Below are 72089 nucleotides of genomic sequence, written 5' to 3'. Positions count from 1 at the left end.
TCCCGAACACGCAGCTTTTGCAATCTGGCAAACAATATCTCGCGAGCAACATAGATCCTTCTCGAAAACGCTTTTTTGTGCATTTCTGCTAAAAAAACTCCTCAGGTTGTCATTAAGCTGTAGGTTTGGAGCACGGAGAAGCTTTTATTTTTTTCAAAATATTTTTATGAGAGGAAGTAAGTTCCACAGACACTAAAACTTCCTGTTCCTGTCCTTTGTAATCACTTTTTGGTTATTTGTGGTGGGTGGCCTGTGCATGTGTGTGGCGGCCATTTTAGGAAGGCAGGCATTGTGCTTTTGCCAGAGGCGTACATTGACTGTCTTCCATTTCTTGTTGTTGTGGGTGTGTGGCGGCCATTTTGTGGAGCCATCCAAGCAGTGTGCTTGCTTTTGCCATTCTTTTCCAAGCTTGTGGCCTAGTCTGCCAGTAGGCCCAGAGGTAGTCAGCCTCAAATCTTTGGTGCGTTATTTAAATTTACAGTTTGTGTTGTCTGTTGATTTTCTTTTACACAATGGATAGCTTTGGATTTTATTGCAAAAGGTGTTTTTTGGGGTGGAATAGCATTTTGTGGGTGTGTGTTAAATAAATAGGGCTTTTTAGGCAGTATGTAAGCCTAGGGATTCAGCTTGCGTACTTTTGGTAACTCTGCACGGCGCGACAACGCGGACTTACACTTTTCGTCATTTTCGCGCTCGCAATATGCGTGTTTGCGCACGCGATAAAGCCTTTTTGTACAATTCGCGATCCCGAACACGCAGCTTTTGCAATATGGCAAACAATATCTCGCGAGCAACATAGATCCTTCTCGAAAACGCTTTTTTGTGCATTTCTGCTAAAAAAACTCCTCAGGTTGTCATTGAGCTGTAGTTTTGGAGCACGGAGAAGCTTTTATTTTTTTAAAAATATTTTTATGAGAGGAATTACGTTCCACAGACACTAAAACTTCCTGTTCCTGTCCTTTGTAATCACTTTTTGGTTATTTGTGGTGGGTGGCCTGTGCATGTGTGTGGCGGCCATTTTAGGAAGGCAGGCATTGTGCTTTTGCCATAGGCGTACATTGACTGTCTTCCATTTCTTGTTGTTGTGGGTGTGTGGCGGCCATTTTGTGGAGCCATCCAAGCAGTGTGCTTGCTTTTGCCATTCTGTTCCAAGCTTGTGGCCTAGTCTGCCAGTAGGCCCAGAGGTAGTCAGCCTCAAATCTTTGGTGCGTTATTTAAATTTACAGTTTGTGTTGTCTGTTGATTTTCTTTTACAACATGGATGGCTTTGGATTTTATTGCAAAAGGTGTTTTTTGGGGTGGAATAGCATTTTTTGGGTGTGTGTTAAATAAATAGGGCTTTTTAGGCAGTATGTAAGCCTAGGGATTCAGCTCGCGTACTTTTGGTAACTCTGCACAGCGCGACAATGCGGACTTACAGTTTTCGTCATTTTCGCGCTCGCAATATGCGTGTTCGCGCACGCGATAAAGCCTTTTTGTACAGGTCGCGATCCCGAACACGCATCTTTTGCAATCTGGCAAACAATATCTCGCGAGCAACATAGATCCTTTTTGAAAACGCTTTTTTGTGCATTTCTGCTAAAAAAACTCCTCAGGTTGTCATTGAGCTGTAGGTTTGGAGCACGGAGAAGCTTTTATTTTTTTCAAAATATTTTTATGAGAGGAAGTAAGTTCCACAGACACTAAAACTTCCTGTTCCTGTCCTTTGTAATCACTTTTTGGTTATTTGTGGTGGGTGGCCTGTGCATGTGTGTGGCGGCCATTTTAGAAAGGCAGGCATTGTGCTTTTGCCATAGGCGTACATTGACTGTCTTCCATTTCTTGTTGTTCTGGGTGTGTGGCGGCCATTTTGTGGAGCCATCCAAGCAGTGTGCTTGCTTTTGCCATTCTTTTCCAAGCTTGTGGCCTAGTCTGCCAGTAGGCCCAGAGGTAGTCAGCCTCAAATCTTTGGTGCGTTATTTAAATTTACAGTTTGTGTTGTCTGTTGATTTTCTTTTACACCATGGATAGCTTTGGATTTTATTGCAAAAGGTGTTTTTTGGGGTGGAATAGCATTTTGTGGGTGTGTGTTAAATAAATAGGGCTTTTTAGGCAGTATGTAAGCCTAGGGATTCAGCTTGCGTACTATTGGTAACTCTGCACAGCGCGACAACGCGGACTTACACTTTTCGTCATTTTCGCGCTCGCAATATGCGTGTTTGCGCACGCGATAAAGCCTTTTTGTACAGTTCGCGATCCCGAACACGCAGCTTTTGCAATATGGCAAACAATATCTCGCGAGCAACATAGATCCTTCTCGAAAACGCTTTTTTGTGCATTTCTGCTAAAAAAACTCCTCAGGTTGTCATTGAGCTGTAGTTTTGGAGCACGGAGAAGCTTTTATTTTTTTCAAAATATTTTTATGAGAGGAAGTACGTTCCACAGACACTAAAACTTCCTGTTCCTGTCCTTTGTAATCACTTTTTGTTTATTTGTGGTGGGTGGCCTGTGCATGTGTGTGGCGGCCATTTTAGGAAGGCAGGCATGGTGCTTTTGCCATATGCGTACATTGACTGTCTTCCATTTCTTGTTGTTGTGGGTGTGTGGTGGCCATTTTGTGGAGCCATCCAAGCAGTGTGCTTGCTTTTGCCATTCTGTTCCAAGCTTGTGGCCTAGTCTGCCAGTAGGCCCAGAGGTAGTCAGCCTCAAATCTTTGGTGTGTTATTTAAATTTACAGTTTGTGTTGTCTGTTGATTTTCTTTTACAACATGGATGGCTTTGGATTTTATTGCAAAAGGTGTTTTTTGGGGTGGAATAGCATTTTCTGGGTGTGTGTTAAATAAATAGGGCTTTTTAGGCAGTATGTAAGCCTAGGGATTCAGCTCGCGTACTTTTGGTAACTCTGCACAGCGCGACAATGCGGACTTACAGTTTTCGCCATTTTCGCGCTCGCAATATGTGTTTTCGCGCCCGCGATAAAGCCTTTTTTTACAGGTCGCGATCCCGAACATGCAGCTTTTGCAATCTGGCAAACAATATCTCGCGAGCAACATAGATCCTTTTTGAAAACGCTTTTTTGTGCATTTCTGCTAAAAAAACTCCTCAGGTTGTCATTGAGCTGTAGGTTTGGAGCACGGAGAAGCTTTTATTTTTTTCAAAATATTTTTATGAGAGGAAGTAAGTTCCACAGAGTCTAAAACTTCCTGTTCCTGTCCTTTGTAATCACTTTTTGGTTATTTGTGGTGGGTGGCCTGAGCATGTGTGTGGCAGCCATTTTAGGAAGGTAGGCATTGTGCTTTTACCATAGGCGTACATTGACTGTCTTCCATTTCTTGTTGTTGTGGGTGTGTGGCGGCCATTTTGTGGAGCCATCCAAGCAGTGTGCTTGCTTTTGCCATTCTGTTCCAAGCTTGTGGCCTAGTCTGCCAGTAGGCCCAGAGGTAGTCAGCCTCAAATCTTTGGTGCGTTATTTAAATTTACAGTTTGTGTTGTCTGTTGATTTTCTTTTACACCATGGATGGCTTTGGATTTTATTGCAAAAGGTGTTTTTTGGGGTGTGGCATTTTGTGGGTGTGTGTTATATAAATAGGGCTTTTTAGGCAGTATGTAAGCCTAGGGATTCCGCTCGCGTACTTTTGGTAACTCTGCACAGCGCGACAACGCGGACTTACAGTTTTCGTCATTTTCGCGCTCGCAATATGCGTGTTCGCGCACGCGATAAAGCCTTTTTGTACAGTTCGCGATCCCAAACACGCAGCTTTTGCAATATGGCAAACAATATCTCGCGAGCAACATAGATCCTTCTCAAAAACGCTTTTTTGTGCATTTCTGCTAAAAAAACTCCTGAGGTTGTCATTGAGCTGTAGGTTTGGAGCACGGAGAAGCTTTTATTTTTTTCAAAATATTTTTATGAGAGGAAGTAAGTTCCACAGACACTAAAACTTCCTGTTCCTGTCCTTTGTAATCACTTTTTCGTTATTTGTGGTGGGTGGCCTGTGCATGTGTGTGGCAGCCATTTTAGGAAGGTAGGCATTGTGCTTTTGCCATAGGCGTACATTGACTGTCTTCCATTTCTTGTTGTTGTGGGTGTGTGGCGGCCATTTTGTGGAGCCATCCAAGCAGTGTGCTTGCTTTTGCCATTCTGTTCCAAGCTTGTGGCCTAGTCTGCCAGTAGGCCCAGAGGTAGTCAGCCTCAAATCTTTGGTGCGTTATTTAAATTTACAGTTTGTGTTGTCTGTTGATTTTCTTTTACACCATGGATGGCTTTGGATTTTATTGCAAAAGGTGTTTTTTGGGGTGGAATAGCATTTTTTGGGTGTGTGTTAAATAAATAGGGCTTTTTAGGCAGTATGTAAGCCTAGGGATTCCGCTCGCGTACTTTTGGTAACTCTGCACAGCGAAACAACGCGGACTTACAGTTTTCGTCATTTTCGCGCTCGCAATATGCGTGTTCGCCCACGCGATAAAGCCTTTTTGTACAGTTTGCGATCCCGAACACGCAGCTTTTGCAATATGGCAAACAATATCTCACGAGCAACAGAGATCCTTCTCGAAAACGCTTTTTTGTGCATTTCTGCTAAAAAAACTCCTGAGGTTGTCATTGAGCTGTAGGTTTGGAGCACGGAGAAGCTTTTATTTTTTTCAAAATATTTTTATGAGAGGAAGTAAGTTCCACAGACACTAAAACTTCCTGTTCCTGTCCTTTGTAATCACTTTTTGGTTATTTGTGGTGGGTGGCCTGTGCATGTGTGTGGCGGCCATTTTGGGAAGGCAGGCATTGTGCTTTTTGCATAGGCCTCCAAGCTTGTGGCCTAGTTTAATAATTGTGATGACCACCCACCAGACACTAATAAGTTATATATTATATTATGGATCTTTTGACTGATGTTCTTCTGGCTTTTTTGCTTTTAGGTGCACAAAAGACAGAGGAGGTGTGTCATCATCATCCACTGTTGTGGTGCCAGACCGATGTCCTGCTGCTGTACACAACGTGACGTGTGAGTGACCTGACCATGCATCTCTGCAACTTGTGCAACTGAGTGCTGTTTTGACATCTGTTGAAGATGCCCCCAAAGAAAGCAGGTTGCAGGTCCTCCGGTACCAAGAAAGTTGCCATGGAGAAGAATGAACAGAAGAAGAAGGAAGTGTTACTTAAGTCTGGTGTGCCTCCCTAAACCTTTTTTGGTACACCAAAAATGGCGCCTGCATCAGCGGTGTCGGGGGGCCAAGCTGGGGGCAGCACCTCCACATCAGTGGGCCCACCCCACCAAACCAGGCCCAAGCAGATGAGTGTGGAAGAGGTAGCCAGCCTTATGGTGGAAAGTAGTGATGCTGAGCCTGAACTAAACTTATCGCTATCTCAAAATAGTACACAATCAATGCAGGAGGGAACATCATCAACACAGCAGATAAGTGGTCAACAGCTGCAGCCACCGCCCGCAATAGTAGCTGTTGTTCCTCCCGAAGTATTGGCAGTTCAGGAAATTGAGCCTCATGCAGAGGAAGAAGAGGAAGCCACTCCTTTAGAAGTTCCATTGGCTTCCAAATCCCCAGCAAGGAAAAGGAGGGTTAGTACATCAAGTTCTTCACCACGCCCCCCTTCTGATGATCTAGATGCCACTTGGAAGCCACAAACTGAGAGGCAAACACATCACAAGAGCAGGCATGGGAAAAGGAAGGTTCCAGAAAGCCTTACACTTATGGATGTTGATGTAGAAGACCAGGATGATGATGATGATGATGAGCCAGTCATCACAAACATCACTCCCGGGCCTGAGGAGATGGAGACCAACATTTTTACACTATCCAAAATGGATGCGAGGGATGTAGCACTCATACCTCCAACAAAGGTAACACCAACACGACCTCCAGCTTCCATATTTACATTAGCAAAGGGCCGGCAGCGTCCTACATCCAGCACAACAAGCACCACCTCAGCAGAAGTAGGTAGTGGTCCTGCACAGAGTCAAATTCAACACACACCCTCCAGTTCATCCGGCATTGGAAGTGGGAGTGGCACCTCCAGCAGGAGACAAAAGTTAAGCTCCCCAGTGTGGGACTTCTTTATGGTTAGCGGAAAGGAGGAGAACATTGCTATATGCTCCGTCATACCTCTGTTAGTCGTGGTAAGCTTGGTACAAACTATGGTACTGGAAGCCAAATGACCCATCGGAAAAAAAACACCGCGCAATCCAGTGGGAGGAGCACCTTAGTCACTTCAAAACTGGAACCATTGGCCATAAACGAGTAGAAAGTGCGCTCCCGGTGGAACAGGAAGAAGAGGGAGACATTCTCTGTGGTAGTGGTACACAAAGTAGCCCTGTCCCCAGAACTGCAGTGGTAACGCCCACATCCTCAGCCACATCTCATTGGCACAAGAGTAAGAGTCAGCCTGAGACACCAAGGAGTACTGCTGGCCCAAAAAGTGCGACGTTGATGTTGACCACAGGAAGGAATACCATGCAGCCTACCCTTCTTGGCATGTTTAGTAGGCCGGAGGGGCAGTACGAACGCAACCACCCAATAGCACGTTTGTACAATGCAAAGCTGGCAAAAATGTTAGCACTGGACCTTCTCCCTTTTTCTTTTGTTGAAGGGGTGGGTTTTCTTGAGTTTGTGACCACCATCTGCCCAAAATGGAAAGTCCTCAGCCGCTACTATCTCGCAAGAATTGCTGTTCCAGCACTACATCACGACGTGCTGGAATTGCTTGGAAAAGCCTTAAAACAGAGTGCTGTTCAGAGTATACACCTGACAACAGACATGTGGACCAGTTACCAAGCCACTGATTAGTGATTACATGTGCATCACTGCACACTGGGTCTCTTTTTCGGGTGTTAAAGATAAGATATCTGACGGTGTTGTTGACACCGCTGAGATTTTTAAAGACACTCGCAAACATGCAACTGTAGCCATGTTTGCTATGGAGAAATCTCATACTGCTGCTAACATTTTGGATGAGTTTAACAGCAAGGTGTTTGAGTGGCTGCGACCAAGAGGTCTTACCATTGGTTTTGTTGCCAAGGACAATGGCAGTAATGTGGTTAGGGCCATGAAAGATGGTGGCTATTTCAGGGTGCCATGTTTGGCACACTGCATTAACATTGTTGTTCAAGACTTTCTGAAAAATGAAAGCAAAGTCAGCAGCTTACTGACCACCTGCAGAAGAATATGCACACATTTCAACCATTCTTTTAAAGCCCGGAAGGAGCTGAGGGTCATTCAACGTGACCATAAAATGCCAGTCAAAGCACTCATCCAAGAGGTGCCAACACGTTGAAACTCAACGTATTACATGCTTGAGCGTCTGTTTGAGCAGTACATACCACTTAATGCTTATGTCATGAAAAGGTCAGGGGATCCTACTGTGAAAGGCATGAGAGTTGAGATGGCCCAATGGACCTTGTCAAAAGCCTGACAGAGATGCTAATTCCTTTTGAGGTCTTCACGCGTGAAGTGAGCAGGGAGGACTGTACTATGGGCCAAGCTATCCCATTGTTGTAAATGCTAGAGCAAGAGCTGAAGGAGGTGTCAGAAATGTACGCAGGTGTGGATGACAAAGTAGACACATATTATTTGGCAGACACCTTATCCGCTCGCTTATCTCACAATACACGGATTTAAAATAACATTGTGTCACATCCACATTACATTACTGCCTCAATTTTGGATCCACATTACAAATTATTGCTGCGCAGAAATGAAGTCATTCCTTTTTCAGAAGTGAATGTTGCCCAGTACAAAACTTTGAAAGCTGAGGATGCCACTGAGTTTGAAAATGAAAGGATCTTCATTAAAGGCCCGCCCCCCCAGGGCAGAAAAAGTACTGCAGGGCACCCAGAGCCAAGTTCTACTTCAGAGGCCAAGAGCAGTGTGTTTGCCTCCCAGCAGTCAACAACACTGCCAGCAATAACATCAACAGCACCAACAGGATCATCAGGCACATTTAAAAAAACAGCAGGTGATTGGTTTCTACGGAAAGGGTATTGTACGTCCATGACTGATGCAAAGGCAAAAGAGGCCCAGGAAATCGGAGCACCCATGAACATTGAGCGGATGGTTCAGGCCTATCTAGATGACACAACAGAGGTCTTCATGGAGCAAAGCCTATTGGTGTATTGACATGGGAAAAGAAGCCAATGGCCAGTGCTCAGCAGGCTGGCGATAACGTATGTGGCTTGCCCTGTTGCAAGTGTCTCTTCAGAGCGTGTTTTCAGTGCTGCTGGTGCCATTGTTACTGTCAAAAGGACCAGTCTCTCGCCCAAAAGCGTTGAGAGGTTAACCATGATCAAAATGAATCAACACCTTATACCACCGGAGTACAAAATACGTGAATCACAGCAGGAAGAGGAGAGCGACTTTGATGACATAAGTAGCGGGTTGTTAGACATACTTCTGTCTGAACCACCAGAGTTTGAGGACGAGCTCCTCTTCCCTGACAACTAGGCTTACAAATTGTTCTCCCTTCCTTTATTTGTGTGTGACTGTGTATCTGTTTTTCTGGTTCAAAATCTAATCACAACAAACCCATCAACAGTCTCCTCTTTTTATTTCCCTATTGAGGTTGCACGTCTGTGCATAACTGTCCACTCCACTCCTCAGGGTCCTGCTCCATCTTCCTTACTCTCCCTAAGTACATTTCAAGCAAGCCAGACATTGGATGGAGATGGAGAATAGTACAATACATGTTGCCTCTAACAGTACCTCCATAAGAAGTGAAATGTGACTCCAGCTATATTCCATTTTGTTTCCAAGCCGAAAGAAACTCATCACTGACTGGCAGAAGGCTAGGCAGGCATCAGATCAGACAGCCAAAGAGAACACCAAGACAGGTAATGAGTGATTATTGTGAATGATGGTGGCATGCATTGCATGGGATGCTGGCTGACTACGAATAATTGTGCATGAAGTAGAACTAGACTAGTTTATCAACAAAGTAAAAGTGACTCAGGTGTGGTGACATTTAATGTTTCCTTGTTGTTTAATAATAACCACATTGTACTCCTACCATTGCAGGTGCCAGTCAATATCCGTTGCAATTTAGTAATATGGAATATATTCTAAACTTAATCAGTCACTACAGACTGAGTTGGTGTTGGAGAAGACGTACCACACGGTCATCATCATGATGCTGCTGAGCATACTATCTTTGCACACAGTCAGTTGGATCGGAGAAAATTGATGGAATAACTGCGTTTCATACGCTGACTTAAAAGGTAAACAGTTTGAACAAGGACCACAGCACAGACCTAGGCTAGATGTCCGTGTAGTGGTGTGGACTGGAGTAGAGTGTAGTGGTATGAGGGACAGTGGCGCATTGATTTATTCACTTCATTTGGAAAATGCTCGGTTGCTGCAGTGCATATGACATTTCTCTGGCTCGCTCAAAATGTAATTAAGGGGTAGGGTGCCTGGTCTGTGCCTCGGTTCTCCTGTTCTGTGGCTGTGCTGGCTCCTGAGTCCGGTCCCGTTGTTGTTGTACCTTAATGCTGTAGAGTAGACACTTATGTATCCTATCCAAGCTGCCTCAGTCTGAAAGTGTTCTCTCCAGAGTGTTGTCTTCTCGTCTTGCACTCCACTGTAGTTGAGTTTATTGTTTTAAATGCAGTAATTTTTCAATACCCCGTTTGTTTTTCCATCTACACTTACAGGCCGGCCTTTAACCTGTGCTATAGTGGGAGAAACGACTCACACTTACCTTACCAATCTGCATCAGGCAGGCCGTGGTACCCAAGATTGATGTGTGGAGTCGGAGTGTCAATGGAAGGGAGGACCAAGAGGAATGACGATAATGATGCAACTCCACATTTGGACAAGGATAATACAGTAACTTTAGTATCATTCATCATTTGTCTTTAAATTTATTTGATTGCTTTTTTCTCTTCAATCATTACGACTGTGTCTTGTGGTTTGTTTGGTAATTGATCCCTACAACTATTTTTTAATTTGCTTTGCTTGCTTGAAAAATAAAAGTAAGCCCGGTACATCATGTAATTGGGTTCGGTCTGAGCTCTGAGGGCGGCAGACAGGCAAGGCAAATTTCAATTTCTTCCCTGACTGCACTGTCTCATTGGGTAATAGTAGTTATAGTAAGTACAACTCATTATCATTACCATCAAGTTCTCTCTTCCTCAGCATGCATGCATTTACTTTTTCTCACTTTATACTTTGATTTCTTTGATAATGGATCATGGTTGTCTTACAAGATTGTGTTTTACTTTTGTTGTGTCCATGCATACTGTCTGTTTTTCTTTCTCAAACCTTTCCCAAAACCCCACTTCCCATCCATTCTTCAATCCCTAACCCTCTTCCCCCGGGCTGTGTGATTTATATTGAGGTGTGATGTTGTCAAACCTTCACTCACCTGAAGTCCAGAGTTGGGTGTTGTCTTGGGAGACGTGAAGATTTTTCTCAGCTGCCCCCAAGCGCTCACCTCCACCAAACCGAATTAGATAACGGTTTGCTGAATGCGAACACCTAAGGGAAGGGGGAAGTTGGACAAAATAACAAAAGAGAGAAAGAGAGAGATTCTTTACTCTTCTACTGTGTTGCGAATATTCAGGCACCTCTGGTCTTATTTCTCTCTAGTGACAAAACACAAAATAAACCATTATAAGCATCTGTTTCTAATAATAATAGTTATCTTTTCTTTCTAGTTAACACCACCTCTCACATTCATACCTCTTGGTTCTGGTCTTACATCCGCCAGAACTTTGCAGTGTTAAAGCACGAAATTGTAGTTTGCAATTTTAACTGCTTTCTGCAATGGAAGCAAACACTATTGAATAATGCTCTAAGGTATCGTGACTTATCAATATATATATGCATTCAATAATCCTTTTGATACAAACTTACACATAATAAACCTATTGTTTAATATAATGTCTTTTTCTTTGAAATAAAAGTTCTCTGTCTTTCTCTTTCAGGCTTAAGAGTTCTTTTCCAAAAAGAAAAAACTGAAGTAGACTTTGCAGATGAGTATTGCTCTTTCTTGTCCGCTTCTTTTTATAAAACAAATAATTAACTTAATTGTTTCTTTGTTCATGTGTTTGCGCGCAAAACACTAACTCACTGTGTTCTCTTTTTCAGGTTGGGTCCCTACTGAACAGGATTCACGATGTGGAACGAAGGAATTGGAGTCCTGTTGCTGCCGATCCGATGGGGAAGACGAATGGAGGAGGACCGGAAATCCCGATTCCGAAATCAGGAAGCAGGAAGAGGCTGGATTGCCGAAGGTCCGCGAGAAGACGCTGGCAAAGATCCGGAGGAAGACGCTGGATTGTCGAAGGTCCGGAGGAAGACGCAGACTCCAGGTAAGCAGGGGAAGACCGACGAGCGCAAGCAAAGCCTTGCTCTTGCTTTGGGTTTAAATAGTCTGGGTTGCAGGGTGGGGTCGCTGGAACACGCTCCGGGGAATACACGTGTTGTTCCGTTTAGCGAGCACCGGGGAATACACGTGTTGTTCAGTTCAGCGAGCACCGGGGAATACACGTGTTGCAACGGAATGCCGTTCAGCGAGCCTCCAGTGTTCTCACCACGTGTTAACTGTTTATGTCACCGTGACTCTTGGGTGTGGTTCTGCAAACAAGTTTTTATGCCACAAAAATGTGCAAGGGCTTCAACACGAGGTGTAAAAATAATATAATCAAACAAGTGCTCAGTTTTACAAACAGCTATTACCAGAAAGGGCAAAGCTATTCAACTATAATAATTAACATCACAAATAGCTCTCATGTTCCTGATTGTTTCTGAAAGCCGGCCAAACACATGAATGCATTAAATAGACATATGCATTTTAGCATGTTTCTGATTCTGAAGGCAGACCCTAACAGATGTGATGACTACATTAAATGTACAACAATTGATCACACGCTTGCTGGGGCAGATGTGGTGAAAGCAACACAAATTGAATTTCAACTGAGGCTGTGCAAGGATCTTCTTCTGCTAGCCCACCCATGCTGTAGTTTACTTTGTGTTCTGTTCTACTACTCCTCCCACAATCTCTCAGTCAAGTGACTTTCTCTTTCTTTCTTCAAATGTTATTGCCAGTGTCTACTACTACCACCACAATAATAGCATCTTGTCCGTTAATTTGGGAAACCAACCATGCAGCCATCAGTGTGCCGAACGTCATCATCAATTGCAGGTAAGATAAGTTTGGTGGGAGGTATGGACCAGGAGGAGAGACTGACTGTACTATTATGACAATTAAAATAACTCAGTGAGGGGTACTGCATCTATCGGTTTGTGTGTTACAAGATCGGCAGATCTTTTAAATCAAACACTGGCTGTGGGCATGTAGCAGCACGGAAACAAAGTAAACAACCATGTAACTTAGATTGAATTCGGAAAACTGTAACCCACCACAAAACATTAACATAGTATAAGTAAATAGTATATATTTTAATTTCCCTAACAAAAATAAACTATCCCGCTCTGACCTAACCCACCCCCCTCCCTAACCCCAACCAATGTCCACAACGAAACAAAACGAAAGTCCAAAGTCCCAATGTTCAAATGAATCCCCAACGCCCACAGACCCACCCACCAACAAAAGGAATTAAAAAAAGGGCAAATGACGAGGTCCTCTATCGTCGGCGGGCCTTAAGGTGTTGATCAACCAGGATCTTTACCCGCTCCTCCAGGTTCTCCTCTAAGCGGGCCACCCGGCGGAGCAGCTGGCGGCAAAATGCCCTGCAGTTACATGCAGGGTGGGGGGCAGCAGTGCTTGATATTGATTGGGTGCCAGCGGCCGGCTGCCAGACCATGGCGCCGTGAAAGTGGAGGCAGGGCCTGACTGGGGCCCAGGGCAATGGAGGAGGCTGCAACCGCCTCCTCCTCCTCCTCCTCCTCCGCCTGAGCCACCAGCCGGAGAAAATGCTCACACTCACAGATGGTCTCCAGTTTCCGGCACCGGGCCCTAGCGGCCAACTCCTTCCTTGATGGTTTTGTGGGTGTGGAAGGAGTATCTATATCAAGAAAAAGAACATGTTCTAGGCAATACTCTTAGCAAAACAGAAACACTAAAATCATTCAACACATAGTGTCACAGTATCACTAGCAAACACAGTTCATAACATTTGAGATTTGGTGTTAAGTATCTATTCCCTACTCCTACTTCCTTGGACTCTAACATTTGTGGGAGTTTCCGACATTATAAATATAATCGTACTATGTACTCCGGACTGGTACACCAGTTGTGTTGTTCTTATCTGTAGTTTAGCCCAATTACATAACCTTGTTGTAGCCGGCATGCCAGCTCAGTCAGCTAAGCTTGCACCCAAGAGAAACAGATATGAGCCACATGATGCAGACTCACGTTAGTTTTATTTACTACTACTGTCTGCAGGCAGGGAAGCTCATATTTTTGTATGAAGTTGGCACTGGCCATACTCTGTTACATTTTTATGTTGATTACGTGTATTTGGCCGTAATACACAGTTTACTCGCCAGTGCCACCCACCCGTCCCCTCCCCATGTCACCGCCCGCAAACACTCCCACCACCAACCGCTACTGCAGAGGGCACTTTGCTTTCATTGATTGTGTAACCAATAACCATAAACAACAGATAGGCCACCCTTTGCAGGCTGGCTGCCACAAGCGAAAATAGTACATTAATAATAGGTAGGGAGTGGTCCCCAGAGGGGCTTCCGCTTGATAATGTATATATATATAAATATATATGACGTGCTTGCAAACTACTGCAAGTGTACTGTATTCAGAAAATACTACCTATATTCCCCTAGGCTTTGCTCATGTCGTGCAGTTTCTTTTAAATTTTCATCAAAGTAAGAATCTCCAGTGACACTTTCCAATCCTATACTGTCTATAGTACATCCAGGAATACATCCATTCAAGTAAACGTTTATCCTTCTTTTTTATATGTGTCATACTTAGTTGGTTTCACCAACAACCACCCATGCTTCCGCTCCTTCCTTGCTTGCCTTGGCTTTGAGATTGAATTTGAACGAAACAACGCTGGTTTTTGCTATCTAGCACTATCCACCCATACTTTGTCGCCCACCCAGGCAGGCATTCTTTCACCTTCCACCCATCCTTCAACAACCCATGCATCTGATCTGATTACTATCACTATCAGCCACCTATGCATGCTTCCAACAACATATCATTCTCTGCCAGTCAGTCATATTATTTATCTCGCCCGTCCTTCCACGCTTAGTTCTTTCCCTCTTTGTTCAACACATCCATCAAGGTCATCTGATCTGAGTTTGTCTTCTCCATAAAACCTTCACAGCTGATTTTGGAGTCAAATCGAACAGGCCATTGGTTACTTTACTCACGCTGGTAATGCTAAGTAAAGGGTGTCTTCTTCAACCGTTGTATAATAATAAGTCGCACAGTACAGTGAAATAGTGAACACACTTCCATCTAGTAATGTCAAGAATTAATGAATATAACTTACCGCCGCCGGCCACTGCTGCTGCATCCCCTCTGTCCTGCCTGCAGTTGCCGCTAGTTCGCCTGCCCCCTCCGGAATGGCCGCATCACTGGCCCCGACGGCACTGGTGGATGGTAGTGTGCCTAGAAAAAAACATCACAAATTTTTAGATGCCTGGAAACCTCCCCCTATTTAAAGTATTGTTCACTTGGAACATTGAAAAAAAAGTTAATACAACATACATCAGCACTAGACAGTATGTACAGTCAGTAGACAGACTCTAGTGGTGATATGGTTCCACTTCCTAGGGTCATCTAGTCCTACTCTACTCTTTTGAAAGTTAGCCTGAGCCATGTGTAACCCTTTTAGATTCATCATGTCGACTACTACTCTTTTGGCGCATATTTAATTATACCTGCAAGCTTAGTGAGATGTGCAGGAGAGTAGATGCCTTTGAGGCCACTTGACTGTTGCGTACAAGTGACGAGGTTGGAAAAAACACACTTATTGAGTTTGTTTAGTTCATATTGCTTAGCCATCACATACATGTTACAATTTTTGCCATGACTGCAAAATGCTTCCATTCACCAGTATACTATGTAACGGCTAACTCGCAGCATTTTTCTCATATAATAGGTGGATGATTTCCTTCTACAAACCAGAGATTTACAGAACATATAATGATGCAAGATTATGTAACCAGTATTTCTACGTTCTACGGTGAGGGGTCTTCCAGAATTCGAAAGATCTTGGCTCTTGTTCTTGTTGTCATGCACTTGTAAATGTTTACTGTTTTAATGTTAGGCTTTTTGCTGGCTTATTGACTATGGCTGTAGTAAACTAAATTTTGATGTACCGAGTTTGATACTTGTTTCAAATAAACCTTTTGAACTTACACAAAGACACTGTGGTATTTGGGGTGGTGGGGTGGACTTACACAAGTGAGTGTGCAAAATGGTATTATTATGTTCTGGGTTGTCTGTTTCAGTCATCATAAACATTTTGTATCTTCGTGGGGGGGTTCGGGAGTGGGACCCTGATGTGAGACACTATAGCTAGTCGGTCAGGGGATCCTGGGTTCTTCGGACTGAGGTGTGATCAGTAAGGTCCAACCTCCCATCAGCAACATCCTATTTTGTTGTGCATAGTTCTGTATGTGGCTCTGCAGAATCACTAGACAATAGTAGTATCATGTACTATCCGATCAAAAATACTAGTCAAATATCTGGTTGGCCATTTTGTTTGTGGTAATTGTCAAAGCCTCAACATTGAGAAGACTTGAAGAGGACAACTCAAAGGACAGGACACAGTGGCTTGAGCTATTGGTCAATCAGAGTTTTATTATTCCAAAGAAAACCTTCTATAAAGAGTGGGCAACTGTGCAAGCTTCGCTACAGACAGAGTAATATAATGGTAATAGTAGTAGTAGTACAGAGAGTCATAGCAGAGGCAGTTAGAAGCAACTTAGTTAGAGGCAGGGATAAACAGAATTTTTAAACAGATAGTCATGGTCAAAGAAGTAAGCTTTTGTAAAAATAGAATTAGAGAGTGGAACCATAATTTATAGTTCGGAAAAAAAAGATGCAGTAAAAGTTAGGGAAATATAAATGTCAATAACCACTGGAGGACTTACTGGGGCCAGCAGCAGGAACCTCGGTAGAGGAGCGGTCCTCCTGTGGTTCCCCCGCCGACTCCGACCCCGTCTTCTTGCCCCTGGGTGGTGCTGATGATCATGTAAAATATAAGAAAGAAAGAGACAAACATTAAGGAGTGCTGTGAAAGAAATAATAATCATTTGGAAAAATAAGTCAAACAACATTTTAGGAAACAACAATTGCAATAAAATTGACCTATCTAATCAGATGGATCGACTACTGGCTTCTTCCTGCATTCACGGATTGTCTACTTAGTTATTTATGAACACTCCAGTGTTCCATAATCATTCTGATTACAAATACTAACGAAGCCTAGTAAGTACCACCTGACCTACACCACATATTCCAGACGGGCCAATTGTTCACTAAGTCTGCATTTCCATTTTTTTTTCAGCCATCAAATGCATAGATGAAATGGAGGACACATGCATACATTAGTGCATACATAGATACAACTAATTGTGGGTTGGTTGCATGATTCTGATCTAGTTCTGCTACTGACTGACCATGCTAAGCCTACCACTCACTAAACAAAGTACAAAACGTTCAACGGAGGACTGGGGTAAGCAGAACTCAGTGACAGAGGAAGCATCACGCAGACCACATAAAACAATTATTAACTAATACTAACAAACTAAACCTAGTATCCAATATCCATCCACCACTATGTCACAGTAGGACAATGGAAGGACTAGTCTCTCTAACAAATCGCATTACCCAACTTCAGTTCTGTAAAATAAAATCTTATATAATCAGCATCAGCACAAGCTAGCGCAAACTAAGTTGCAAACAAGTAAGAGTACCACCGAGCACCTGGGTCCTTAAATCAAAGAACATTTTGCTTTTTGGAACTTAATTTACCCGCAACGCCTGGCACGCAGCAGTAATCTTGTTGTTCATCAAATTTAATATGCACAATAAGTTACTCACCAAGCCCGACGACCTCGACACCTAGCAGGTCCAACAGGTCCTGCTCCCGGTCCAGGATGTCCGACCACCGGTGGGCTAGTTGGTTGTGGGTGCACCAGACCCCAGAGCACCGGAACACGGCCCGGCGCACCTTCGCCCACCAACGGTGCCGCTCCTGGGTAGCCTAGCCGGAGCCGGGCCTGCCGCCTGCTGCCAAGGTCAAGGGGAGGTGGCGCTGGATAAAAAAAACAAGGGCGGCCACCTCCTCCTCCCCAAATAGTTGCCGGGCCTGCACCCCTGCAGGACGCATTCTGCCGCAAGGCAGGCAGGCCTTCTGTGCTCCTGCAGGTCCCTTGCCCTTGCCACTGGGACTTGCTGTGCCCTTGGCCATGGCTCTGGCGTGGTTGGGAAGTGGAAAAGAAAAGTTAGAAGGGGGAAAAAAAGTTAGGGGGAAGTAGATAGAAAGAACTTTATAAAAGTAACAAAAACACAGTATAAGTAGAAATAAAATGGAAAATATAAACTTAGGCAAAGAGAGAGATAGTTAATAATTAAAAAAAGTCAGAAAAAATGTTTTAAAGACAAAGGATGGCAAAGATAAAGGGAGGATACAAAAGTAGGCCCAGAACCATAGCATAGAGTGAAAAACAAGATGGCCGCGCCCATTCACGACCGCATGGGTAAGTTTGCGCGATATTTCTCGCGAACATGTACTGTTCATCGCCAACATGTAAAATGCGCTCCCGAACACGTCAATGCACATCGCGAACACGCTATCCGCGACCCGGAACAGGAAATAAGGCATCGCGAGCGGGCGGGACAATAGAAAAACAAGATGGCCGCGCCCATTGGCAACCGCATGGGTAAGATCGCGAGATATATCCCCCGAGCATGCAAACAGCTCTCCGAACATGCTTACCGCGCTCGCGAACAAGAAAAAGCCATCGCGAACAGGTTGCCACGAGCAACTACGCAAGCTCGCGAAGCTTCGCGAAGGTCGCGTAGTGCAATGACATCTTTGCGAAGCTTCGCGAAGCGCGGCTACGCGAACTACGCCCAGCCTTACTCATGACATCACTGATGACATCTCAAATGACATCACTGATGACATCATCCTTGTGATAGAGTGGCAGACCTCCTCTCCCCCTAATATAACCTTTGATACACACATTCAAAAATAGAAACTAAAATTTTCAAAACAATGGACATACCAATATCAGTTACAACAACCTACTCAGTAATTCTAAGATCCACATACACATCCACTCATTCACCAACAGTCCTATACAGTCACTCATACATGTACTTACTCATCATATGTACTCATACACCTGTACATCCTGTTACACAACGCCACTCATCCATAGAGTTACTCACACACATAGTCACTCATGCTAATAAAGAATCAAACATCCATTTACTTGCATATACAGTTATACACACACCACCAAACTTACTTCTACAGAAACTAACACATACTTAGTCTTTTAAACAATCACTTATAGAAACACATACTTATTCATACATGAACTCTTCCAATCTCTCACTCTCACATATACTCACTTATATACACCAATAGTCACATATACTAGTTTAAAACATATGTAGTTACTCATAAAGACACTATTGAGACAGTCATTCACTCACTAACACACCCATGCACACACTCATCCACCCATACAGTCCTGCACACATGCTGTCTTCAACACATACAAACAGTGAGTCACTCATTCATACACCTATGCACTACGTAATACCCCCCACCGAACCATACAGACACTTAGGGGCATATGTATCAACATCACCATTTGCGATTCTCAAATAGTGATTTTTAAAGAATCACTATTTGAGAATTGCAAAACGGGATGTATTTAAAAAATTGCAAACTTTTTGCGATTTCTTAAAATTCCTTAATTGCGATTAGCAAATTGCGAAATCGCAATTAAGGAATACCTGCCCATTCATTTCTATGGGCCAGGAGACCCATAGGAATGAATGGGAAGTGATTCTCAAATAGCGAATCACAATTTGCTAATCGCAATTTGAGAATAATTTCAAAGGTGCAAGGGTGTCATGATGACACCCTGATGCACCCCTGAAATGAGCATGTGTGTGCATATGGTGCACATACATGCCCTAAGGGCATGTATGAGCGCCACGTGGCACTTTGTAAAATTCAAAAAAGTGCTTTTTGAAAGGAAATCGCAAATTACCAGCAACTGGAAGTTGGTGGTAATTTGCGATTTCTTAAGGATAATTCGCACAACTTGGGTGCTTTTTACATATCATTTAAGAAATCGCAAATTGCGATTTCTTAAATGCTTACGCAAAATTAAGAAATCGCTAAATTAGCAATACCTTAATTTTGCGATGGGATTTTGACTCATACATCCCGATTACCGATTTTTTTATCGCAAACGCTGTTATTTTGCGAATCGCAGCGTTTGCGATTAAAAAATCGTTTGATACATATGCCCCTTAGACACTCATACTGATACTCAAAAAAACAACTAATAACCTATATAGACACTCATGTAGCTACTAACCAATCCATGCAGCCACTTATACACAAAGTGAGAGACTGATACAGATATTTACATATTTAAACATTACTCACTAAGCCATGTATTCACTAAGATACACTTAATCAGTCAGTTATACAATCAATGTTTCAAAAAAAAAATCATCCATTTAGACACTTATATACCCATTTATTCTTCCATCGACCTTGAGATATACATTTATAAAACATATGTCATTTTAAGAAAAAAACACCTTCACTTGATGATGTCATCAGTGATGTCATTTGAGATGTCATCAGTGTTGTCATCAGTGATGTCACTGACCATGTCATGAGTGATGTAATATGTGAGGTCATCAGCAGTGCATTGAGTGCGCGCAAGTTATAGTTAGCTGAACTAACTATAAAGGGGGAATTTCAATGGTTTTGTATGAGTGAAAAGTCCAGCTAACAATAACGCCCCTGAAACATATGGTTTTTTCAGTGAATTTCTAAGGTTTTTTAAATGCTAATTCCTAACTATAACGTGCCTGAAACCTATGGTTTTTTCAGTGAATTTCAAAGGTTTTTTAACTGCTAATTTCTAACTATGCCTACAGAGATAGGACATGTGAAGAAAGAAGAAAAAACGCACAGAAATAAAAAAAAGATATGCAGAAAGAAGCAACAGAAGTCTTCAAATACGAAGAAAAGTGCAGGAAGAAGGATAACGTGCAGAAAGAACAAACAGAAGAGCAGAAAGAAGCCTTGTTGCAAAATCATCCTGTACCCTCAACTTTTTCAGACGGATACTGGTGGTAACTGAGTCTGACTAACCAGTCCTAGAGCCAGTGCTATGTTAAAAGACACTCAGAATACAGTGAAAACACCTACATACACTAGGGAACACTATGCGTTGGGCTCCCCCTGTGATCAGCATGACCTCCTCTGTAAGCCCCTAGTTTATAATAGGACAGGGGATTAAAACTACCTCTTAAAACGCGCCACAGGGCGTGTTTGCACACATCACCTCAGGCCCTGTCCCCTCACTTCCCCACTGTGTAAACATGCCCTGTGGCCATTTTAAGTTGGGGGATTAAGTCTCCTTGAATCCTGAGGATCCCTAGGGTCCAACTAGACCACTAGGTACCTCCAGTAAGCGCCACAGAACTGCGTTGCAGAGAGGTGTAAAAAGTGGCATGGCCTGGACCACCTCTCTGCAACGCAGCTCAGTGGCGCTTACTGGAAGCACCTGGTTGGCTAGTTAGCCCCCAGGGGCCTTCAGAATTGAAGGGGAATTATTTCCCCAACTTAACACGCGCCATAGGACGTGTATGCACACGTCACCTCAGGTCCCGTCCACTCCCTTTCCCACTGTGTAAACACGCCCTCTGGTCGTTTTTTAAGTTGGGAGATTAAGTCCCCTTGAATACTGAGGATCCCTAGGGGCAAATTAGCCCACTAGGGACGTCCAGTAAGCGCCATTGCAGAGAGGTGTAAAAAGGGGCACGGCCTGCACCACTTCTCTGCAACGCAGAGCAGTGGCGCTTACTGGAAGCACCTGGTGAGATAGTTGGCCCCCAGGCTCCCTCAGGATTGAAAGGGAATTATTTCCCCAACTTAAAACGCGCCACAGGGCGTGTTTGCACAAGTCACCTCAGGCCCCGTCCCCTCCCTTCACCACTGTGTAAACGCACCCTGTGGCCGTTCCAAGTTGAGAGATTAAGTCCCCTTGAATCCTAAGGGTCCCTAGGGTCAAACTAGCCCACTAGGTACCTCCAGTAAGCGCCACAGAGCTGCGTTGCATAGAGGTGTAAAAAGGGGCGTGGCCTCAGAACACCTGTCTGCAACGCAGCTCCCTGGCGCATACTGGAGATCCCTGTTGGGCTAGTTGGCCCTCAAGGACCCTCAGTATTGAAGGGGAATTAATTCCCCAACTTACAACTGTCCAGGGGGCGCGTTTGCAGAGTGCTGCACGGAGGGGGCGTGGCCTCCGGCACGATGCCGGTCTTTTATTTATTTTATTTTTTTAAGAAGGAGCGCTGTGTGGCCCCCCTTCTTTTTCTAATTTACTGACCCCATCCCCCAGGTCCTGCACCCTAATTTATTTTGTTGAAAAAAATTAATTTGGCCCTCCCAAGGCCTTAATCGGCCCCGGGGACCCCAACCCCCCGGGTCAAGGCCTTTTTTTTTTTTATTCTTTATATCCCTCCTGTCCTCTGTTATCCGATTCCATGTCCCTACCCCAATTCTTCCTGCCTACCATGATCCAATGTACCATGCTTGCGAACATTTTGAACTTGGTAAGAGGGAGATTTTGAAAAAAGGGGTATTGATTTTCCCCTTTGAGTTACATTGAAAAAGAGGAGATTGTAGATAGGAGACAGATCAAATAAAGCCCATTTGAGCTTAAAAACATTGGACGTTTCCTGGCTGAAATGGGTATGTTGGCATGTATGGTTGTACTACCACTGCCAGGGACATGGACTTGGATAACAGAGGACAGGAGGGACATGGTGAGGTGCACCAAACTGACCCTGAAGGGCAGGCATCAGGGTTTGCAGCAGCACAATACACACCACAGGGCATGCTAGACTGGAGTGCAGCACAACAATCCATAGAAAGCTGTAGGGAGGGGACAGGCCCATGCACATGGACAACAGAGAACAGAGGGGAAAGAGGCAATGGTAGCTAGCTGACCATAATGGACAGACAGGAGAGAAAGCTGCAGCATAACAGACCATAAAGGGCAGGAGGGACGGATCAGGGGCATTACAATGGAACAGACAAGCCAGGAGGGAGGAAATAGGGGTCTGCACATGGAAACAGAGGGCTGGGGGCAAGGAGGCAGGGCAGGAGCAGCAAGATGACCATGGAGGTCAGGCAGGATGGGCACTAGAAGCAAGACACACCAAGGAGAGCAACAGTGAGACTATGATGACATACACACAGACCATGGAGGGAAGGTGGGAGGGGGTCAGGGACAGCTAGCTGACCACACAGGGAAGGTGGGAGGGGCTGTGGCAGCACAGAAGACCATGCATGGCAAGCGGGAGGGTTAGTGGCAGCACAACGGCTATGATGGGCAAGAAGGAGGGTGCAGGGGCATGCACAAAGGACCATGGAGGATAGAAGGGATGGTCAGGACCTGGGCACAGACAAGAGAGTTCAGGGGAAGGGGCCTCACAACAGACCGCGTGGGGCAGGCAAGAGGAGCAGTTGCAGCACAACAGACCAGGGAGGGCTGAAGGGTGTGGCAGTAAAATGGACCATGGAGGCCAGGAGGAAGGGGATAGGGACATGGCCTGTGGGCAGGCAAGGTGGAGGTGGCAGGGACAGGTTACAGTCATCTGACAATGCTAGGCAGGTGGGAGGGGAGTGGCAGCTCAACAGAACACTCAAGGTAGATAGGAGTGGCAGGTCCATGGAACATGGTGGCCAAAAAGGATGGAGCAGGGGCATGCACAAGGGCAGAGGGAAGGAGAATAGGGGCAGCAAGCTAAGCACAGAGGCTAAGCAGGAGGTCAATGATGGGGCATAGAATTGGGCAATGGAGGGCAGGAGGAATGGACTGGTACATCATGCTAAATGGAGGGCAGTGGCAGCACATCAGACCATGCATGGCAGGAGGGAGGAGGCTAGTCCATGGATTCAGACAACAGAGGATAGGGAGGAGGGGGATGGGGCAACAAGCTAACTGTTCAGAGAAGGTGGGTATTAGGAACTTTATTGTTTTTAAAATGTGGGTCTGTGCGAACTACTTCAAATATGAACAAGTATGCAGCATAATCTCACTTTTATTCAGGAAGAAGAGGACGTTGGTGACTGTGACTCCGGGCTTACTTGGCAGAAACACACCCTGATCCTCCACCCTCATCGCAAAATGTAATGCCCGTGAAAAGGGTAGGTGAATGCAGTGTTATATAGAACATAGTCCTGAGAGCACGATTGAAAATGAAAACTAGATATAGTGTATGGTATAAACTATGCACCAAAAAGTGTGATGTAAGATGAAATATAATATGCAATACATTTTGCGCAATGACAGATTCATTGGAGAGCACGAGATAGCACAGGCACTAGCGCGTGCTATGCAATATGCGCCTTGGAGTGTAATATGCACAGGGCAGTGTTGTATAACCTAACTAGTCTCTGAAGTTGTAATATAAAATATGTGCTGGGGAGTGTAACATTGCATATGCACTGTGACAAAGATATTGATCCCATATTATAATATGTATGTTATAACATAGGCATCGAGGAAGGCACGTTAGATGGGGCAATATAACCCGAGCGAAGGCAAGTGTGGCATGACATATTCACGGGGTGGTGTTACAGTGCACATGGGCTAGAGAGTGTCATAGCATACGCACTAGCTGGTGGAATACAACACAGAGGTGTGTGGCACTCGGCGGGCACTGGTGGGTGTAAATCAGCATTGGGCTCAGCCAGGAGCACGCTGTGGCTCTCCAGTGAGGTTCGTCTCCTTTCCAGAGAGTAAAATAAAAAGTATTACTCATCCGGCGGTGGATGTGTGTTTTATTAGCCACGAGGGGGGTTTCTTGCATAGTTTTGGTCAAATTTTTGTCGAATCCCCTTTGAATGGCTTGGTCTGCGTGTGTATTAAATGTGCCCGTCAATAGCTACCCATGATTCTATAAATAACTCTACTGTTTCTATTGTTGAATGTGTGTATCAAAGGTCATATTAGGATGAGAGGAGGTCTGCCACTCTATCACAAGGATGATGTCATCAGTGATGTAATTTGAGATGTCATCAGTGATGTCATGAGTGATGTCGCTGACCATGTCATGAGAGATGTAATATGTGACGTCATCAGCAGTGCATTCCGGGCGCGCAAGTTGTAGTTAACTCAACTAACTATAACGGTGGAATTTCTATGGTTTTGTACGAGTGAAATGTCCAACTAACTATAACGTCCCTGAAAGCTATGTTTTTTTTTAGTGAATTTCTAAGGTTTTTTAAATGCTAATTTCTAACTATAACATGCCTGAAACCTATATATATCCAAAAGACAACGTGCTTCTTCGACAGTGCATTACAGGCCACACCAACAATGCTTGACAAGATTCTTTATTCAAAGAACAACAGGCATAACGCGTTTCGAGTCTAACGACTCTTAATCATATGCCGCTTGCTGTGATCTCAGTGGTTTCGTTTGAATTCAAATATAACGTGGCTCATGAAACATCGAGAAAGTGTCAATGCTTCCATTTTTAAAGGGGCAGTTCATTATCAGTTTTTTTTGTTGTTCATAATTATCACCATTTCTAAAGACAATGCAGCAAAGATAAGTACAAATTCTTGTCTCAGGGTACCTTTTAACCCCCAAGTGGTATTAATATCAATGTATTTTTTGTTGCATGATTTCATTAGTTCGGGACTATAATTCCCAGAATACATTGTAACTGCCCGTTACATTCTTACTGGTTCTCAACCTCGATCTTGGCAAAACTGCACAATGTTTCACTGTATACCGAGTGCAACACTTGCTTTAAAAGGACAGTTCCAATACTCGGTCCCAGTGTTTCAAAGTAAAGTCCCGCTACCACTGAGTTTCTATACAGCTGTAATTTGCTTTTCAAATTCATTACCTCAGGCACGAGGTCCGTAGGAAATATTCCTCGTGCAAATCCTGGCTGCTTCCATGTTCATTCCCAAAGTTGAGGCGGGCCTCACACAGTGGCCCTTCCGTCGAAAACTTTGTTCCTGTCCAATTTAACAGCCGGAGGGCACTCCATAAACACAAGCTACTCGCTTCACATCATCCTGACACATAGGAGTGCCACTTCCTCGTGGATCGGGGCCCGTTTTGAGGTGTGTCAGCCTTTGTCAGGGGGTCCCAGAAGGACCCCCAAGGGCCAAAATTTGTTTTTTTTTTTTACGAAAAATCGCGGGGTGCACGCAGGGTGCGCGTACGGTTGAAACGGAAAAATTCCGCGAACTGCGTAACGTAGGCGCTCGGTGCGTGAAGTGCACCAAGCGCCCACAGCGCGCGCACTGTGAAAAACCTAAAAAAGAAAATTCAATAAATAAATACATAACTTAGCATTTAAAAAACCGTAAAAATTCACTGAAAAAACCATAGGTTTCACACACGTTATAGTTAGGAATTAGCATTTAAAAAACCTTGCAAATTCACTTAAAAAAACATAGGTTTCACACATGTTATAGTTAGCTGGACATTTCACTCGTGAAAAACCATTGAAATTCCCCCGTTAAAGTTAGTGCAGGCAACTATAACTCACGCGACCGCAATCCTCTGCTGATGACGTCAGATATTACATCACTGATGACATATGTGTCTTTCTGAAAAAAAAATATTTGTAATATATGTATAGCTAAAAATTAATGGAAGAAGACATGGGTAAATAAGTGTCTAAATACAGTGATGTAATATCTGACGTCATCAGCAGAGGATTGCGGTCGCGTGAGTTATAGTTGCCTGCACTAACTATAACGGGGGAATTTCAATGGTTTTTCACGAGTGAAATGTCCAGCAAACTATATCATGTGTGAAACCTATGGTTTTTTAAGTGAATATATATATATATATATATATATATATATACATCTCTTACCTACTGGCAGTCGCCAGTAGGTAGTTATAGTTAGGACCTTGTTTCCATTCAAAAAGCGATTTTTCTTTTCCCAATAACTTTTGCGCCGGTTGACGAATCTTTGCGAACTTTTCAAAACATTGGTCCCGCTCCGGTCAGCTCCAATCCTGAAAGATTCGGGGTGATTTTCCAAGCGGGGGCCGAGCCGAAAGGGGGTTCCCTAAACACGTTTTCTCCATGTTATTTCCCAAAGGAAACTTTAGACATGACTACAGCCCGAACTGCTGAATAGAATTGCACCAAATTTGGCAAAAAGGTAGCCCTTGGTTCAGAAAGAGACATTTTGTTAAATGGTGTAAATCCGTTCACTAGTTCCTGAGAAATTTAAAAAATAGAGGTAAAAAAATCAATTTCCCATAGGAAACTTTAGACACGGTTAGAGCTGAAACTGCTGAACGGAATTACACCAAATTTAGCAAAAAGGTAGTGCTTGGTTCATAAAGCGACCTTTTTTTTAAATGGTGTAAATCCATTCAGTATTTTTCGAGATATTAAAGGAAAAAAATCTTTATATATCTGTGCGGGACCTAACTACACAAGCACAAGCTTGGCTCTAATTGGCTGCCAACACTTCAATCCAGGAAGTGTTGACAGCCATCTTGGTGCAATGCTTTTTAGGTCTCACCTAGCGTCACAGTGCATGTGTTGCAACTACACAAACACAATTGCACTGCCCTAAACCCTAAATCTCTACCCCCAGCAAGACCCCCTACACTGCCCGAACACCACTGCACCCCCCTAAACCCTGAAACACGACCCCCAGCACGACACCCTACACTGCCTGAACACCACTGCACTGCCCTATCACCTGAAACACTACCCCCAGAACGACCTCCTACACTGTCCGAACACCAATACACTGCCCTAAACCCTGAAACACCATCCCCAGCATGACCCCCTACACTGCCCGAACTCAACTGCACTGCCCTAAACCCTGAAACACTACTCCAGCAAGACACCCTACACTACCGGAAAACTACTGCACTGCCCTAACCCCTAAAACATCTCCTCCAGCAAGACCCCCTATACTGACCGAACACCACTGCCCTAAACCCTGAAACGCCACCACCAGCAAGACCCCCTACACTACCCAAACACAACTGCACTGCCCTAAACCCTAAAACACCAGCCCCAGCACGACCCCCTACGCTGCCCGAACACCACTGCACTGCCCTAAACCCTGAAACACCTGCCCCAGCACGACCCCCCACACTGCCCGAACACCACTGCAGTGCCCTAAACCCTGAAACACCAGCCCCAGCACGACCCCTACACTGCCCGAACACCACTGCATTAAACCCTGAAACACCACCCCCTGCAAGACCTCCTACACTGCCCGAACACTACAGCCCTAAACCCTGAAACACCACCCCCTGCAAGACCCCCTACACTGCACGAACACCACTGCACTGCCCTAAACCCTGAAACACCAACCCCTGCACGACCCCCTACACTTCCCGAACACCACTGCACTGTCCTAAACCCTAAAACACCACCCCCAGCACGACCCCCTACACTGCCAGGACACCACTGCACTGCCCTAAACCCTAAATCACCACCCCAAGCATGACCCCCTACACTGCCCGAACTCCACTGCACTACCCTAAACCATAAAACAGTAGCCCCAGCACGACCTCCTACACTGCCCGAACACTACTGCACTGCCCTAAACCCTGAAACACCACCCCCAGCAAGACCCCCTACACTGCCCGAACACGACTGCCCTAAACTCTGACACACCACCCCCAGCAAGACCCCCTACAATGCCCAAAAACCACTGCACAACCATAAACCATAAAACACCACCCCATGCACGACCCCCTATACTGGCCGAAAACCACAGCACAGCCATAAGCCATGAATCAGAACTCCATGCACGACCCCCTATACTGCCCAAAAACCACTGCACAGCCATAAACCATGAATCACCACCCCCTGCATGACCCCCTACACTGCCCGCTCACCACTGCACTGCCCTAATCCCTGAAACACTACCCTCTGCATGACCCCCTACACTGCCACGAACACCACTGCACTGCCCTAAACCCTGAAACACCACCCCCAGCACGTGCCCCTATACTGCGCGGATACCACTGCTCTGCCCTAAACCCTGAACCTCCAACATGACCCCCTACACTGCCCGAACACCACTGCACTGCCCTAAACCCTAAAACACCACCCCCAGCACGACCCCCAACACTACATGAACACCACTGCACTACCCTAAACCCTAAAACACCACCACAGCATGACCCCCTACACTGCCTGAACACCACTGCACTGCCCTAAACCCTAAAACACCAGCCCCAGCAAGAACCCTCACACCTCCCGAACACCACTACACTGCCCTAAACCCTGAAACACCACACCCAGCATGACCCCCTACACTGCCCGAACACCACTGCACTGCCCTAAACCCTGCAACACCACCCTCAGCATGACACCCTACACTGCCCGAACACCAATGCACTGCCCTAAACCCTGAAACACCACCCCCTTGCACGACCACCTACACTGCCCAAACACCACTGAACTGCCCTAAACCCTGAAACACCACCCCCAGCAAGACCCCCTACATTGCCCGAAAACCACTGCACAGCCATAAACCATGAAACACCACCCCCTGCACAACCCCCTATACTGCCCGAAAACCACTGCACATCCATAAACCATGAAACATCACCCCCTGCACGACCCCCTACACTGCCCTAACTCCACTGCACTGCCATAAACCCTGAAACACCACCCCCAGCACGACCCCCTACACTGCCCGAACACCACTGCACTGCCCTAAGCCCTAAAGCACCACCCCAGCACAACCCTACACTACCCAAACACCACTGCACTACCCTAAACCCTAAATCTACCCCAGCACGACCCCTTACACAACCCACACACCACACCACTGCACTACCCTAAACCCTACATCTACCCCCAGCACGACCTCCTACACTACCCAAACACCACAGCACTACCCTAAACCCTAAATCTAACCTCAGCATGACCCCTACACTACCCAAACACCACTGCACTGCCCTAAACCTTAAAACACTGCCCCCAGCATGACCCCCTACATTACACAAACACCACTGTACTGCCCTAAACCCTTAAACACTACCACCAGCATGACCCCCTACACTATTCAGACACTACTGCACTACCATAAGTCCTAAAACACTACCCCCAGCACGACCCCCTACAGTACACAAACACCACTACACTACCCTAAACCCTAAAACACTACCCTCAGCACAACACCTTACACTACTCAAACACCACTGCACTATCCTAACCCCTAGAAAAGTAACCACCACCCCATGCCCAATCCCCTTTACCTCTCACTCCTCATAGTTCCTGCTTCATGTCGTCTGTGAGGGGCAGTGCACGTCGTTGTGAGGAAGTGGAGCAGCCTCTGTTTCCTTACAACGACGTGGATCATCTACATTTTTTTAGAACTCTTAGTCATTTACCATTCATACCTTTACAACAAAATTTGCTGTAAAGGCACGCGTGGTAAATGACCATGCGTTCGAAGAAAATGCGTAGTAATGACTTCGCGATGTACAACTCATGTAATGGTATCGCAAAGTAAAAAATTTGTTGTAGCGGCTGTTTACTGATCGAAGCTGGCCCCTGTTCTTCAGAGAGCCGTTTTTTTGATAAGTTAGAATGAAGGAATGTGTTTTTTTGACCAAAAAGTGCATTCCTGGCTGTTGTATTGTGAAAGTGTCCGCGTGGCCTGGTTTCACTTCCGGTGAGAGAGTGAAAGAGTCTGTTTGGATCTAAAGGGGTTCTACTGTTGGACGGGGCCGGCGCAACACGTCATCAGAAAACATAGCTAATGGAAAGCGTTGTCCCCGAAGTGTGGAGCAGTGCCATGAGAGGTCAACGAGTGTGCGTCCCATCATAGTGTGACCGTACCATAGGACCCATGTGCCACCTCCAGTGTACGGAAGGCAGAAGCGGCATCCATCGTAGGTCCTCGTGTAGACCGTTGTAGCACTAATTCTACATTTTGAAACAAGGGCATTTTAACCTTGTTGTTCCTGCCAGATACAAAGGGAAGATCCTGTGTTATTCAGTGCCCTCGTTAACTTTTCTGTGGGTAGTGGTGCTTGTCACTTTGCTTGTCACTTTGCTGCCCCGCCGGTGCACACGACTGGGCTCCAAACCTCGTGTGCCATCTCTAGGGCCTCTGCCCTCGGATCACTGGTTTCTGGAATGGTGACATAAACAGTTGCTCCCAAAGGCCTAGCCTGAACACTTTGGTGAATATCCCCTGCGCTAGCATTCCGCGGAAATTCTTTCTTAGCTCTCCCATGTCGATGACGATTTCATAATAGCACAGCTTCGCTTGCGACACCGTATGACATCATAAGAGCCATAAGAGGACCTCGTCGGCGTGCTGACGTCAGTTCCACCTATTTTTTCCGTGCCACCGAGGTAAACAGGTGGACCGACACATTTTCACATGTAAACATTTTATACTAAATATATACACATATATATATATTCACTGAAAAAACCATGGGTTTCACACACGTTATAGTTAGGAATTAGCATTTAAAAAACCTTAGAAATTCAATGAAAAAACCAAAGGTTTCACACATGTTATAGTTAGCTGGACATTTCACTCGTAAAAAACCAATGAAATTCCCCCGTTATAGTTAGTTCAGCTAACTATAACTCACGCGCCCACAATGCACTACTGATGACGTCACATATTACATCACTCATGACATGGTCAGTGACATCACTCTTGACATCACTGATGACATCTCAAATGACATCACTGATGACATCATCCAGTGAATGTGTGTTTTTCTGAAAATTAAATATGTTTTATATATGTATATCTCAAGGTCGATGGAAGAATAAATGAGTATATAAGTGTCTAAATTGATGATTTGTTTCTGAAAAATTGATTGTATAACTGACTGATTAAGTGTATCTTTTTGAATACATGGCTTAGTGAGTAATGTTTAAATGTGTAAATACCTGTATCAGTCTCTCACTTTGTATATAAGTGGCTGCATGGGTTGGTGAGTAGCTACATGAGTGTCTATATAGGTTAATAGTTGGTTTTTTGAGTATCAGTATGAGTGTCTGAGTGTCTTCATGGTGCGGTGGTGGGTATTACATAGTGCATAGGTGCATGAATGAGTGACTCACTGTTTGTATGTGTTGAAGACAGCATGTGTGCAGGACCGTATGGGTGGATGAGTGTGTGCATGGGTGTGTTAGTGAGTGAATGACTGTCTCAATAGTGTCTTCATAAGTAACTACATATGTTTTAAACTAGTATATGTGACTATTGGTGTTTATAAGTGAGTATATGTGAGAGTGAGAGATTGGAAGAGTTCCCGTATGAATAAGTATGTGTTTCTATAAGTGATTGTTAAAAAGACTAAGTATGTGTAAGTTTCTGTAAAAGTAAGTGTGCTGGTGTGTGTATAACTGTATATGCAAGTAAATGGATGTTTGATTCTTTATTAGCATAAGTGACTATGTGTGAGTAACTCTATGGATGAGTGGGATTGTGTTACAGGATGTTTAGGTGTATGAGTACATATGATGTGTGAGTACATGTATGAGTGACTGTAAAGGATTGTTGGTGGATGAGTGGATGTGTATGTGGATCTTAGAATTACTGTATAGGTTGTTGTAACTGTTATTGGTATTTCCATTGTTTTGAAAATTTTAGTCTCTAATTTTGAATGTTTGTATCAAAGGTTATATTAGGGTGAGAGGAGGTCTACCACTCTGTCACAAGGATAATATCATCAGTGATGTCATTTGAGATGACATCAGTGATGTCATGAGTGATGTCACTGACCATGTCATGAGTGATGTAATATGTGACGTCATCAGTAGTGCATTGCGGGCGCGCGAGTTATAGCTAGCTGAACTAACTATAACGGGGGAATTTCATTGGTTTTTTACGAGTGAAATGTCCAGCTAACTATAACATGTGTGAAACCTTTGGTTTTTTCATTGAATTTCTAAGGTTTTTTAAATGCTAATTCCTAACTATAACGTGTGTGAAACCCATGGTTTTTTCAGTGAATTTCAAAGGTTTTTTAAATGCTAATTCCTAACTATAACGTGTGTGAAACCCATGGTTTTTTCAGTGAATTTGCAAGGTTTTTTAAATGCTAATTTTTTTTTTTTTATTTTTATTTTTTTACATATTTTTATTTTAATTTTCTATCCTTTTTTAAAGACTATGGTTAAATTTTTAAAATTCTACAATATGTTTTTTTTACCATTGTTTGTAAAATAAACAGGTAAAATGTATTAGCAATACATTTTTTCCTTTTTTTTTATTTTTTTTAGTACGCGTACCGTAAGCTTACGGTAAGCGTACGGTTTACGCAATGTCTGTAATTTATCTACGCTGTTTGCATATAGTTACGCAATTTGCGTAGCCGCGCGTACTCCGCGTGGGGCGCGTACGCGCATACGCTACACGCGCACGTTACGCGGAAGTGTCGGGGAGTGACTGTTATGCGCAAGCGCGAGAGCGCGTGTCTTTTTTACGCGCATGCGTACTTTTGCCGTAAGCGTACCGTAAGCGTACGGTAGGTCATGTGATCATGAAACACAACTTTTGATTGGTTGAAACTACTTTCAGTTCTAGAACTCTCCTACACCACACCCATTCCCCTCATTTCTGCTTGTGATCCCTTAGGAGAAGGAGCTGGGTTGTCTTTGTGATACGATGGCAGAACAGCAGAGCTCTTCTGAGAGTGAGGCTAGCAGCACTACCTTGAGGCAGAGAGCGAGGAAACAAAAGACCTCTTACGTATGGGAGTATTTTACTTTATCAGAAGGCCAGCAAAAGGTAAATGCACCCTTAGTGACTTGCAAGCTGTGTAAGCGTGTACTTTCAAGAGGTAATCCTGACAGGAAGTATTCCTTTGAGAATCACACCATGATGAGACACCTTAAGGATGTACACAGAAGGACACATGCTCGACTTACTGAAGGTAACCCTTCAGTAAATCAACCAAGCACATCCACAGCAGCTCAGCCTGGACCATCATCTGCAGAGCCGAGTCCTTCTTCTGCAGGTCAGGTGAGCCCTTCATCTGTGGGGGGAGCATCTCCTTTTTCTGGTCCTCTGGAAATTAACCCTCGGTTTGCGAGGGTTGAAGTACGGTGCGCCAATTGTCACGATCTAATTACTTATAGGGAGACCAGTATATCCCTAGTGAACATTAAAATAGATCAGCACACTTGTCGTACCATCTAATATTCCCAATCTTTCTTTCCTCTGTCCCTGCATGAACACAACGGCTCTTTTAAGAGCCAACCTTACCTTTCATCTGTTTTTTATATATTTTTTTTAAAACTTTTTTTATTTTTTTTTTTACCGTACGCGTACGGTACGCGTAATTTTTTTTTTTTTTTTTTAAAAACACTAAAAATCAATTACCACATTACAAGGTCCTTGAGAGACTACAATTAAAAACTGCAAATGTGATTGTAGAGAAGTGGAAAAAAGGGACCATGACATTATTGACTTACCGTACCCACTCAAAAAAAGATTTATTCATTTAATTTTTTTTTTATTGCTTTTAAAATTGTTCTAATTTTTGAAAATTTTCTATCTCAATCTGAAAAAAAAGAAAAAAGTATTAATATTTAATAAAACATTTAATATTACAGTACACATATTTACATATTTTTCAAAAAATATTTTTGCCTTTTTTTTGCTGTTTTCAGAAAATATTGCATTTCACTATAAATTGTGAAAGCAATTGCATTCATCATTTAACAGCAGGCAAAAAAAAAATTAACAATCTCAAAGATTGTTTTTAAAAAAGCCCACAATCTCTTTTTGCATAAACATAACTTTATAGAAATGCATAATATTCTTAAAAAATATCATCTAATATCAATACTTATTTCTTTAAAATACCGTCTGATATTTTTGTTTCAGAAGTATAATCACAATAATATATGTCAAATAACTCCACAATTCATCTGGTTCCATTTCCTGTAGGCCAAATAGTAATTTTAAAATTCTTTTTTTGTTTAATTTCCAATGGTAATCCAATAAAAAACAAAAGTTTAAATTGTACAGATGTCACCGATTCTCTCTAACATTTTGGTTTCCGAAAGATTAATTAATAATTAAATAAGTCCACAATAGAATTGTTTACTTTTCCGCATGGCCAAATAGTAATTTTAAAAATCTTTTTTGAAAAAATTTCCAATGGCAATCCAATAACATTCCAAAATTTAAATTGTGCAGATGTTACCGATTTTTTCTAAATTTTTGGCTTTCCAAAGTTTCCTTAAAAAATGGAAAAATTCCACATTACAATTGGTTACCTTTCCATTAGGCCAAATGATAATTTGTTAAAACTTTTTATTTGTAAATTCCAAATGGTAATCCAATAAAATGGTAAAATTGTTTTGTCCAGATGTTGCCAAATCGGTTTCAGGAAGATTAGATAGGAATTTGCTAAATCAAAAGGCAAACGTTGCTTAAAAATCAATTGGGAATCATTACACAGTGTCCAGCCTTTTTCACATTTAAGATAAACTGTGTAATGACCAGAAGTTACAGTAGGTCCATCATGGAAAATTATTGCAACTGTTACAAAAGTTTTTCCTGAAATTGATAATTGCTGTCCTGTAAACTTCTTTATTAAAGTATCCAATTTTGAACCATCAGCTCTACATCGTTGCATCATTAAAATTACATACTGTCTGTATTCCTTTAAAATTAATGTTGAAAACATGTCAGATTTACACTCACCGCATTGCATGCTATGATTAGCATCTTTAACTAATTTAGCAAAAGTGACTGTTTTACTCTCTGGCAATGTTAAATAAATAAACCTTTCAGAATCAACATTAGAGCCACATATATTATAACAGTTTTCACAACTATGTTCCCATTTATAAGAGAGACCAAATAAATTTTCAATGTTAACCCCTTCTTCTTCCAGTACCTGAAGAAAATAAATCAAGAATTCCTGTGCGTCTTGCTGTACATTTTGAGAAAACTGTGTTCGTCCTGAACATACATCTAAAACTTTTCTAATTTCAGTAGCACTTTCTATTTGAGTTTTATCATTACTCAGCTTTTCAAAAAGGAGACTCAGCACAGTACAGAATCTTTTTCCCTGATTTACTATTATCTGCTCTTGCAAACTTTCCAGATAAAATGCAACATTCAGCACTACATTAGCGTAGCAGTTGACACCAGAGCTATTTTCAAAATAACATCCTACAACCTGTTCTTCATTTTCCTTATTCTTTTTGCTTGCAATTACATCACTCCTCTTTTTTTTCCTCCTCTCTACATCTTCATTACAGATATTCTCATTTCTCCTTTTACGAGAAACTACACGTTTCTCCAACACAGGATACTGACCTAAATGAGGAGCATAGCTTCTTCTTAATCTATTATACTCCTTTACACAGTTTGTATCAGCACTAACTTTTGAATCATCAAAGTCTATCATGAATAAACCTGATAATGTTTTCACTCGTGACAAAGCAACATATGCCATACCTTCTTTGAACACAGTTGAACCAATGTTCACAAATGCACAATCTACAGTCAATCCTTGAGACTTGTGAATAGTTACAGCATATGCTAGCGAAAACGGAAACTGCTTCCTACGTACATATAAGTCTTTCACAAGCATGAAACGAACTGTACAACGACAAATGTCTTTAACTTCTTCTATCTGATCAAATTTTATTTTTAAACATTCAATTCCATCTTTTTTCTGATAATTAATAAAACCCACAACTCTTCCCATAGCTCCATTAACTGAACCTTTTTCAACATCCAAATTTCTCCTTAAAAATACTCTACAGTTCATGCAAACATATAGATTTTTTTCTAATCCAGCTGTTTTGGAAATCTTCTTCTCTAGTGAATCCAATTTATTTTTCAGTGTGCCTGTTAATGTGACAGTAATTCTTCCATCCTCAATTTTGTCCACTGCTTCCAATTTCCTGATATCTTCCTTTTCCAATTTCAAAAGCTCCTCATTGAATATTGAGCATTCACGTAGAGTTGGCATTAAGCAGATGACACTTTTGTTTTCTGCAATGTTCTTGTATATCTTCTCTGCAACTATTTCTTCCTTTGGAAATAAATTACGTAGCAGCCGAGTCTGTAATGCTTTTTTGCCAGCTTCTGTGAGTAGTCCAATCCTGATATCTTTCAGAATACTTCCATATTCTTCATCGTTTGCTTGCCTCATATTAGTTGTAAGTTCCTTGTACTCAAAGAAGGACCAAATATTTGTATTACCGATGCTTCCCAATGACTTCTTCGTGTCTTCATGTGTCACAGTATTAAACACTGGTTGTCCTTTAACTGGAGTAAGTTGCAAAAGATCTCCAAAAACTATGATGTGTTTTCCTCCAAATAACACGTCATAGTCTGTCTTCAGAATTTGCTGCATTCTTAAATGCACAAAGGCAAGCATTAAGTTTGATACCATGCTCACCTCATCAATAATGAGAACTTGCATCTTCTTCAATACTCTTGAAACTTCCAAGCATGCTTCTCCAGTTAGCTTGTTGTATTGTATTTTGTTCTCATGCTCCACTGGTAACATTAGCAAACGATGTAAAGTGATTCCTTTTATGTTATATGCTGCTAACCCAGTTGGAGCAGTAACCACACAAGACAAAGTAGAATCCGTTTTTTGCTGTAGGTAGCTTCTGATGACTTTTATTAGGAAACTTTTTCCAGTTCCAGCTTGTCCGCTTACATACATCCTGATTGGATGAAATGATGTGCATGAGCACTCTTTTTTTTCATGTAGAAATCCGTGATCAATTTTGTTACTGATCTCTTCATAAATTTGTTGCTGCTCTTCGTTCAGTTGTCTTTCCAAATTTTGTAAGTCTATAAATTCTCCTTGAGCTTGATTCATAGCCGTTTCCACTTCATTCATGGCTATTGATGCTTCATTTTCAACGATTGGTTGTCCTAGGGGATCTTGACTGAGTGTTCCTGAACTTTGGCTGTCCTGAGAACTGTCTCTAGCTATTTCGGCTGCAATTGTAGTTTCCTGTTCAATTTCTTCATTTAACATTTGCAGATAAGTTGTGAATGTATTGCATTGTATGCTGTCTTTGCAAGCATTAAAAGAATCTTCATAGCTTTGAAATTCTCCCAGTAGTTCATCCTCTGTACGCCATGGTTTAAACAGCTGTAAAAGAGCCAAGTAGTAAAATTCCTTTTTGTCAGTAGTGTCGCAACTCAGCTTCCGGTGATTTATCAAACTTCCTTTTGTTTGCTTCACCAAACATCCTTCCTCACCAATGACTTTATATTTTCCATTGTTGATGTCTTCTGCGGCTTTCCGTGAATAAATGTAGTTCTGCAGCACTTCATAGAGACACATGTTCTCCAGATGATGACTTCTCTTGGGATAATATGTGTCCAACATGTTTGATTTCAAAATATCTGTACTTTCTGGGTCATTCTCGGCCAAATATTCAATTTCTCCAACAGATTTCAGTACCCGATTTCTCATTGCTGCAAGGCCTAAACTTGCCCAAATTATTCTTCTTGATTTCGAGTAGAGACTTGCAGAAGATAACCTATCTGAACATTCGTAGGATCCAATTTCTCGATGCGATAACATCTTCAAACTGAAACTGTACAGCTTCTTACTGACAGTTTTCTCGTGAGAAATCTCTTCCCACATTTCCTTCAATTCTGTTTTTTCTGATTTCGTAATGTAAGATGTTACATATCGAGCAACAGCAATGGAATTGTCAGCTACATACTGTATATCCATGTTAGCGTTCCACATGGATAAAATCACTGGGTTGTAGTCATTTATATTTTTTGATTCTTCTTTTCTTTTTAGGTTGTAGGTATTCTTAGGTGATTTTCTTGTGATAGTATGTCTCACAGATGACATAAAACTGTTAACTCTTCCATTTGAAAGAACAGGTCTAGGAAATCCAAATCGACATTTAGTGTAGTATTTATCTTTGCTCTTGTATTTCCGTCGACAGTATTTTCCACACCGATGACTTTGGAAACGTAAAACTTGCTCCTTTAACTTTTTCTCTTCTGTGCTTTTTGGTATAGCACATGTTGGATATTCTTCAATGTAAGATAACACTGCTTCATCAGTATCTGTTCCAAACTTTGGGGCATCCTTGATCCACAACAGCATATGAATATGAGGAGCACCTCTTGCCTGGTACTCTTTTCTCCAAAAGAAATCCACTACTTCTCCTAGAGGTGGCTTTTTTTATTGCAGATGAAGGACATCATAGCCTCAAATCTATGATTGAAATATCTGCAAACATTAACCGGATCCAATGAGCACAGTTCTCCCGCTGTCTTGTATTCGATGTTTTTAATGTTTGAATTTGCCTCTCGTAGAAAATCCAGTAAATCATCCCAAGCGTACTCGGCACAGCTTAGGGTAAGGAACCATGTTGGAGTTCCTAAATTCCGTAACATGCATTTTAATTCACCATGGCGTCGGTACCAATATTCATTTGTCCCACGCTGACAAGCCATCAGATTGATCAGTTGTGTTTCCAAATGATCATCTCGGTGCTGCACTTTCTCCATAAAATCCTTAGCAGACACATTTTGTAAATGTACTCCACTTTTTAAAATGTGATTTACTGCATAAGACAGTGCAGACAAGTCGCTTTCAAATAAAAGATGGAACAAATAAGGAATACTTTGTCGAAATCTGGGATCTTCAGCATATAGTCTTGTAGTCCGATACTCAGAAGCTGGAATCTGTTCCGGACGTTCATCGTATCGTCCTCCTTTTCCTTTAGGAAACAGCTGGGGAAAACATCGAGCTTCCAAGCTCTCCTCCCATACACTCACGGGAGTTCCTTTTGCTTTCTTCATCTGAAATAGATCAATATTGTCTCCCATAACTTCTTTTGAATGAAGAGGATGTATGCTAAAATGTTCATAAATTTCTTCTTCCTTTGACTTGTCCACTTTTTCAATTTGTCCAGTTGGTGTTTCTGTGTCTTCTTGTAAATCTTCTTCTTCTTCTTCTTCTATATAAATTGATTCATACCATTTGTTATTCCTTTTCAAATACAAATTTGCTCTTTGTACTTTCCGTACATCTACCAGCTCCTGCCAAATCTTCTTATTCTTTGTAGGTACACCATTAACCAGAATAATTAATGGTTCAGTTTCCAAAGTATCCGCATCAATAGTTTCCATATTTTTTTTCAAATCCAAGGGCAAATACACCACTCTACCTTTTAAACCTCTCAGTAAATCTGAAGGAGGTAATTTACCAGTTTTGGGCTCCATACGTACTATGGTCTGGAACGGATGAACACATTGAATGAGTATAGACTCATATGTATTTAATTCAGAAAGTTCAGCAGGAATAGCATCCAATTCTAAATTATTATGTACAGCTCTGGTCGGCATTCTATTTTCCTCTAACTTGTTGTAACAGTATTTACAAATACGATGAACTTCACCCAATTCAAAACAATTTTCAAGAAATATATATGTGGCAAAATCCTTCCACTTATAATTATCTTCATTTTCACTCTTTCTGTAGAGATCAACATACCTGGTTTGTTTTCTATAATGAGTTCTGCGGCAACAAATACAAGTAATATTTTGTCTTTCATTGGAGATTATTGCAAATTTTGTTATGTGATCATTAAATGTCTTACTTACAGAGGGTTCTACATTTTCTTCCACTTCTTCCTCATTTACTGTGTCCTTCTCTGCACTGTTTTGTTCAGGACCAAAGTAACAAAACTGAATTTCATCAACAACCTTCTCTACATCTGATACCGATCCACGGAACAGAGCCCTATTCAATTCATCTAACTTTATTGCTGGACTTTTAGCAAAATACAACTGTTTCTCATTTCAGTATGATGAACAGCCAGCATCCTAAAATGATGGAAAACACTATTACACACTTTTCTAGATAGACAAGCCAGAGAATGACCCTGCAAACCAGTATTCTCTCTCACTCTGCATGGATCTAGACTTTGAAGCACCTTAATCTTCTGTTTCACACTTTTTTAGCTATATTCTCTTAGAAACTCACGAAATTTATCAATAGATTCCTGACGCACAGTGCAAATACTACTACAATTCCAAGTGTACACTGGGGCTTTAGGACGTCTCCCCATAGCCTCATCCGCCATCACTTGTACCTCATCTCTTGGAACCATTATCTCCTTCTCCATTATGCAACCATTTTTCACTTCATAAGCACGACCTCTGGTGTCAACTGCATGCAGCAAACTATTACTTTGAAAATAACTCTCTTCATTAAAAAAAGGTTCACTACTTGAACTATGCATCCATTTTCCTAAAAACACTTTACAAAAGTTTGTTCTGTTCACTACTCTTTTCCTTTTGCTATGTGATTTCAGTACATTAACCATTTTGTCTAATGTACGCATCCTATTCAAAATTAAAATGAATAGTTTCCTTTTTAATTCTAATGCCTTTGCTGCAATGGCTTCAATTTCTTTTTTTCTCTTATAAAACTTTGCCTTTTGCTTATATTTCTTCACATCCTTTATCAAATTGGACATAACTCTCCTCTGAAACATTTTTCTACGTATCTCTTTAAACGCTGTTTTTCTGTTTAAGTTTATCTTTTTAGTTGCAGAAGGTATATTTGCATTAACTAAATTCTCAATTTTTTCCTGTCCTTTTCGATTGAAATCATTCTTTCCAGTACAGACATTTTGTACATTTTTCCTTTTTTTGAATATGTTCCTTAGAAAATCTTTTGTTTGCTTACCAGAAGATTTTTTCTTCTTCCCAACATGAGCATCTTCAACTAACTTAGGTCCTCCAGTTGTCTTCAAATATAGGTTTTTTTTGTGATCTTTTTTTACTCTGGATTTTGTAGGCATCTTAAATTTTGTTCACTGCTCTTCAGCAATACTTGAAAAAAACTAAAAAAAAAATCCTTTATTTTATTTAAATATATTACTACATTTGTTTTCACATTAGTCACAAAACGAAATTTCTTTGCCAATTTGAAAGCACACTTACTGCTCTTTCTTTTGGCAAGTGATAAACACTTTTACAGACTGACACATTATGAATCCACTTTTCAGATTTTTTAAAAAGCACATGTCCAAACTGCTTTTTCAGACCAGCACCATTTGTAACCTGGGTGTCTGCCTACACTCCAGCAAGGGCAACCAGCCTTAGTGATGCTGAATGTATTTGCATTACTGACTGAAACCTCAAACCCCACTCGCTTGTGAATACTGTGCATGATTCCACATGGTAAGTAGCTGGCTGTGTGCTAAGATTCAGCTTCTGCACCAAAAAATGGCTCCCCCTTTCCATCAAATGCAACTGTGAAATCACCAGAGCAATACGCAATAAATCTCTGCCTGTAATTCCTATTTGCACACAGAGTCATGTTTTCACATTAGTCACAAAACGAAATTTCTTTGCCAATTTGAAAGCACACTTACTGCTCTTTTTTTTGGCAAGTGATAAACACTTTTACAGACTGACACATTATGAATCCACTTTTCAGATTTTTTAAAAAGCACATGTCCAAACTGCTTTTTCAGACCAGCACCATTTGTAACCTGGGTGTCTGCCTACACTCCAGCAAGGGCAACCAGCCTTAGTGATGCTGAATGTATTTGCATTACTGACTGAAACCTCAAACCCCACTCGCTTGTGAATACTGTGCATGATTCCACATGGTAAGCAGCTACCTGTGTGCTAAGAGTCAGCTTCTGCACCAAAAAATGGCTCCCCCTTTCCATCTAATGCAACTGTGAAATCACCAGAGCAATACGCAATAAATCTCTGCCTGTAATTCCTATTTGCACACAGAGTCATGTTTTCACATTAGTCACAAAACGAAATTTCTTTGCCAATTTGAAAGCACACTTACTGCTCTTTTTTTTGGCAAGTGATAAACACTTTTACAGACTGACACATTATGAATCCACTTTTCAGATTTTTTAAAAAGCACATGTCCAAACTGCTTTTTCAGACCAGCACCATTTGTAACCTGGGTGTCTGCCTACACTCCAGCAAGGGCAACCAGCCTTAGTGATGCTGAATGTATTTGCATTACTGACTGAAACCTCAAACCCCACTCGCTTGTGAATACTGTGCATGATTCCACATGGTAAGCAGCTACCTGTGTGCTAAGAGTCAGCTTCTGCACCAAAAAATGGCTCCCCCTTTCCATCTAATGCAACTGTGAAATCACCAGAGCAATACGCAATAAATCTCTGCCTGTAATTCCTATTTGCACACAGAGTCATGTTTTCACATTAGTCACAAAACGAAATTTCTTTGCCAATTTGAAAGCACACTTACTGCTCTTTTTTTGGCAAGTGATAAACACTTTTACAGACTGACACATTATGAATCCACTTTTCAGATTTTTTAAAAAGCACATGTCCAAACTGCTTTTACAGACCAGCACCATTTGTAACCTGGGTGTCTGCCTACACTCCAGCAAGGGCAACCAGCCTTAGTGATGCTGAATGTATTTGCATTACTGACTGAAACCTCAAACCCCACTCGCTTGTGAATACTCTGCATGATTCCACATGGTAAGTAGCTGGCTGTGTGCTAAGAGTCAGCTTCTGCACCAAAAAATGGCTCCCCCTTTCCATCTAATGCAACTGTGAAATCACCAGAGCAATACGCAATAAATCTCTGCCTGTAATTCCTATTTGCACACAGAGTCATGTTTTCACATTAGTCACAAAACGAAATTTCTTTGCCAATTTGAAAGCACACTTACTGCTCTTTTTTTGGGCAAGTGATAAACACTTTTACAGACTGACACATTATGAATCCACTTTTCAGATTTTTTAAAAAGCACATGTCCAAACTGCTTTTTCAGACCAGCACCATTTGTAACCTGGGTGTCTGCCTACACTCCAGCAAGGGCAACCAGCCTTAGTGATGCTGAATGTATTTGCATTGCTGACTGAAACCTCAAACCCCACTAGCTTGTGAATACTGTGCATGATTTGGCTGTGTGCTAAGAGTCAGCTTCTGCACCAAAAAATGTCTCCCCCTTTCCATCTAATGCAACTGTGAAATCACCAGAGCAATACGCAATAAATCTCTGCCTGTAATTCCTATTTGCACACAGAGTCATGTTTTCACATTAGTCACAAAACGAAATTTCTTTGCCAATTTGAAAGCACACTTACTGCTCTTTTTTTTGGCAAGTGATAAACACTTTTACAGACTGACACATTATGAATCCACTTTTCAGATTTTTTAAAAAGCACATGTCCAAATTGCTTTTACAGACCAGCACCATTTGTAACCTGGGTGTCTGCCTACACTCCAGCAAGGCCAACCAGCCTTAGTGATGCTGAATGTATTTGCATTACTGACTGAAACCTCAAACCCCACTCGCTTGTGAATACTGTGCATGATTCCACATGGTAAGTAGCTGGCTGTGTGCTAAGAGTCAGCTTCTGCACCAAAAAATGGCTCCCCCTTTCCATCTAATGCAACTGTGAAATCACCAGAGCAATACGCAATAAATCTCTGCCTGTAATTCCTATTTGCACACAGAGTCATGTTTTCCCATTAGTCACAAAACGAAATTTCTTTGCCAATTTGAAAGCACACTTACTGCTCTTTTTTTTGGCAAGTGATAAACACTTTTACAGACTGACACATTATGAATCCACTTTTCAGATTTTTTAAAAAGCACATGTCCAAACTGCTTTTTCAGACCAGCACCATTTGTAACCTGGGTGTCTGCCTACACTCCAGCAAGGGCAACCAGCCTTAGTGATGCTGAATGTATTTGCATTACTGACTGAAACCTCAAACCCCACTCGCTTGTGAATACTGTGCATGATTCCACATGGTAAGCAGCTACCTGTGTGCTAAGAGTCAGCTTCTGCACCAAAAAATGGCTTCCCCTTTCCATCTAATGCAACTGTGAAATCACCAGAGCAATACGCAATAAATCTCTGCCTGTAATTCCTATTTGCACACAGAGTCATGTTTTCACATTAGTCACAAAACGAAATTTCTTTGCCAATTTGAAAGCACACTTACTGCTCTTTTTTTGGCAAGTGATAAACACTTTTACAGACTGACACATTATGAATCCACTTTTCAGATTTTTTAAAAAGCACATGTCCAAACTGCTTTTACAGACCAGCACCATTTGTAACCTGGGTGTCTGCCTACACTCCAGCAAGGGCAACCAGCCTTAGTGATGCTGAATGTATTTGCATTACTGACTGAAACCTCAAACCCCACTCGCTTGTGAATACTCTGCATGATTCCACATGGTAAGTAGCTGGCTGTGTGCTAAGAGTCAGCTTCTGCACCAAAAAATGGCTCCCCCTTTCCATCTAATGCAACTGTGAAATCACCAGAGCAATACGCAATAAATCTCTGCCTGTAATTCCTATTTGCACACAGAGTCATGTTTTCACATTAGTCACAAAACGAAATTTCTTTGCCAATTTGAAAGCACACTTACTGCTCTTTTTTTGGGCAAGTGATAAACACTTTTACAGACTGACACATTATGAATCCACTTTTCAGATTTTTTAAAAAGCACATGTCCAAACTGCTTTTTCAGACCAGCACCATTTGTAACCTGGGTGTCTGCCTACACTCCAGCAAGGGCAACCAGCCTTAGTGATGCTGAATGTATTTGCATTACTGACTGAAACCTCAAACCCCACTAGCTTGTGAATACTGTGCATGATTTGGCTGTGTGCTAAGAGTCAGCTTCTGCACCAAAAAATGTCTCCCCCTTTCCATCTAATGCAACTGTGAAATCACCAGAGCAATACGCAATAAATCTCTGCCTGTAATTCCTATTTGCACACAGAGTCATGTTTTCACATTAGTCACAAAACGAAATTTCTTTGCCAATTTGAAAGCACACTTACTGCTCTTTTTTTTGGCAAGTGATAAACACTTTTACAGACTGACACATTATGAATCCACTTTTCAGATTTTTTAAAAAGCACATGTCCAAATTGCTTTTACAGACCAGCACCATTTGTAACCTGGGTGTCTGCCTACACTCCAGCAAGGCCAACCAGCCTTAGTGATGCTGAATGTATTTGCATTACTGACTGAAACCTCAAACCCCACTCGCTTGTGAATACTGTGCATGATTCCACATGGTAAGTAGCTGGCTGTGTGCTAAGAGTCAGCTTCTGCACCAAAAAATGGCTCCCCCTTTCCATCTAATGCAACTGTGAAATCACCAGAGCAATACGCAATAAATCTCTGCCTGTAATTCCTATTTGCACACAGAGTCATGTTTTCCCATTAGTCACAAAACGAAATTTCTTTGCCAATTTGAAAGCACACTTACTGCTCTTTTTTTTGGCAAGTGATAAACACTTTTACAGACTGACACATTATGAATCCACTTTTCAGATTTTTTAAAAAGCACATGTCCAAACTGCTTTTTCAGACCAGCACCATTTGTAACCTGGGTGTCTGCCTACACTCCAGCAAGGGCAACCAGCCTTAGTGATGCTGAATGTATTTGCATTACTGACTGAAACCTCAAACCCCACTCGCTTGTGAATACTGTGCATGATTTGGCTGTGTGCTAAGAGTCAGCTTCTGCACCAAAAAATGGCTCCCCCTTTCCATCTAATGCAACTGTGAAATCACCAGAGCAATACGCAATAAATCTCTGCCTGTAATTCCTATTTGCACACAGAGTCATGTTTTCACATTAATCACAAAACGAAATTTCTTTGCCAATTTGAAAGCACACTTACTGCTCTTTTTTTTGGCAAGTGATAAACACTTTTACAGACTGACACATTATGAATCCACTTTTCAGATTTTTTAAAAAGCACATGTCCAAACTGCTTTTTCAGACCAGCACCATTTGTAACCTGAGTGTCTGCCTACACTCCAGCAAGGGCAACCAGCCTTAGTGATGCTGAATGTATTTGCATTACTGACTGAAACCTCAAACCCCACTCGCTTGTGAATACTGTGCATGATTCCACATGGTAAGTAGCTGGCTGTGTGCTAAGAGTCAGCTTCTGCACCAAAAAATGGCTCCCCCTTTCCATCTAATGCAACTGTGAAATCACCAGAGCAATACGCAATAAATCTCTGCCTGTAATTCCTATTTGCACACAGAGTCATGTTTTCACATCAGTCACAAAACGAAATTTCTTTGCCAATTTGAAAGCACACTTACTGCTCTTTTTTTTGGCAAGTGATAAACACTTTTACAGACTGACACATTATGAATCCACTTTTCAGATTTTTTAAAAAGCACATGTCCAAACTGCTTTTACAGACCAGCACCATTTGTAACCTGGGTGTCTGCCTACACTCCAGCAAGGGCAACCAGCCTTAGTGATGCTGAATGTATTTGCATTACTGACTGAAACCTCAAACCCCACTCGCTTGTGAATACTGTGCATGATTCCACATGGTAAGTAGCTGGCTGTGTTCTAAGAGTCAGCTTCTGCACCACAAACTGGCTCCCCCTTTCCATCTAATGCAACTATGAAATCACCAGAGCAATACGCAATAAATCTCTGCCTGTATTTCCTATTTGCACACAGAGTCATGTTTTCACATTAGTCACAAAACGAAATTTCTTTGCCAATTTGAAAGCACACTTACTGCTCTTTTTTTTGGCAAGTGATAAACACTTTTACAGACTGACACATTATGAATCCACTTTTCAGATTTTTTAAAAAGCACATGTCCAAACTGCTTTTACAGACCAGCACCATTTGTAACCTGGGTGTCTGCCTACACTCCAGCAAGGGCAACCAGCCTTAGTGATGCTGAATGTATTTGCATTACTGAGTCCAACCTCAAACCCTTAAACTATTCTTTTATTATACCAGTACACCTTAATTTATTGTGAAAACATAGTCCATATTATTTTACTTGTTCCTCACATTTAAATTTCTCCCGAAACAGAAAATAATAAACACAACTTCAACAAAAAGAATTGCATTTCTATTATTCATTTCTTAATTTACCATATACATCCCCTCTCAAACTCTAAACTCACCTTTAAAATTAGTTAGCTGTGAAAGAAATGTGGCACTCAAACAGCAGATTATCAGAGCCAGGATCTCTGTTCTTTACTCCACTCTCCTCTCAGCAGAACCAGATAATGGCAAACTTTCCCTCTCTTTTTCCACACATATACATGTTAGTTTCAAATCTCAGTGCTTGCCCCTTTTTTTCAAATGTAATCACACATTTCTTTTGGTTGAAAACCAACCCTTTTCCAAAAGTACCCTTCCCCCAACTTGACTTCTGCCTAGTACCCTTCCCCCAACTTGACTTCTGCCTGCTACCATAGCAACTGCTCTTGAAACACTGCTGTGTGGAGTTAGGTCAGAAGTTCGCCAAACAATGTTTCAATTCCACAGACTAAGAGTGCTTGACTTTTCAAACCTAACAGCAAATCCATAGTACTGTTCTTTGGTAACACATTTTTCTGTACCAATACAAAATATGCTTCTATTAATTTACATATACAGCCTAGTTTTTATTCTAGAATGGTATGAAACAGCCAATCAGTTCTTTTTTTTATGAAAAAAATATGTATGCCTCCATTCCCAAACTGTCCTTCTTTTCATATTGCCATTCTACTGAATTACACCTCCTGAGTGCATCCAGTTCTCCTTTGAAGATGTTCACAGTGTGGATTGTAGGGCACAGCTATGTCTTCTGGAGTGAAAAGTTTGCAGAGAAAACAGGTATGGTGAGAGACCTTGCTTTGCCAAATGTAGACATTAAATGGATTGGTCAGAGAGGGTTAAAGTGGCACCAATTGATGCCATTGGTGAAATCCTTCATGCACATCCAACACCCTGACCTCATAATAGTGCACTGTGGTGGCAATGACCTAGGCACTTTGACTGGGGTAGGTCTGGAAATGCTTATGAAGGACACCTTTGCACAACTGTTTTCACTTTTCCCTAAAACTGCCTTTGTGTTTTCTAACATATGCCAAAGGCAAAAATGGAACTGGTCCAATCATTTCTGTCCGCAGATTGACAAAGCAAGAAAGCACGTCAACAAATCTGTTTCTGCTTTCCTCCGTGACTATGGTATGGGTTCCATTTACCACAACAACTTGCGTTATGACATGCAAGACATTTATAGAGGAGATGGTGTGCACTTCAATGATGAAGGGAACAGAGTCTTCCTCTTGAACCTTAGACTCTGCATCGGTACTTACTTGTAGGTACCACTAAAAAATGACTTCATAAACACAACGGCTCTTTTTAGAGCCCCCTAATATCTAAACACTTAAATCTGATTTTCATTTTTTTTTATTTTTTTTTTTACTGTACGCTTACCGTACGCGTACCCCGCGATTTTTTTTAAAATCAATAAATGTTTTCTTTGTACTTTTCTGTCCTTCTTTGACCCCCTTACAAATGTTAGGGGGTCTGTAACTCTCCTTCTTGCCCCCTTTTCTTGTTATCACTCTTTTTTTTCTGAGTGAAACACACGAAATGGCGGCCGCCGCTTCCTGGTTTCGACCGATTCGAATGTTTACTAAGATCTAAGAGCCAATCAGAATCGCGCTCGCGCACGCCACCGTACGCGTACGGTAAGCGTACCGTAAGCGCACCGTAAGCTGGCTCAGATATATATATTGATTTAAAGGCTATTTTCTCAGAATCTACTGAACAGATTTACACCAAACCTACAAAAGGCACTTCCTTGACCTGAGGACTACCTCTCTGCCAAATTTCTAGTAATTATGTTCAGACGTTCGGGCTGTAGCCCTGTCTAAAGGTCCTATGGAAAAATGCAAGGGGAAAACGCGTTTTGGGACCCCCCTTTTATCTCAGCCCCCGCTTGACGAATCCCCCCGAGACTTTCAGGGAAGGAGCGGAGCGTAGCGCCCCACCTATTTTGAAAAATTCGCGAGGATTCGTCTACCGGCGCCAAAGTTATTCAAAATAGAATGTTGCGGATTTCCTATGGAAACGTGGTCCTAACTATAACTACCTACTGGCGACCGCCAGTAGGTAATATATATATTAGCATTTAAAAAACCATTGAAATTCACTGAAAAAAAAATAGATTTGAGGCACGTTATAGTTAGAAATTAGCATTTAAAAAACCTTAGAAATTCACTGAAAAAAACATAGCTATCAGGGACGTTATAGTTAGTTGGACATTTCCCTCATACAAAACCCTAGAACTTCCCCTGTTATAGTTAGTTCAGCTAACTATAACTCGCGCCCCCGCAATGCACTGCTGATGACGTCACATATTACATCACTCATGACATGGTCAGTGACATCACTGATGACATCACTGATGACATCTCAAATGACATTACTGATGACGTCATCCATGTGATAAATGAGTGCATCTTCTCACACCCTAATATAACCTTTGATACACCAACTCAAAATTTCAGACGGCCATTTTGACAACCATAGATACTCCAATACCAATAACTTCACATCAGCTCATTGACTTTTAGGTCTACATACAAGTCCACTCACTCACCTGTACAGTCACTCATACTTACAGTCACTCTGTGCATTTATACACCTATATAGACACTCACACACCGCCAATCATCCATTGAGGTACTGACACATCTAGTCAGTCATGCAAATAATTAATCACAGTCCAATTTACTCACCTATACAGTTAAACACACTCAAGTTCACTTACTCATAAAAATACTAACACATTCTGTGTCTTCCTGCAAAAAAACAAACAGCACATGACACAGATATCCTTGCACTATGGCACATACAGCCACTCCCAAAATCACACTCTCTCATATAGATAGTTATATACTCTTACACACATATACACTGCGTTTCACATATGTAGTTACTGACACATGTACAACTGAGATATATATTCAATCACTAACACACCCATACATACACTCACCCAACCATACAGTCCATCACAGATGCACTCTTAAAACCATGCACCCACTGAATCACCCACTCACTCATCTAGTCACGGAGTCACACACACCCTACCCACACAAACACTCAGACAACCAATCAATAACCCATATAGACACTCGTATAGCTATTCACAAAACTATGCAGCCACTTATACACCAACACACAGACACATACAGACATTCACACAGTTTAGTCACTAGTCTGCAGTAAGTTACATTTAATGACTCACTTATAGAGTCAGTTACGCACCTAGAAAATCATCCATTCACACACTTGTACACCCACTTATTTTTCAACAGGCCTTTCCCTATATATATTAAACATATTAAAACTGTTCAGAAACACATACTCAATGGATGATGTCATCAGTGATGTCATCAGTGATGGCATTTGAGATGTCATCAGTGATGTCATCAGTGATGTCACTGACCATGTCATGAGTGATGTAATATGTGACGTCATCAGCAGTGCATTGCAGGGGCGCGAGTTATAGTTAGCTGAACTAACTATAACAGGGGAATTTCTAGGGTTTTGTACGAGGGAAATGTCCAGCTAACTATAACACCCCTGAAACCTATGGTTTTTTCAGTGAATTTCTAAGATTTTTTAAATGCCAATTGCTAACTATAACGTGCATGAAACCTATGGTTTTTTCAGTGAATTTCAAAGGTTTTTTAAATGCTAATTCCTATCTATAACTAATCTCTAAAGATATTATGAAAAGCATTCTTTTTTTAAAGTAGGGTGCACATTAGTTTTGTGGAAAAGCATCTTTGTGATTGGTTAAGAAAAAGCAGTTTCAACGTGGAGTACATATCATAGGATAAAATTTGCTCAGCTCAACCACACCTGCTACTTGCATTTGGAAGGCACTGTTCGAACTTAAAACAATTGTCAACTTTTAAGCTGCACATGTCGTTAACCCGTTCCCTGCTCATGACGGAACCACTCCGTCATGAGCCACGTGCGCCGTGTGCTCATGACGGAGTGGTTCAGTCATGCCTCGGCCATTGGCGGCCGCTCCGCCCACGCGGCACTGATTCCCCGCCTGTGCGGGCGATCAATGCAAGTGGGCGGAGTCATGACAGAACCATGCCGTCATGAGCACAGCTCGCCCATGACTCATGACGGCGTGGTTCCGTCATGAGCATGGTGGCGCCGCGCTGACCCCAAACCCCCCCAGCGCCGCGGCGGAATTCGTGCCGCGGCGAAGGGGTTAAATGTTCAAGAAAATGTTACAAAAAAATATCGTAAAGTTTTAAAAAATGTATGAACTTTTAATCTGCACGTATTGTAGAATGTTCTAGAAAGTGTTTTGATAGAATACGTTGCACTTCTGACTTCTATGTGTTGTGGAATATTTAAAAAAACGGTTCATATGAAACATTAAAAAGAAAGCAATAGAGAAGTTTTGAAACCTAAAAGAATCAAGGAACTATTCTAATTTATTCTTTACATGTATTTATGTGTGCAGCAACAAAATTATAGACACAACAGCACTAGGAAGAGGAACAAGCAGGGAGTGGGGGGACGGGGGGAGATGGGCAGAATGGCACACATTCAAAATTAAGTACAGCACAAGTATAGACAAACAATGGCCAAAATGAAACACACTAACAAGGAGCACAAGTCACACAACCCGCCAACATCACACCACTGAACGAGCATAGAAGTGAAAACCACGCTGTATTCATACAGGATGTGTACAATGGCCAGTCGTTGGTGTTGTGGGATGTCTGTGACCGTGGTCATCATGGATGAGATGCCCAGCATGTGGCACATGGTCGAGTTCACTGTGTGTTATGCTGCCAAACGGCTGCTCCTCCCTCCCACGAGCCCCCACACTTTTGTACAGTGCGCTGTTGTATCTCGTGCACTCGTACGGCACACCATTGTAATGCCTATTTACGCATGTCCTGCTACATTCCAACTACAACATCACAGTGCCGTTTGGAGGTGGTGCATGCCACTTTAAAACATCGACTGCTGCGACTCTTGAAACAGACCACACCAGAACACAGAGACACACTTACCGCACTTCCTGTACACGGACATGTCCGGGACACCCCGTTCCCCTTGCCGGATAGGCACACCCCTCCACTGACCAGTGAACCCCAGACCAGCACACGCCAGTTGTGCATGCAGGAGGATGCGTGCGTAGCTACACATCCAGGCTCACTGCCAACGCTGAGGTGACAGCACACTATGATGTTGCAGGGCTCGTGCCTATCATGCTAAGACAATGACCACAGGGACACACTTACTAAGATGTGGGTTTGGGGGGCATTGGCGGTCCTGGAGTTGTTGAGATAAGTCTTCTGGCCCTCATGGGTATCCCTGTATCATGCTCATTGACTCTATGGCACCTGTGGGTGTTCTGGTGTGGCTCTTGGCTGTGTTCCCTTTCATGGTGCAGGTAGTTGTCCTGCTTAACACCAGCAGAAAGCAGGTGTAAAATCCCTGGTGCTAATGTGTCTTATCGCCGGAATTTGTTACGCATTGCAATTGGTGTGAAAGTTGTGATGTGATTTTTTTCGTGTGCAGAACAATATACGAACTGAGCAGTGTATCTCGTCAAGATCCAGCACATGATGCACTATTCCCAATCAATATAAATACAATGAGATTTCTTAATAGATTTTGTGTATACACTGTAAGTGCAGCCAATACCTTTGTGCAATACAATACAGGATTTTAGTATTTAGAATAAATCGGAAAGGTGCACCTCGTGTCTTTTTGCATGGGAACGGCTACTCTCCATTTCATTATCAGCACTTTAACAGAAGTAAAGTTGAGATAAATCTAACACACTATTCAGAAGTTGGTGCAAACTGCAGATATCACCAGTATTCCAGCGATAAGTGCCCCAAAATTTAACACCATGGTGGACTCCATCAAATAACAGTAATAAGAACAAGAAAGAGTCACACAGCAGTTAAGAGAACAACCAAAAACATTATTAATTTTTCTTTCAAACTTTATTTTTTATAATAATAAATATACAAATGATAAACTATTTTCAAACTTTATTAACATAAAAATAAGCAATAAACTAATAAACAAAATGTAACAACAATAATACAAAACAACAAGGCGCAACACTCCTGTGGGAACCACGGATGTCGACGACAGACCTGGAAAATCAGAAAGATTGTTAAAAAAAAAACAACATGGTATTCTCAACAAAATACCAAAAGAAACAAATCACAGATATATAAAATGCATACAGCTAACAAAATTTTATAAGTTTAACTTACAAAACTGTAAATGTTGCCGCTTTAAAATATTTACCGAATCTGAGGAATTTTTTTTGCAGAAGGCACCACGCCCACAATGTTTTTCTTCAGTGGTGAGGACATTTTTTACTTTTTCCAAGGGGCAAACAAAGACCAATGCCACCTTCGTTACTTGCAAGATTTGCCAAAGAGTTCTGTTACGTGGAGATCCTAACAAAAAATACTGCAAGCAGCAAGTATGATGAAACACCTAAGGACCCTTCATCCAAACAATCTTGCACGAGAAGAGTGCAAACAGATGAGAAACACTCCTGTTCTGTATCTGTAAAAAAGAATCACAAATAAATGTATATTAATAACTTTCAAATGTATATTATTCCATTACTGTACAAACACATTTTATATAAAAACTGACTAAGAAACTATAGCCCTGAACCACAAGTGTGACGATCGTTAAAACACTACATGCATAGTGCATACTACTTTGAAGCAGTTCATGCCCTAAAGCCTACCTCACTAAAAGACTACATGCTAACTAACTGAATGATTACAGTACTATAAGGAGACACACTGGGTGAGTGACAGGGTGTTTGCTAGAAGAGTATGAATACTAACTAGGGAATTGAAGGTGTGAAACACAACTGTGTAGGTGATTAGAGGACTGCATCCATACTGCATAGGCATTTAAAGCAGTCCATGTGCTTAGGCCTGGCTCACTGCATGACTACTTGGGTACTGACTGAATGATTAGAGTACAGCAAGGAGAGTGCCTAGGTGAATTTATAAGTGCTAGGCTTTTCGCACAGGGAATGGATTAGTACTAGGCCTGGGCTAAATTTCCATTCCGCTCGCGGAAATTGCGATAATTTGACATTTTCGCGTTCCGCGGAGAGCGCGAAAATGTCAAAATGTCCGCATTCTGCAGCTTAGCGATAATTTGGTTCTTGCTCGCGCTGTAAAATCATACATTCTCGAGCACGTGTGATCGCCTTACCTGAATCCCCGTGTTCGCCGACAAGTTTTCCCGATCCGGTCGCGTTCTCCACGAGACGTTGGATTGTTGGTAGCCATTTGCGCTGTCTCGCGACAGTTCGCGCCCGCAGTAACATCATGCGTCGCTCGATCACGTCTTTCTTCTCGCGATCATGCACCGCGAGAAGAGTGAAAACAAGATGGCCGCGCCGGCGAGCAACCGCATGGGTAAGTTGGCGAGCCGCGACCACGCAGAAAATACCGCGAGCGGGCAGGAAAAAAACTTCTGCATCTTCTCGATATTTCTGAGTGTTTGCGGAGATTTTTAAAATTTTCACGATAATTTGCGAAAGTCGCTTTCACAAATTCCGCCCACCCCTAATTAGTACTTGGTACTGAATGGGTCACTATAGGAGTGCAAAGGCAGTGACAAGTGCTGGACTGTATGGATACTGACTAGGAAAAAGTGTGAAAGACAAGTGTCTAGGTGGTTAGAAGACTGCAGGCATAGTGCATAGGGGTTCGAAGCAGTCCATGTGCTAAGGCTTGGCTCAGTGTATGAATACTTAGACACTGACTGAATGATTAGAGTACTGCAAAGATAGTATCTTGGTGAATTTATAAGTGTTTGGGTTTTAGCACAGTGAATGGATTATTACATGGTGCTGAATGGGTCACTAGAGGAGTGCAAGGGGAGTGACAGGCCTGGCTCAGTGTATGAATACTTAGGCAGTGACTGAATCATTAGAGTACTGGAAAGAGAGTGCCTTGGTGAATTTATAAGTGTTTGGCTTTTAGCACAGTGAATGGATTAGTACATGCTGTTGAATGGGTCTCTAGAGAACTCCAAAGGAAGTGACAGGATGTTCACTGGAAGTGTATGGATACTGACTAGGGAATTGGAGGTGTAAAAGACAAGTGTATAGTATGTTAGAACACTACATGCATACTGCATAGACATTTGAAGCAATCTATTTGGTACTTAGAAACTGACTAAATAATCAGACTACTTCTAGGACAGTGCTTAGGTAAAACTTTTAAATTTTCAGTTCTGCCACAGTGAACAAAATAGTACATGGTACTGCAACTTAGTGTCAAACCCTGACTCATTTTATCAATGCATAAGCAAAGACTAGCTTCTAATGCTACTAAAACTTGACAACATGAGAGGGTTTAAATTAGTTATCTGTCAGCAAATACACGATGTTACCAAATGCTTCTCTCACAGTGGTTCTCAAATGCACACAGACTCACAGTGTGATGCTAGACAACAACCACTATACCTAGGAGTTTACCAAAAATCATTCACTAATGTGGAACTGGTAAGGGAACTGCACACAATCTTCATTTTTCAGGACTGCACTTTTATGTCAAAGCCTGAATCATATAATCAAAGCATAAGCAAAGACTGGCTTCTAATGCTACTAAAGCTTCACAACATGACCGGTTTTAAAACAGGTATCTGTCAGCAAATACACAATGTTACCAAATGCTTCTCTCACAATCCTTACCCAAATGCACACAGGCTCACAGTGTGATTTAGACAAGCAACACTATCCTAGGAGTTTACCAAAACTCATTCACTAGTCTGGAAGAGTTAATGGTACTTCACACAATCTACATATTTAAGTACACCACATCAGTGTCAAAGCATGACTCATTTAATTAACGCATAAGCAAAGACTGGATTCTAATCCTACTAAAACTTCACAACATGACAGGTTTTAAAACAGTTATCTGTCAGCAAATACATGATTTTACCAAATGCTTCTCTCACAGTGATCACAAATACACACTAAATCACAGTGTGACTCTAGACAAGCACCACTATCCCGATGAGTTTACCAAAACTCATTCACTACAGTGCAAGTGGTAAGGGAACTGCACACAATCTACATATTTCACAACTGCAATTTACTGTCAATGCCTGACTCATATCATCAAAGCATAAGCCATAAATGTCTTCTAATGCTACTAAAACTTGACAACATGATATGTTTTACAACACTTATCTGTCAGCAAATACACGATGTTACCAAACACTTCTCTCACAGTAGTTCCCAAATGCACACAGACTCACAGTGTGATTCTAGACAAACAACACTATCCCTAGGAGTTTACCAAAACTCATTCACTACAGTGGAAGTGGTAAAGGAACTGCACACAATCTACATATTTCACGACTACACTTTAATGGAGCGACCTTTGACCCTGTCACCAGGCAGGTTGCTCCCCCCATCCGCCACTCAGCCCCATGTGGGTTGAACCTCCGTTGCCGCTTTTGCCGCCTGACTCCTCGCTCCCTTTTTAGGTCTCGCCTAGGCAGCGCTTGCGCTGTTTCGTTGAGACATGCAGTATACACTATAGTGTATATAAGCTCCACCCACTCTCCACCCATCATTTTCATTGGCTGGTGTCCTAGAGGGTGCCTTCCGATTGGTTGTAGGCTTGTTAGTCCCTCCTTATGATGGATATTTCTTCATTGTGTCCTTCCACGGCTATTGGCCCCTTTACTGCACAGACTACTTTCTTCCAATGCCTTCTCACACCCCCATACTATTGCATTGCCAATGCTTGTTTTATTTGTCTCTGCCAATGCTTGTTTTATGTGTCTTTTATGTGACTATGCCAATGCTTGTTTTATTTGTCTCTGCCAATGCTTGTTTTATTTGTCTCTGCCAATGCTTGTTTTATGTGTCTTTTATGTGTCTCTGCCAATGGTTGTTTTATTTGTCTATACCCACAAAGCTTGTTTTATCTGAGATCTCTGTTTAATTATTTAGGATTAATACAGCCCACACCGCGGACCTTCTTTTAATGATTTATCATTATACAGCCCAAGCAGAGGATCGAACTCTGCTCTCCAACTCTAACGTCGGCAGCTTTATATGTACGCCACCGCGCGTCGCTTCAAAACAAGCCCCCTTAAAGGGGTTTATCTTTGTGTCCATTGCGTGCACTATAGTGCCCCTGGGGCAAAAGCAGGGACCTACTAGAGTGCTTCTCTATCAGATTGCACTTTGCGGTCCCCCCGGGGCACAAGCAGGCATCCACTTCAGCATGCCTAAGCAAGCGTTTACAATGCAATAGGTCTCGGATTTACATGAGTTTAAGCTATTGGCATTGTAAACGGCAATGTCTTTTATTCATGTTTTAAAATCCAAAACAAAAATAAAAGGCATTGTTATTTACAATAACAATAGCTGGAACTCACGTATGAGAAGAATGTTCCTGCGAGGACACGGAGACGTGATGCGACGCGGGACCGGTGGGGGAGATGCCTCATCCTAGTAAGTTTTTGAAAATGTAATTAAACGCCCCCCCCCTCTCCCTGCGCGTACCCCTTTCCCCCGTCATGCCAGCCGCGACCGGGCGGCAATCACTGCATACTGTTTCCAACTTGTGCTGCTTTCAGTTCACGTATTAACTCTGAGGAATTCCAACTTTAAATTATGCACTGTATAATAGTGCAGGCGCATAAAAACAAGTGGCCATTCTCCTCAAGTCCATCTCTCTGTATTTGTTGCAGCCACGGTGCACCATTCCCTTAGCACACCAGCAATCATTTCTGGATTTGAGCCGAACTTGTGGGGGTCATTCTAACTGCAAAGTTAAAATAGGTCTTAAATACCTCTACTGTTTGGACAGGGGAGCAGCTGCGGCGCTTGCCTTGAAACCAAGCGGGGGCTTTTTGTGTGTTCCTGGCCTAAATGAACAAGAGCTGTGTTTCTTGGTGGCTGTTCATATTCGGCGGTTTCACTATGAGATATTTGTCTAACAGCAAACTTAAAGTCCAGTGGGAGCTGAGATAACCGTGATATTAAGAAACGAGAGGACAGACAGCGAAACAGAGGAAGGGTCCGGGGATAAAACATTTGGGGCAGGATTTAAAGTAAGAATCAACATTCTCGAGAACAGGGGCTGGACGGCCTGGAAATCGACCGCACATGCTAGATTATTTGTATTGGCGATTTCCCCTCAAGAGGGCCCACGTGCCTTTGAGTACATTGTAGAGTACAGGAGGAGGAAGTGAGAACTGAATTTTGTGTGACTTTAGAAAATGTTTTATCATATTATGATGCTTTTTATTTCACTCCACTTAACTCGCCAAAGTGGCCGCTCAAATTAATCCACAATTAATTAGGCCCAACTTAATCCCATGGAATATAAATTCATCGTACAGACTCTTAAAACCAAAATTTTAAAAGTAGCAAGGAGTGGAAGGGAACACAAACTATCAACAGGCTTGGAGTGTCTGTTGGGCTTGATAGGATGAGGGGTATAGACCATTTACATTTCCTACCCAACACTCATAGGTCCATGTAAACATCCAAATAAATAAATGTAGTTCATGCTGCAAAACAATTAATTAAAATGAAAAGCTACCATGGCCAAATACTTTCCAGAAGTATACGGACAGAAGAACATGCAAATGACAGCACTACTGTGAATGAAAGAAAAGTGAACAATTATTTATATGCCTACAGTCAAATGTTGCACCTGCTGAACGATCTATTCTGCGACTTATTTCTTCAGTGAGATAGTTACTTGTTCCAACTGTGTCTTCATAGAATAATGTGAGAGGAGTTTTTAGCACTTCATTTTCGTGACTTTGCAATAAAAAAAAGGAAATTCCTACGTTTTTAGGACTTCATTTTCGTGACTTTGCAATAAAAAAAGGAAAATCCTACAGATAGGTTTACTTTATTGGATTGTAATTTCATTAGGTTAGCACTTACTACACCCGACGAGGCATTGAAGCACTTTGTGTGAAATTCTTTATCCCTCTGGTTTGCTTGGGTTTTGAAGCCCCGGCGCGAATAACCAGGCAGTGCTTTCATCAAAGACAATGGATCCTACCCAACACAGCTCTCGTGAAGGGAACGGGAGCAGGGGCACTTAGAGGGCACTTAAAACCGAATTACCACATTCCTCGGCCGAGTTAAATAGCTCTGCTAAAGCATTCAAGCTGGCTTCCAGGTAAGCTCCCTCCTACAATAAAATGTTATACTAAATGTATGGAAGTGCATTTCAGAACCATTGGAGCTTTTGAAGCTTGAATTTGGACTCTAAGCTTCACAAGGAGGTCATTAGCTGGGGTTATATGTGGCACTTCAGAAGTATTCCAATCGGAAGATATAGTTAACCCGGTATGAACGTTTCTTAACAGGGTGGTGTCAGTGGGAATTAAGAGGTTGATTTTATTTTATTTTGGTTGTGATTAGTTTAAAGAGCTCATTCATGAAAGAGAGCTGTTTCTACGACGCTGTTATATAGCAACAGGCCTCAGTCTCCTTGCAGTAGTAAGGGTGAGGTCAACATTTTTGTTTTCACAGTGCACTTTGGGAATAAAAGGTTCAAACTATGAAAAATAAATAAAAAACAAAATAAAGCAAGCCAGAGTGTTCCCAAAGTGGCTAAATTGATTTTATTCACAGAAACAATAAAAATGTCATGATAACGCTGATGGTTAATATTTTTCCTAGAGAGAGATCAGAGTTTTGTCTAGTGGAAGTTTTGACTCATGGAAAGGTAGCGCAGAAGGTAATGTGCCTGCTGCAAAGAACATGTACCTGATGCAGATCACAAAATGCACATGATATTTAGATGTTTAGTTGTTTGTTAAATAAAAAACATCTGTGAGGTTCTCAGAAATGCATTGTATCTTGAAATCTGTTATGAAGATCTGTGGTTATACTGAATAAGCAGCTACCTATACTGAATAAGCTACCTATGTTATATGACATTTCTTTATTAATGTAATAACTGCACTTTCACAATGCTTTATTAACCTTCCTGCTTTCTCAAATTTGCTTGAAAATGCACCATTTGTCCACTCTTTATTTCAAAATTCCCCCCCCACATCACCCCTTAGGTTGTTCGGGCTCGCTCGCTACACTCACTCGCTACGGTGCAGTATGCCAATAATTTTACGCCTCACCACTTTCAATGTCACCGGCCGCCCAGGATGGTATATATATGCGTAGCAGTGTGCCGCCAGACTGACAGTTTGCTGCTTCTGTCATTGCATCCAGGTATATAATGCAACAAGTAACATTACGCCTACAGTAAGCCAGGACTATTGGCTTTGTCAATGACCGTTATTTGCATAAGATAAAAAAAAGCAACAACTAGGGCTTCGGTGTATAGAATATTGAAAATGCTGCAGTTCGAAAATGATGAGACTGTGAAAGAACTATAACCATCTCTTTGAAGTCACATTTCAGTAAAGGGTGGTTCTGCTGCAGAGGTAAGTTTTTTTCCCCTCTAAGGGTGAGGGCAAAAATGAGAGCCCGACAGGGACCCGTTTCAGCACCTGCTTTTTAGAACGGGGGTGCTGAGCACCGGCAGGACCCGGCCCACATAAAGCCCCGGGTATTGTGAAGAATCAGGACAGCACCTGGTGCTTCAAGATGCGGCTTCGAAGCACATGGGTGTAGGGTCGGTCAGTTTAGAGGCCACGAGGTATGGTATGTTGTGTTTCCCTTCTTTCAGCACAGCTCCTCCGTCTCCTGCTATGACTACTCTTCAGTTCTCACATCACCCGAGCAGGGCCGCACTACATTGTTAATCGGTGACGTAGCACATATATTGGTGACTCGCGCTCCAGGCCACATGAAATTGCCGGGGTAACGGTGTTATCCTGTGGCCCCATGGGTCAGTCAGTGGCAAGATCCCACGACCCCGCAAGGCAATAGGGAGGACCAGGCTGGGCCGTGATGGGGAACTGTGTGTCTTCCTGGCGTGGTGGGGAACTGTGTGTCTTCATGGCATGATGGGGAACTGTGTGTCTTCCTGGCGTGGTGGGGAACTGTGTGTCTTCATGGCGTGATGGGGAACTGTGTGTCTTAGTTTTATTTGTGAACCAGCTATCAGGTCTCTGCATCTTGAAACGGTGGGAGCGATGGAAAAGAGTCAGTCACAGCCTTTGAAATGACACCTTGTCCAGATTCGGAAGTTATGCAGATTTCGTCTTACTCTCGAGCCAACCAGACATGTGTAAGGCTCGTGCCTTCTCAAAAGTCATAGGACGTATCCGGCTTTTTCTTAGAAGTGGGAGGGTCACTGAAAGCTCTAGCCAGGTGCCTGTCTCTGGCTCAGCTTGAGGCCAATAGGGCAGAGCTTCCATATGGCTGGCCAGATCCACGCTCTATCCTCGAGCCCCCAGAAATGTAAAAACATCACACACCTTGGATATTAAAAAGGTACCCATTTGGTGGCTGAATGGCATAATGTGAAATGCTGCAGAAACGGTTTGCAAATGGGATCCGTTTAGTGCTTCTTGTTGGGGCGCTGCTTCTGTCTCCATCTACAGAAGCAAGAGAGGCAAACGAACCACAGCCGCGCTTCACCTCGTCCTGCTTCACTGCTTGTGCTGTCTCTGCCTCTCTTTGTCTCGCATGCGCACAATGTAAGGCATCGCGTGCATGCGAGACAAAGAGTGCGAAATCGCCCACCAATGAGACGGCAAACAAGCACTGAAAATGCAATAGGGCTCAAATTTACGCGAGCCCTATTGCATTTTACACAGAAGTGCGGGGGTATAAGAAGGCACTAACGGGAGGAGGTGGAGGGGTGGTAGTGGTGTAATAAGTGACAGACTACAGGAGGGAATTATGAGAGGCACGGGAACAAAACAGTTTTTCTAGTAAAGGGGCTGATAGCCTCGTAAGGATAAAAATGAAGACATGACCGCCAGGAGGCGGGATTGAGAAGCCAAGCACCAATGAGAATGCAGGAATTTTGTTTCAAGCCAATAAAAGATAAGGCTGGCAAGCGTGTGATGAGTCGATGCTTGTGCGTATGCTTGCACACGCGAGGCTGCAGGAGTGTACGGATGGCGAATTTCACGATCGCCAGGCAACCCAGGATCTTTTAATTTTTCTGCTGCCCGGGGGTCAGACACCACAGCCGGGAGCCCTGACGTCAGCCCGGAATGAGGCAGATAGGCGGGAGGGGGCAGTAAGTAGGGAACCCGGTTCGAATCTCACATCGGCTCACCATCTTGACATCCTGGGCAAATTATTTAATACCCCAATGCCTAAAAATACACAAAAATGAATTTGTTCTTGTGTCATGCAAGCAAGTAGTGCTGATATTTGCATTCCTCCAGGTCGAGTTTGCGCTACATAGCCTAGCCCTTCCTTTATTTATTTTACCAATGAAATTTATTTTGCCAGAATGAGGCTTGGAACGCACTTCTCCTCCCGTGTGACGTGTCTGCCAGCTAGCTATAAGAGTATGCACTGCGCGTCTATTGCTTTCTGCTTCTGTCATTGTATCCAGATATATGATAGAACAAGTGACATTACACCTCCAACAAAACCAGGTATGACGCTCGAGGGATATTGGAATAAATAGATTTTCAGCAACTTGGACGTAGAGTGTACTTAGAGAAAGGCAAATTGAACCCTCTTTAATTAGGGCTGAAAAACAATCCTGGGTTTACCGGAAATTTTTAATCGAGTGTTTTTGGTGTTCACAAAGAGTGTGCTAATTCCTGTTTTGGTGTAAGCCGCTCCTCGAGAATTATTACTTTCAAATTAGTTGACTTTCACTATACTGGCCTGCGCACAAGAAAGTAATGCGCATCACTGCTATGTGTGCATCTTTTAGTGATGGCTGCCTTTCATTGAGAAAAACCTCACAAAAAGAGATGCTGCCTTTGGATTATTGCATTGTTCTAATCATTCGTTGTAAGTTATTGTAGCTGAAAATTGGGTGTTCGCTCTGCGACTGCCTTCTTCCTGAATTTGCGGCGAGATCCTTTTATGTCGCTGTTTGGTATGAATTGATTGTCCTGGGGAAGATTAGCTTGTGGTGAGAGGTTTGCTCGCTAGGTTGAATGTGGCTGTAGACAGGGTATTTATTATTCTTATTGTTTTAATCTTTGCGAGGTGTCATTTACATTTCAAGTTTTTGTGAGATTAACTGTTCCATATTACCTCTAGAGGGACAGTGTTCGTGTTAGACAGCTGTGGCAATAAAAGAATGTTTCTCACTCATATGTTTATCTTTCAATTAACTTATTAATAAGAGAAATTGCGGTGGCTGCCTTGGTTTAAAAAGCACTGTAGATTTTCATCTGCGAACTCCCTTTTATTGTTTAGGTAGAAGAGGTGCCACTCTTGTGTAAGTTTTGCCATTCTGCTATTTTAGGATGCATTTTAGCAGTGGTCTTTTGAATTTCTTCTTGCATTTTTACCTCTGCTAAATTTTAAGGCTAATTAATTCCAGGCCAGGGTAGACAAATTGCAGTCTTCTACCAAAGTACCTCAAAGACAAGCAGAAGTAAATTACCTATGCAAAGAGTGTACCATGTGGCAGACCTAGTTTATAAAGAAAGAAACGTGTATGGAGGGAATTAACACTCAGTGAAGCTACTGGTTTATTTGTGACAAATGTATAAAAGCTAATAGCGAATGACGTGAATGAAGTGAGGCATATTGACAAGCAAGGAAAAGTCCTTAAGCATCACTTGGCTTGTGTCCATATGCAGGAGGAAGTATTTCCCCAGTTGTGGGGCAGCAGTGCAGCAAGTTGCCATTGTTTGTTAAAATGCTTTGTGCTACTTGTAGATTGTTGAAGTATACTGCAAATTGCTACAAAGCGTGTGAGGAGGTACACTCACAGTTTTTTTCATTATGATTCAGATGACTCACAAAAATCTCTCTCTTCAATAGCCTGGGAAGTTCTATAATGAGTAATGGCATGACAAATGGTATTTCCTGTAGGCGATTTCCATGATTTGTTGGAAGGTGAGTCTGCTTTAAATGTTGCTCCTTTTTTTTCCTCTTTCCTCGTTCTATTGGCCTGCACAAAACCTCTGCAATCTGAGAGAGATGGTCTTTGCGGGGGGCAATAAAGCACTGCAAAACTGTGTATCACCACTATGATAGCAAGGCTTCCATCTAAAGTAGACACCAGAAATCATTTAAAATAAATCTTAAATTCAAGTTCTGGGCTCTGGTTTCCTCTAGGGGTGGATGTTATCTGTTGAGCGATCTCATTTTTCAGGTCGAGCATTGGAGACCTCTTGTATATACTTCTTTAGTATATACCTATTGTAAACTTATATGTGTATGTACTTTGGGTGTCTGGAGATCAACCCTAGGACTTGTCTGCTTCCGCTTAGCGACTTCTTTTCCGTTCAACTGCCTCTATTTAACTGTTTTGATAGAAAACAACAAGCAGAGGTCAGTAAAATACCAAAATCACTTTAACATTCTCTCCATTCCAGTCCATAGAAATTGTCTTCCATGAGCACCTGTAGAAAATAATATTTTTTTCACATTTTGTATTTTCAGTGATATGACCACCAAAGGCACTGATTTTATTTTAAAAACAGAGCTTTGGACTATACCATTTCCCTCTAAAAGGCATATTTATCTCCACGTGTTCCCATACCTAGTGTGTCACGCAGTTTGGTGCTTACTTTCCCTCCATGTTAAAGAACAGTAGATGTTTCAGCACCCAGGCTAATGTGCTGCATAGCTATATACATATAAGGTCCCAACGGCGAGACCGATTGCATTGCAAATGCTTGTTTATTCTGTACCCCTGCGCTTGTCTTTCTGTGCCACTTTGTTTTTTCATTCTGTGCCCCTGTGTTTTGCTTTCTGTACCCTTGTGCTCTGTTGTTCCTCTCCCGCCGTCTTTTCCCGCCGTTTTTTCCCTGGGTTTTCCCCCGCCGCTGAGCCCCTGCGGCCCCGCCTCCTTCACTCCCATTGGCCGCCCCGCTTCCACCTCCCAGCTGCTCCTCCCTCCCACTGCCCTCATATGGAGGCTGCGAAGCGGCCACGCAGTGGACGCGGCGCTGGCGCGCCAAAGGCGCGCCTAAGGCAAGCCCGTCTGCGCCTGTCCACGTCTGGACCGCACCCAGTGCCAGAACCCCTGGACCCCGCACCCCCCGCAATGCCAGACTGCACTACGACGCATGCACCCTCCACGGACTCAACACCAGACGAGATCACCCCTGCCACCAGGCCACCCCGAAACGCACCCAGGGGCCTTTCGCCTGCGGTAACTGCAGATTCACCACCATCCAACCCTCCACACTACCAGCCAGAGAACCCAACCACCTCCGCTGCATCCTCCTCAACACCCGCTCCGCTCGCAAGCACGCCATCGAACTCTGGGACCTCCTAGACTCCACCGCCCCCGACGTCGCCTTCCTGACGGAGACCTGGCTGAACGCCACCTCAGCACCAGACATCACCATAACCATCCCACAGGGCTACAAGATCTCCCGCAGAGACCGCACCAACTGAGTGGGAGGAGGAATCGCCATCATCCACAAAGACTCCGTCAAAATCTCAACGAACACCGATGACACCCTCACCACCGCAGAGTACATGCACTTCCAGATCCACACCGACCCAACACCACCCTCAGAGGAACTCGCATCTACAGACCTCCGGGACCCCGCCCACAGTTCAGTGACACCATCGCCGACCTCATCAGCACCCATGCCCTCGCTTCCACGGACTACATCCTCCTCGGGGACCTGAACTTCCACCTCGAGAACAACAACGATGCCAACTCCACCACCCTGATCGACAACCTCGCCAACCTCAGACTCAAACAGCTCGTAACGACACCTACTCACGCCGCTGGACACACGCTCAACCCCATCTTCTCCGCAAGCCTCCACGTCTCCTTCAACCACACCACCGAACCACACTGGACCGACCACAGATGCGTCCATTTCACCTTCAGAAAACCCACCACACACCACCGCACCCAACAGCTACCGCGCTGCTGCTGGGGCAAGGTCACTGAGGACCAACTGACTACCGACCTCGCCCTAAGACCACCCACCGACCCCACCGACCCAGACACCGCCACGACCAACCTCATACAGTGGATCAACGACTGCGCCAACACCCTCGCCCCTCTCAAGATCTCTACAACCAACCACACCAACAAGAAAGCCGCCTGGTTCACCGAGGACCTCCGGATCTCCAAGCACACCTGTCGGAAGCTGGAGAAGAAATGGCTCCACGACCAAAAACCAGACAACCACACAGCCCTCAAGAGCGCCACCCGCAGACACCACCAACTCATCAGGACTGCCAAGAAGACCGCCTACAAGGACCGCCAAGACAACAACGAACACAACACCAAAGAGCTTTCAGCATCGTGAAAGAACTCTCCAACCCCAGCTCCAACACCAACGACATCCCGCCATTTCAAGACCTGTGCGACTCCCTGGCCACCTTCTTCCACCGCAAGATCTCCGACATCCACGACAGCTTCAACTCTGACCCCCCCACACCCACCACCGAGCCCACCACCCCTGCGACTACCACTCGCACCAGTCGCATGACCGTCTGGTCCAGCGTCAGCGACGAAGACACCATTAAAACCATGAACTCCATCCACTCCGGATCCCCATCGGACCCCTGCCCTCACCACGTCTTCAACAAAGCCAGCGCCACCATCGCGCCCCACCTCTGGAAAACAATCAACTGTTCCTTCGAGACAGCAACCTTCCCAGAAAGCTGGAGATCAACGCCCTTCTGAAGAAGCCCAAGGCGGACCCAAAGGACCTCAAGAACTTCCGGCCCATTTCCCTGCTCCCTTTCCCGGCAAAAGTGACCGAGAAGATTGTCAACAAACAGCTGACCCGCTACCTCGAAGTTAACAACATCCTGGACCCTTCCCAATCCGGTTTTCGCAGCAATCACAGCACCGAGACTGCCCTCATCGCCACCACTGACGACATCCGGACCCTGATGGACAAAGGAGAAACAGCCGCCCTCATCCTCCTGGACCTATCAGCAGCCTTTGACACGGTCTGCCACCGCACCCTATCAGCACACCTCCATGACGCCGGTATCCATCCTTCCTCTCTGGCAGAACCCAGAGAGTCCACCTTCCACCCTTCCGCTCCAAAACCACCAAGATCATCTGCGGCGTCCCACAGGGATCCTCCCTCAGCCCGACGCTGTTCAATATCTACATGGCCCCCCTCGCCCACGTCGCACGACAACACAACCTCAACATCATCTCCTACGCCGACGACACCCAGCTGATCATATCCCTCACCGAAGATCCCAACACCGCCAAAACTAACCTCCACAGAGGAATGAAGGCTGTAGCCGACTGGATGAAGGACAGCAGACTGAAGCTGAACTCAGACAAGACAAGGTCCTCATTCTCGGACCCACCCCATCAGCCTGGGACAACTCTTGGTGGCCCACATCACTAGGCACAGCCCCGGAAGCCACGGACCACGCACGCAACCTGGGGGTCATCCTCGGCTCCATTCTCTCCATGACCAGGCAAGTCAACGCCGTCTCCGTGTCCTGCTTCAACACCCTCCGTATGCTCCGCAGGATCTTCAAATGGACCCCCCTCGACACGAGAAAAACCGTTACCCAGGCCCTCATCACCAACAGACTCGACTACGGGAACGCCCTCTTCTCAGGAACTACAAACAAGCTCCTGAGATGACTCCAACGCATCCAGAACGCCTCGGCCCGACTCATCCTCGACGTCCCCCACCGCAGCCACATCACACTCCACCTGAGAGGCCTGCACTGGCTCCCCATCAACAAAAGGATCACCTTCAAGCTCCTGATCCACGCACACAAAGCACTGCACAACACCGGACCCACCGACCTCAACAACCGACTCAGCTTCCACACCCCCACCCGAAGCCTCCGCTCAGCCAACCTCGCCCTCAGTCCCTCGCATCCGAAAAACCACCGCCGGCGGCAGATCCTTCTCCTACCTCGCCGCCAAGACCTGGAACACTCTCCCCACCATCCTACGACAGACCTAGGACCTGCTGACCTTCAGAAGACTCCTCAAGACCTGGCTCTTCGACCAGTAGCACCCCCCCCTCCCCAGCGCCTTGAGACCCTCTCGGGTATGTAGCGCGCTTTACAAATGCAGTGATTGATTGATTGATTGATTAATGTCAATGCCTGACTAATTTAATCAACGCATAAGCAAAGACTGGCTTCTAATGCTACTAAAACTTGACAGGTTTTAAAACCGTTATCTGTCAGTAAATACACGATATTACCAAATGCTTCTCTCACAATCCTTACCCAAATGCACACAGACTCACAGTGTGATTTTAGACAATCAACACTATCCTAGGACTTTGCCAAAACTCATTCACTACTGTGGAAGGGGTATGGGGACTGCACACAATCTACATATTTTAGTACAGCACATCAGTGTCAAAGCATGACTCGTTTAATCAACATATAAGCAAAGACTGGATTCTAATGCTACTAAAACTTCACAACATGACAGGTTGTAAAACAGTTATCTGTCAGCAAATACACGATGTTACCAAATGCTTCTCTCACAATCCTTACCCAAATGCACACAGACTCACAGTGTGATTTTAGACAATCAACACTATACTAGGACTTTACCAAAACTCATTCACTAGTCTGGAAGAGTTAATGGTACTGAACACAATCTACATATTTAAGTACAGCACATCATTGTCAAAGCATGACTCATTTAATCAACGCATAAGCAAAGACTGGATTTTAATGCTACTAAAACTTCACAACATGACAGGTTTTAAAAGTTATCTGTAAGCAAATACATGATATCACCAAATGCGTCTCTCACACTGATCCCAAATACACACTAACTCACACTGTGATTCTTGACAGGCACCACTATCCCTAGGAGTTTACCAAAATGCATTCACTACAGTGCAACTGGTAAGGGAACTGCACACAATCTACATATTTCAGGACTGCACTTTTCAAAGCCTGACTCATTTAATCAAATCATAAGCCATAACTGTCTTCTAATGCTACTAAAACTTCACAACATGACAAGTTAAAACAGTTTTCTGTCAGCAAATACATGATGTTACCAAATGCTTCTCTCACAGTGGTTCCCAAATGCATACAGACTCACTGTGTGATTCTAGACAAACAACACAATCCCTTGCACTATACCAAAACACATTTCTTCATCTAGAAGTAGTACTACATTTTAGTATAGACACATACCATAACTCATTTCACAAATTCATAAACAATGACTGGTTTCTAATTCTACCAAAATATAAAAACAGCACAGTTATCTGTCTACAAACACATGAAAAACACAAATGCTTATCACAGAATGGTTTCTACATGCACACATATTGTAGAGAAAAAAAGTACTCTGTACACTTTAGCAGGAAAAATACATTAGTCTGATTAAAATCAAAATAGTCTACGTACATCCCCTCACAATTAAATAACTCATCTTTCAAGTTTTTTTGTAGATTAAGAAGTATATCAATCACTCACCATATTTTCTTTTACAGAATCTCTGCACTGTGCAGCTCTCAGCAAAAGCAAAGAATGGAAAAGTTTCCCTTTCATTTTCCACACATATACATGTAAACATCAAATCACAATCCTTCGCACATAAACTCAAAAGCAAACACACATTTCTATTGGTTAAACATTTCAACCCTTTCCAACTGAAATACATTTCAACCCTTCCCCCAATCTGCCTTCTGCCTGTTACCATAGAAACAGGTCATGGAACACTGCACTGAGCTCACAGGTCACAAGTTCAGCACACAATGTTCCTACACAATACAGGAAGTGTGCTTGACTTTTCAACATATCAGCTTATCATATATAATGTTCCTTACAATGTGTTTTTGTTAACCAATAACAATCATACCTTTAAAAACAGAAATATACACCCTACCTTTCAGTGTTGAAAGTTGTCATATAACCAATGATTTCTTGACGTTTTTCAAAAAACGTTGCCGTGGATCCGCGCACCGACCTTAAGAGAATCCGTGCATCCCGTTTTTTTTTTTTTAAAAGGTGGCCCCAGGGGGTCCTTCTGGCACCCCCTAAGCACCTCTAGAGGGTCAAAGTATTTCCACTCTGCCCCCTTTATATGTTTTACACACTTATTCCCCTTGCATCTTCAGCCTCGCTTCTACCGAGGCAGAAAATGGCCGCCAACAGTTCCTGGTTTCGAATGTAGAGAGACACTCGAAAGCCAATTAGCATTCAGCGCGCGATCGTGAGGGTGCGCGCTCGGTTCGGGGAGGGTACGGTTATGGTGCGGGTACGGTCCGCGGATCCTCCGCGGCCATAGATATCACTAATTTTTTTACCCTAATTTTCTCAGGAACTACTGAACAGATTCACACCATATATGCAAAAGGCACGAGTCCGAACTGAGGACTACCTCTTTGCCAAATTTGGTGTCATTCCGTTCAGCGGTTCGGGCTGTAGCTGCAACAACAGATCCTATGGGAAATTGCATGGGGAAAACGCGTTTTGGGACCCACCTTTTTTCTCAGCCCCCGCTTGACGGATCACCGCAAAACATTCAGGATCGGAGCGGAGCGGAGCTGGCCAAAAGTTTGGAAAATTTTGTGAGGATTCGTCAACTGGCACCAACGTTATACCAAATAGAATGTTGCGGATTTCCTATGGAAAATAGGTCCTAACTATAACTATCTACTGGCGACCGCCGATAATATATATATATATATATATATATACAAATGCATAATCAATAAAGGCATAAAGAAACAGCAACTGATCAAGCATTTCTCACTATTAAAACATTAGCATGATTAAGACATTTTAAAAACATTCATGCCAAACAGTAAAATCATCTTTTTGGTAGAAACAGGTGTACAACGGGGAGGCGGGTGGGACAGTGAGGAATCCACAGGCAGATACTGTATCCACCAGAAAAAGCGTTACCGAAGGTAAGTAATTTGCTCTTTTGATGGATACTTCTGCCTGTTGATTCCTCACCTTTAGAATAGAATCCTCAGGCCGTACCTCACCCAGAGGAGGGTGTCCACCTGACTAGACCAAAAACTCTTGCAAAACTGATCGAGCAAAATGGCCATCCCTCCTAACCTCCGAATCCAATAATAATCGAATCATTTTTAGTTGAAGTTATATTGAAAATAATACTTTAAAAATACTTTAATTGATAAATTTAGACAAACACTTAAAGGAAAACTTTTATTGATAATTAATTTAAAAAGTTGCGAACCCAGCGCGACTTTTCAAAATGGCTACAGGAATGCATGCAGCCATCGTGTAGGGTGCGCGACTTCTGTATAATATATATATTTTTTAAAAGAATAAATATAGTTTTCCTTAATAAAAATTATACACAATTTTTTTTAAATATATATATGTTTATATATATATATTACCTACTGGCGGTCGCCAGTAGGTAGTTATAGTTAGGACCCCTTTTCCATAGGAAATCCGCAACATTCTATTTTGAATAACTTTGGCGCCGGTCGATGAATCCTCGCGAATTTCTCAAAATAGGTGGGGCGCTACGCTCCGCTCCTACCCTGAAAGTCTCGGGGGGATACGTCATTTGTAAGGGGGTCAAAGAAGGACAGAAATGTACAAAGAAAACATTTATGGATTTTAAAAAAAATCACGGGGTACGCGTACGGTAAGCTTACGGTAAGCTTATGGTAGAAAAAAAAAATAAAAAAATAAATGAAATTCAGATTTAAGTGTTTAGATATTAGGGGGCTCTAAAAAGAGCCGTTGTGTTTATGAAATGATTTTTTAGTGGTACCTACATGTAAGTACCGATGCAGAGTCTAAGGTTCAAGAGGAAGACTCTGTTCCCTTCATCATTGAAGTGCACACCATCTCCTCTATAAATGTCTTGCATGTCATAACGCAAGTTGTTGTGGTAAATGGCACCCATACCATAGTTACGGAGGAAAGCAGAAACAGATTTGTTGACGTGCTTTCTTGCTTTGTCAATCTGCGGACAGAAATGATTGGACCAGTTCCATTTTTGCCTTTGGCATATGTTGGAAAACACAAAGGCAGTTTTAGGGAAAAGTGAAAACAGTTGTGCAAAGGTGTCCTTCATAAGCATTTCCAGAC

This window comes from Triturus cristatus, chromosome 7 (assembly GCF_964204655.1).
Source record: "Triturus cristatus chromosome 7, aTriCri1.1, whole genome shotgun sequence".
Classification (NCBI taxonomy): domain Eukaryota; kingdom Metazoa; phylum Chordata; class Amphibia; order Caudata; family Salamandridae; genus Triturus; species Triturus cristatus.
The sequence above is the reverse complement of the archived record's forward strand: the minus strand, read 5'-3'. Positions refer to the sequence as shown.